General features: G+C 45.4%; 2 protein-coding genes across 3 annotated transcripts; one reads left to right on the top strand and one right to left on the bottom strand.

The window, feature by feature from the left end:
• Positions 1–11,418: 11,418 nt before the first annotated feature.
• LOC135375530 (uncharacterized) lies at positions 11,419–37,110 on the top strand. 2 transcript variants are annotated; one of them, XM_064608215.1, is made up of 5 exons: positions 11,419–11,509; positions 15,253–15,315; positions 18,887–18,961; positions 35,178–35,231; positions 36,924–37,110. In XM_064608215.1, the coding sequence occupies exons 1-5, from the start codon at positions 11,420–11,422 to the stop codon at positions 37,005–37,007; spliced, it is 366 nt and encodes a 121-aa protein (XP_064464285.1). In that variant the 5' UTR covers position 11,419; the 3' UTR covers positions 37,008–37,110. The 2 variants fall into 2 exon arrangements, with proteins under 2 accessions (XP_064464285.1, XP_064464286.1); XM_064608216.1 differs by lacking the exon at positions 35,178–35,231.
• A 30,733-nt stretch (positions 37,111–67,843) lies between these two features.
• Positions 67,844–68,707, bottom strand: LOC135375519 (uncharacterized). The gene has a single exon (XM_064608205.1). The coding sequence runs from the start codon at positions 68,705–68,707 to the stop codon at positions 67,844–67,846; it is 864 nt and encodes a 287-aa protein (XP_064464275.1).
• Between the last annotated feature and the right edge of the window lie 3,382 nt (positions 68,708–72,089).

Here is a 72,089-nt window from a genome sequence, read left to right as displayed (position 1 = left end):
ACCCCACAATGCATGCATTCTGGTGGCTCTTCGCCACGCAACAAAAAACCGTCTGTCAGATGTGTATGACCAAGCCTTAAACGGCTTAAACTGATCCCCTGTAGGCGGTTTTCGACATTACAATATGAGTATCCGATTGACTGCTTAATGAGCCTAAGCTTATTGTGATGCTGAGTGTCCCAGTGTTGTTGCCATGTGCTGTTTATTTTCGTCCTCAAGACCCTGCGAAGGTCCTGAAGAGGGACATCAAATGAGCTAATGTAAGAAGAAAGTGCGGCTGTCGCAACATGGCTGGGTACCCAACAGAAGGACAAACGAAGACCTTTGCGCAAGGCTTTGTTCACTAAGTATTGTGCAGTCAAGACCAGGTGGTTCTTTTGTTTATGTAAGCTACAGATAGCTTGGAGGGAGCTGAGGGAGTCACTGTAGATAACTGAAGATTGAATCTGCTGTTCTAGAATATAGTTAACCGCCAAGATAATTGCATAGACCTCAGCACTAAAAATTGACACAAGGTTCATGAAACGACAGGATTTTGTACAAGACCCTGTTACCATTGCACAGGAAACAGCAGTAGCTGTTTTCGAGCCATCTGTATAAAAAGCTGTATGCTCTCCAAAAGTACCAACAAGATACATGAAGTCCTGTTGGAGAACACACGCAGGAGTATCCTGCTTCCTATATTTCATCAGAGAGTAGTCAGACTGTGGAGGTGGTTGCCATGGCGGAACTCTTTCATCCACTTCGAGAACTGGCGTGTGATACTCAGGAACCCACAAGCCTCAATGACCTGTAACAGACGCACGCTAAAAGGAGGGACAACACTGGGCTTGCTAAGAAAAAGCTGTTTGAACCGTGTTTCCTCCACACAAGGCAGACCTGGATGGTTCGGGTAACCCCTTACTCTGAGTGCATACGATATTGAAAGGTACATCCTCCGTCTCTCCAAGGACCACTCATTCCCTTCAACATAAAGGCTTTCAACTGGTGTCGTTCGGAAAGCGCCAATTATCAAACGCAGCGCTTGATGATGCAACGGATCGATAATTTTTAGTACAGATTGGCGGGCAGATCCATAGACAATTGAAGCGTAATCCAGTCTAGAGCGTACTGTGGAAACATAAATCTTGTGTAATGTGTCTCGATCTGCTCCCCAGGATCTGTGAGATAGTATCTTTAGGAGGTTCAGAGACTTCATGCATTTGGTCTTGAGATTTTTAATATGTGGTAGGAAGGTAAGCTTACTGTCAAAGGTAACCCCAAGAAATTTGTGTTCGGATTTTACCTGGATATCGCGACAACCCAGATTTAAAGACGGTGGTGGGAACATTCCTCTCACCCTTGAAAACAGGACTGACACAGTTTTTTCAGACAAGAATTTAAACCCGTTTTGAGATGACCACTTGTTGAGCCTATTTATTGCTAGCTGCACTTGTCTTTCGCATATTGTCAAGTTTGCAGAACAACAAGATATTTGTATGTCATCTACATAGAGAGAATACGATATCGAAGGTGGGATGGCGTATGCCACTGAGTTGATTTTGACTAAAAATAAAGTAACACTGAGAACAGATCCCTGCGGGACTCCGTTCTCCTGACAGAAAGGAGGAGACAACACAGTGCCCAGCCGGACCATGAATTTTCTGTTTTGAAGAAAATCGGCAATGTATCTAAGTAGGCGTCCCCTTAAGCCGAAAGAATAGATGTCCTGAAGAATACCATACCTCCATGCAGTGTCATATGCCTTTTCTAAATAAAAAAAGACGGATAAACAGTGCTGCCTTCTAACAAATGCTTCACGAATGGTCGTTTCTAAACGAATGAGATGATCCATTGTGGAACGCCCCACCCTGAAACCACATTGCAGTGTTGATAGACATTTGTTTTCCTCAAGAAAATGGACAAGGCGACCATTGACCATTCGTTCAAAGGTCTTGCCTATACAGCTCGTTAGAGCGATAGGTCTGTAACTGCTCGGACAAGATGGTTCCTTGCCAGGTTTTAGAAGTGGTATAACCGTAGCGATTTTCCAAGACGATGGTAATGTCCCTTCTACCCACACCCGATTAAAAAAGTGTAACAAGATTGCCTTTGACTCGTCCGACAGATGGTAAAGCATAGGGTACATGACATTAACTGGGCCAGGTGCAGTCGCCTTTGCAGAGGATAAAGCTCGCAGAAACTCCACCATGCTGAACGGCTGATTATATGAATGGTCATCACTACCATTCATTCTAATTTTCTGTTTTTCGGCAATGTTTTTGTGTTTAAGGAAGTCTGCACTATAATGCGAAGAACCCGAAACGCTCTCAAAGTGTTGACCAAGCACATTTGCTTGTTCTTCAAAGCTTTCACATGAACGGCCATTGATTTGCAGCAATGGAATGGAAAAATTTGCGTATTCACCTTTAATTTTTCTGAGCCTGTCCCAAACCACCTTGGATGGGGTATCGCGGGATAAAGACGATACAAAGTTTTGCCAAGAGGACCGCTTGGCTTGTTTCCTTGTCCATCTGGCTTTTGCTCTTGCTCTTTTGAAGAGTAGAAGATTTTGAGTCATGGGGTACCTCCGAAATCTATTCCATGCGCGGTTTTGAAGTTTTCGAGTCTCCTCACACTCACTCGTCCACCACGGCTTTGGTCGTCGTGGTAGATGGTGAGACGTTTGTGGTATAGATTGAGTAGCTGCTTGTTGGATGATGTTCGTGATTAAGTTACTGGCTTCCTCAATCCTTATCTCATCAAAAGAAATTAAGGATAGGTCACAATTTTCTGAAAACTTTCCCCAATCAGCATGTGGAAGTTTCCATCTGGGAGGTCGACTGGTTAAAGAATTTACAGTACGCAAAAATTTCATAACCACAGGGAAATGGTCACTCCCGTGAGGGTTATCCTCTACAGTCCATGTCAGATCTTGGAGGAGGGATGGACTGCAGAAGCTAAGATCCAAAGAGGAAAAGGATTGTGTCGCGGTGTCTACATAGGTATGTACACCTGTGTTCAGTAGACAAAGCACTGATGACAATAGAATCCTTTCTAACATCTTTCCTCGGGGATCAACTCTGGCAACACCCCAAAGGGGGTTATGAGCATTAAAATCACCAGCAAGAATAAAAGGAGATGGAAGCTGGCCACACAAGTTTTCAATGTGTGTTTGCGTAATTGCTGTTGCAGGTGGGAGATAAATCGAACATATTGTTAAAATTCTATCAAGGCAAATTTGTACTGCAACAGCTTCCAGATCTGTCACCAAAGGGACCTCTTTTGCTGGAACAGCCCCACGGGTAATGATGGCTACTCCACCGGATGCACGGGTTGTGTCAGTTCGATCTTTCCGGAAAATGTTATACCTTCGGAATGGATTTTGTGTATGTGCATTTAGGTATGTTTCTTGGACACAAAAGCATATTGCATTGTACTTTTCAAAAAGATCATGAATATCGTCCAAGTTGGAAAGCAACCCACGACAATTCCATTGGAGGATTGTGTGGCCCATCAGAAGTACAGAACTGAGAAACGTGCGTACAATAATTTGTTATGTCGACCAGAAAGAAGGATTTCCATTTCCCATCTCCTAGGTCTTACTCCTCTGGGGAGGAGTAATCCTTGGTTTCCGGGGTTTTCTTCTGGCCTCCGCCAAATCCTTCTCCGATATCTCGGGGAGAGAACCACTCCTCGAGAGGTTTCCTCGTGCGGGTGTCAGAAATGGTGAGCTCGTGCTCCCCAAGGAGAGCTCCGAGCTCGAATCATCATCACACTCCATAGAGCCCGCCTCCATGGAGGGTGATGACGAGGGTAGGACTGCTGTCGCAGTCACTACCGTAGTTTCATCTTGGGGCTTCTTTTTTACCCCATCTTCACTTGCTGATAGTTGGTTACTATGTGGAACATCTGTTTGCGTGTGTACAGTTACCATCTTTGGTTTCTGTTGAAGCACTGCCGAGAAGGATCTCTGTGTGATGAAAGGGGATACTCTTTTCCTTGCTTCGGGTTAACTGATGTTTTCAATAACCTTGATACGTAAAATCTCCTTTTCTAATTTCCATTTAGGGCAGAATCTCGAGTAAGAGGGGTGATCATTAGTGCAGTTCACACAACAATCAGGCCCTCTACACTCTTTCGTATCATGGCCCTGCTGGCCACAACGAGCACAGCACGACGACCCACGGCAGGCATCAGCAGCGTGCCCGAAACGGTTGCACTTAACGCAACGAAGAGGGTTTGGGATATACGGACGGACCTCCGCAGACAAATATTCAACTTTCAATTTATCAGGCAGTGAAGGACGGTCGAAAGTAAGGACAACATTTCTGGTGGTAATATATTCATTGTTTTTCCTTATCTTAAGCTTTCGAACATCGATTACTGCCTGCTCCTTTAGGTTTTCAAGGATCTCCTCTACTGGGACATCGATCAGCTCAGCAACAGCTATCCCACCACGACACGTATTCAAGGTCTTATGCAAGGAAGCACATATGGGGATACCAAGCATTTCTCGGGCGTCCAGTATCTTTTTGCAGTCTGTCTCTGATGTGCATTTGATGAGAAGGTCACCAGATCGCAGTTTCTTGATTTCGGTGATGTGGTTGGAGAGGGAAGACACCGCCTTCTCAATAAAGAAGGGCGACATTTTCCCAAGTGGTGTACTTTTTTCTTCTTCCGGAGAAGTAGCCGACAAGACTATGTATTTCGACAGAAAAAATTGAGCATTAGATTTCGAGACATCGGTATGGGGGCGTTTGCCGCCCCCGATCGGAAGGGAAGGGAAGTGTTTAACCATACAGGTTTGTTGAAACGAGTATTCCAAAGAGTCGCCCGTACTTCATACTCATACATACGGGAAGGTCCCGGAGTTTTGACAACCCATCGGCCGGGGCTTGACCAAGACCCCGACCGCCACCGTTCAAGGCTTCTACCCTTCACCTTAAATCCCCTCGGCACGGTACGGTTAACACCTTGGGACTGGGGGCTGGGGTCCGTGGTGGCGCCAGTCACCAAACACCAGCCGAAGCCGGTGCCCCCTGCGGGGGGGCGCAGTTTGACTGCGAGCGCTTAACAAGACTAACAGTAGCTGCCGCTATCGAGAGTGACAAAGAGGTCACGGCATTGAACGCGCGGTCACTGGCAGGTAGGCCAAGACCTTCCTGAAGAACTCGCTCCAGGTTCTTCCCTTGCAGGTGGAAATTGCACAGGGAGCGCGCAGACACAGACTGTCTGGCAGGAATGGCCACAACAAAGAAGATAGGCAGGTGGTCGCTGTTGGAACCCAAGGTGAGGGTTCGCCACAACATCAGGCGGACCGAAGAGGGGTGTAGAGTGAGGTCCAGCACAGAACGAGCGGTGCCACGGAGGAACATTAGAGATCCGTCATTCCCAACAGAGAGGTTATGACAGCATATTAAGTCCTACAGCTCCCTGCCGTTGGAGTCGGTCTTGAGCCCCCATTGAACGTGATGTGAGTTGAAATCACCAGCGAACACGTATCCGTGGGGCAAGTTGGAGAGTGCACCGCTGAGAGTCGAGGGGGATTGGAAGCCTGCCGGACAGTACACGTTCAAAACAGCCAGGGACCCGTTGCAGGGAAATGTGAGCTGGACCGCAAGGGCCTCGCAGAGAGGGGACGCAATCTGCCATACAACATGGGCGGAGTGCACAAGCTGATGAGAAACAAGGGTCAAGAGGCCGCCTCCTTTCCCCACGGGTCGGTCCAGGCGAAATGCATGGAAGCGAAATTGGGAAGAATTTGGGAAGGAGAAGGGGCGACGCGGTGATATCCACGTTTCTTGCAGAACAATAACGTCAGGTGAACAATGAGAGATGAGCAGATGGAGGTCGGGCAGGGTTGATAGAAACGAGAGGCAGTTCCATTGAAGGACGCGAAGGCTACTCTGCATCGGTTAAAATAGATGTTGCAACCGCGGCGGCGTGGACGTCTCCATCCCCACCCTTCTGTTTGCCCACTTTATTCGATCGCTTGCCCATGGGGCTATCGCAGGGGCTGCACCAACTCAGTGCAGAGGGAGAGGCACCACGTTTGGAGTGCGAAGCCGTGGCGTCCATGTCCTCAGCAGACGAGCATGGAGGGAGAGCTTGCTCTGAGGCCACAAGACGAGAGGGAGGGAGAGGTTCATAGGGCTGAGCAGGCTGAGGCACCGGAGCAGGTACCAGAGTCGCTTGCTTGTGGCCTGGGGCGGCACCACCAGACTCAGAGAGCGCGGAGGAGAGGGACGCAACCATGGAGCAAAGGGAGGCAATTTCTTCCCTCATCTTCTACACGGCGGCCTCGACGGCGGCGTTGACGGCGGCATTGATCATGTTTTGTAGCCGGTCATCTGAGACTCGAGGCTGCTGAGCTTTGCTGGCGAAATCAGAGCCACGGCTCATTAAAGTGGCAGAGGCATCAAAGCGGGAACAGTGGCGAGAGTCCATGATCTCAAGCAAGGAGGACTCCTGCTCACGACAAGGACATGATTGACAGTCAGCTGGGTGGGAGCCGCTACAGAGGCAGCAATTCGTGGGAGAGTTACCAGAGCAGGTGGATCCGTCGTGGGCTTCTCCGCAGCGCCGAGAACGGGGATCAGACCAACAGTTCTAGATATTATGCCCGAACTGGAAGCAACGCTTGCGCTGCAGGGGTCTTCGTTTGTAGGAGTCCACGCAGAAGATGAGGGGCCAAGACTTTATTTCGGACAGGCAGGAATGACCCGCGAAAGTCACGACGGCAGACACAGTGGGGATGCGTTGGTCGTTATCGAGTCTGCTGCAGCGGAATGCATCCAGCGCGCCAACGTCGGCGAACAGCTCCAGGATCTCAGATGCTGGGAGAGAGACGTCTACACTTCTCACCACACCCTTGACGCAGGCAAGGTGATACGGGATGAAGGCATCAACGGCAACGCCCCCGAAGGAGGATGTGGATAGAAGGGAGCGTAACATTCAGGTTGGCGGGTTTGCAGACAATGCCGTCTCTGCCGTATTGGCCGACCTCAGCGATGTCTCGGAAGTCAGGAGTTGCGGCTTCGAGGCCTTGAAGCGGGGCTTTGGGATTTTTAGAGCGGATGATTGCGCCATTGGTTGGTTTTAGAACAACCGGGATGGAAGCACTATTTTAGTAAGGATGAACGCAGCGAATGTTTCTTTGTGCCTAGGTCTCGCTGTTGCGGCCTTGCACTCCGACTCCACTTTCGAGTGGCACGCCATCGCGCGATTCCCATTTCACAGGGCCTTCGGTCTCCCAGATGTACCACTGATTACCGCGGCTGAGACTTATTTGTGGACATGTCCACGTCCACATTCTTATTTACGTATAACCCTTTTATATGCCGTTGTGAGACCAACTGATGCCGTCTGTCTATTATGCTGCAGCGACTGAGAGTCAAGAACTGACTCGCGATATATGTAGCTAAGTATAGCAATAACCTTTACAGCACTTTTTAAATTCTGTACTGGGCAGCGCTACCAAGTGGTGTCATTGCTGGAGATACCGTCTTTATTACAGCCGCAAAAAGAAGTAACAAAAAACTGTTCGGCTACATTGCGTAGACCTGTGGCATATGAATCTCCTGAGCCTCGACATTATTTGGTCAACAAGAAGAAGGTTGCACCACGCCATACCAGGCAAACACTTGTCGTTAGAATGCGTCCCTATTTATTTTTATGAATATGTGTCACGATTAGATGTCACGATAATTTCCATCGCAGAAAGGCATGCTAGCAATGCAATGCAGCCTTTTTCTTCACTTTTTTGTTACTTTTTTGCGGCTGTAATAAAGACGGCACCTTCAGTAGTGAGCCACTTGGTAGCGCTTTCCAGTGCAGAATTTAACAAAAAAAATGCATACTTTGTGCAGTATCCACAAAATTGTTCGAAAGTTATTGCTATATGCTCGTCAGTGATCCACTCTCAGTCGCTGCGGCATAATAGACGGACGCCATCTGTTGGCCTCGCAACGGCATATAAAAGGTTTGTACGTAAATAGGAATGCCGACGTGGACATGCCCACAAATAAGTGCCAGCCGCGAGAATCAGTGCCATATCAGTTAGACCGATGGCCGTGTGCAATGGGAAACGCGCAATGGCGTGCCTGGGCACAGAGAAAATATTTATTTCCTTCGCTCTACTAAAATAGTGCACCGGACCATTTCGGAGCACCGGACCATAACGCGCGATGACTTATTGAGCGCAATCGCTCTCAGCCCGACGAAAGGAGGTTCCAAAGCCAGCCCACAAAGTGATAGTAGAAAAAGTAACAGTTCCTAAAATTGGGAGAGGGAAAGCATTATTCCAGCGAAAGTCAGACGCGATAAGCAATGCCTGTGTTATCTCTTCCTGCGATGCCGGGGTGGGCTGGGTTTTCAACCTCCTTTCTCGGACTGACAAAGATTGCGCTGAAAAATTCATCGCGCGCTATCCTGTGGGAGCTCCGTAGACCATGATGTTCGGCTATTTTTTCCGATGGGATAGCTCCTGAATATCCCTGTCAACTATCACTAATTTGAGTAAATTAGACACGCTCTTCACATTGGTGGGGTAAAAAAGTTACCATTACTTGGCAAATATCCGACTTAAGCTCAAAAAAATTTACATAATTAAACTTACCTTACACGACATTCGCATCAGGAGGTGGCAAAAATCCAGCAAGAGCAAATGCCGTTGACCGCATGACTCTAGGTGGTGGAGTTTTCCAATTATAATTCAATGACACGTTTTCTGGGACACCCTGTATTTTTTCACTGAAACGAAAAAGTCACAGGCGCACCGTTGTCGATTTAAAATTGAATTACCCAACAATCATCGCGATAAGGAATGCGATAGGAAACACAGACACGGACAGATTAGCGTTCAACTAGCAACTGATATGGGGGGACCTTGATATTCACAGTCGCGAGATTCCCGATCTTCAAATTCACGTTCTTGAAAAAAGGCAAATCAATGAGAATGCTCGATCGCTTCGTAAGATGATATGGCGTGTTTAAGAACATAACATCACTATTTAACCACTGAAATGCATGGCATGGGGTCTTCGATGTCTGTCCCAGTCGATTTAGCGAACGAAAGCCACATTTTAGCAGTCGTTAGACTTAGCAGGGCGCACATGACGGCGGGCAGCATGTTTGCTAGTTTATTATTAGGTTGGTCCAAGTTCGGTGCTCGCATTTTTGGGTCCAGGACTGCAGGTTAGTCTCAGTTCACCGTTTTCAGTTTTCCGCGCACGACTGTGCATTTTATAGTCAGGTTCACAGGCGTTTTGTTTTGCAAAGGGGTTTTCTATTCATTTACTTCGAGGTACACCGAAAATTTCACAATCCATCTACTCCGGAACGTCGCTATAGACTGTAAACGGCACGAGCTGGATAGAACAACCCGTGCGAGCAATCGGCGTTTTCCAAGTGCGCAGTGACCAGTGGTGTACGCAGAATCCCATCCGGGGTGATATTGTGAAAAATTGGGGAGCGGGTCGCTATTAGAGTTATGTCATAAGGGCCAAAGGTGTCGTTACCGACATGTGTCTGAAGATGAAGTAGCAAGCGCACGCCTGTGGGAATGCAGAGCTAGAAAAGTCAGAAGGGGTGGGGTGGCGGTTGGGGGAGGGGAGGGGGGTTACGAAATGCAAGCGTGGGTGTTGAGGTATAGTGGTTCTGGATAAATAGCAAACAGTAAATCTCTTGACGTCTGTTTGGAAGATCCCTCAAGGCTCCTACACCTTGGCAAGGCAAGGTGACATCAAGTTTTTCTAGAACTTCGGAAGCCGCAATTATTGATTTCAGAAACAGTAACGTGAATGTAGAGGATAAGAAATTTTAGAAGATTACATCGGAAACGTATAACGGATAGACATAACCTTTCCCTGGTGCTGGTACGTGTGAGCAGATTTTATCTGGGGTTCATCGCCATGTTCAGCAAGAGCTGCACGCTTCCTCGATTTGCCGGTGTCAAGAATTGTGAGGATAGCGTGTAGACGAGAGTATTACCTCGGGAACAGCACAACCCTATCGTTTATCACGTGAGAGTAGTGGGGGCTGATGGACCTGGAAGGGGCATTGTAACCACAGAGGGACGTCTGTGCAGAGCAATGATACGTGAAGAGGTATATAACCCAGACATCAAGACAGATGTGCAATTTAATACAAAATATCTTTTTTTATTTATTCAAAGTATTGGATTTGAATTTGAATTGAAACTTTGAAACTTTATTTTACATTGTAGCAAGTACAATGTGGGAGGCCCAGTGCAAAAAGCTGCAAGAATCAGCTTGACAAGGCTCTGGGTTCCCACTCTGACCGTGACAGTTGTCAACGATAAACACACACAAGGCAATGTTCACTGTGTCACATATCAAATCATTCTATCAATACTAATGACCAACGCAAGTGGAACAGTATAGTAACATAATCAGACACACTTAGACAAGTAACATTTGACGAATCTGTTTGCTGGAAGTTTTTGCATATACTTGGAATTTATTTAAAATTACAGGCGCTTGAAATGATAGTTTTTGATTACCATAGTTCGTTCTTGAGAACGGAATTTTCCAGGTGTCTTTGTGACGTGTGTTGGCACTGAAGGAGGGGGCTGTGAGCTTTAATAAGTTAAGAAAAGTTCTATTATGAGTACGTTAACAGATTCGCAGATAACGTATTTTTGGGAACGTAGGACTTATTTCCTCATTGGAGGCGATGTACGCATTATTGTACGAATATTTCACCACATTACGATTGCCGCCCCTGGCGATGAAACTGCCAAATCATCACCAAAATAAAGTTGTCTTGCGGAAAACGTGTCAGCTACACAAAAACGCGTTGTTGCTTCCGCTTATATTCCTCTTCCCCCATATGGCTCAGCCAAAAGTAACCAGCAAAGCCATAACAAGGGGATCGTAACCGTAATATGAACAACTGCGAAACAACAAATGAAAATATATATTAGAAACTATTTCATAGACCATCTTCTCATAGTCATAGCCATCGTATCATAGTACCAGCTTCGATACGTGCGCGTGCCTTGCTTGTCTTTTGCTTTCAAACAATCCATGACGTCTTCGTAGGAGATTCGATATCTTGCGACGAAGTTGGTCCCGGATTTCATGTACGAATTTCTGTCAGGCAACTTCCGCTATGTGAGAGAAAGAACTCGACTGCGCCGTTCTGTATGGTTGGAAACGCTTCATTCAGAGGACCGACGAAGACTTGCACTGAACCACACAAATCGTACTAGGAAAAAAAAAAAAGAAAAACCCGCGCGTCACGACTTTGTTAGAGCAGTCACCGTCCCCTTCTCTTCATCATATCAAACATAGCAGTTCCTCCGGCTTACGCTATTGAATGAACACATTTTTTTAGATTGCACCTGAACTGCTTTACGGTACCTTTAACATTTCAATTTCTGCTTTACTTCACTCTCTCTCAAGATGTAATAGAAATGGCGCGCGGTGGTCGCATTGCAACGTCAGCTATATTGTCCTGCAAACACGATCTGATAGCACAGAACATCGATTCATCATTTGTCATGGTAAGGAGGTTTGATATTCTTTATTGTGTTTTTCGAGTTCTTGTGCGCTTAGAGTTACGAAATAAGCTAAGCTTCAGAGTATGGACACCGAGGCAAAAGGGGCGAGTTGGAGCAACCATGTTGTTTGCGTTTGTCCTTCAGCCCCACCTCTACTTCGGCAGTAGAAATAGATGAAGATGAAGTTCGGCAGTGGAACAAGACAACACTTCGAAAAGTGCTCCATGGATGGCGCTGGAGGTCAAACGGATACAACATGGCAGCCTTTTGCCGCAGTTTCGATACTCTGAACCGTAGCTTATTGAGTGACTCTAGGTGCACTTGCCTCCTTGTTCTCACTCCATCTCAATGTGACCTTCATGGGGCCCTTTCCGCCGTGTTCACCGCCTCAGACGTGTAGACTCCGATAGTTAGAACAGTGCCCCTTCTTAGTTAGGCACACAAGAAGAAATATCGCTTAGCACAGCTGTACAAGATATTCAAGCGACAAAAGCAACAAATAATAAAACGTCTCAAAACAATTGAATGGGTTACGAGTTTTCGTGCAGGGCGTGCAGTCCATCAGTATGTTCTACCGGTAATTCGTCTTTTCTAATTTCCACTGTACATAACGGGTCGCGGATTAGGTGGGGAAGAAGTGTAGGGCACTGAGAGTCACATCCTCACTGCTTCACCATCTTTTTGCATCGTAGGTCTTTACTAATCAACAGCAAGAAGTGAACTGCCATCTATACAGGGTGTCCACGCTAAGTGTGAACAGATTTTTTTAAAATATATCAATCACTTTTTCCGAGATGAAATAAATTGCAATATAGCATATGCTGAAGGGCACTCCCTAGGGGGGGGGGGCATTAACGGACTCCTAAGGCAATGCTAATTATAAAAGCTACGAAAGCAGCTCCAATGAGAACATCTGATCTCTTCGGTCACCAGATACCAAAACCGTTTTCAGAACAAAAATCCGTTCGATAGATCGTCCGCAAAAAAATCGTGAAGGAACGTCATTTTTTTTCTTTATTTTATTCATTGCGCATCTCTAGAGACGCGTCTTTCCTTCGCCCCCAATACGATAGGATGAAAGAGCACACTATCGCCTCTTGCGTCCTGGAAAAAGATTAAAAGAAAATAGAAAATGCAGCCCAAGATAAGGGCAGCCGCGATAGAGTCACCCGATAGATTTGTGTTTTTGTTTTGTTTCCGCAAGTTAAAGCTAATCTTCGACGCATGAGGCGGCACTGTGCTCTTTCACTCTCTCACACTGGGGGTAAAGGAAAGCCGCTTCTTTGAAGATGCGCAATAAACCAAATAAAGAAAAAATGGCGTTCCTTGACGAATTTTTTTGCTGACGATCTACCGAACGGATTTTTGTTCTGAAAACGGTCTTGGTATCTGGTGACCGAAGAGATCAGATGTTCTCATTGGAGCAACTTCGTAGCTTTTATAATTAAAAAGTTAATTATTGAAAGTTAATTAAGACATTGCCCTAGGAGTCTGTTAATGCCCCCCTAGGGAGTGCCCTTCAGCATATGCTATATTGCAATTGATTTCAAAAAGTGATTATCGGAAAAAGTGATTGATATATTTTTTAAAAATCTGTTCACACTTAGCGTGGACACCCTGTATATCGAAACTCACAACACGTGCCTTAGCTGTCTGTTCTTTCTTATCTGGGTTGATGTAAACACACAGTCGAGAGTGGCGCTTTCATCACCAATTACGATCCAGGGCTCCACGTATGATTTTATTTCACTTGCGGAAATTGACTAGATGAATGTGAGTCTTATTGCATTCAAAATCGAAACAGTTACAACCCCAAGTTGGAAAAGAAATGGGTTCAGGTTAGATATCACACGCGCACTAAGTTTTCCGCGCAGTAGTACAGAGCACGCCGCGAGCTGGAGTGAATATCTTGCGCTACGGTTCCGGAATCTCAGGTACACGATGGGTACACTTCGTCATCTTCGAATGGTTCCGACAAGTGAGCTGCTGTAGTTTGGTTTAAGCCACGCTGCATCGCGTCACCAGCTCGCGTGGCTCAGTGTTAGCGTATTGGCCATGTCACGTCTGACTGGGTTGTACCAGGGTTGGAATCCCGGTGCCGGCAGTGCTGTCCGGGGTTCTTCCTGGGTTTTCCTCAGTCGCTTTCTGATGTTTACAGGCATAGTCCCCTTAGAAGTCAGCCCGGGACGCGCATTCCCCAGGGCCTCGGTCGTGAGCTTTCCCACCCCCGACGGCAGACCGGCAACGGCAAGCCCTTCCACCACCACCACCACCACCACCGACATTGCGTCATATGATAGCAGCCCATTTGATCACGTTCGCATCAGAATTAGTCGCTCAGTATTGCTTAGTACAGCCGGAGATGTTGGAGATGTCATGACGCTGAATTTCTGGACCACAGAACGCAAAGCGTAGTTTCACACAAGCGAGCAGAGCAGACTGCCTCACAGCGGATAATGAAGCCCGTTTATTGGCTAGAAATTCGAAACGTCACGTCCCTTCAGAGCGTGGTTCTGGGCCCACCGATTGGACAGCAAAAAACGACGTACCCACGTGACATATGCGTGTTGGAGATTGGTGCGCGGGTTATTAATGTTTGAAAGCATTTATATGGGTCAGTGAGCTGGCACGAGCTGAACGAAATATATATTCGGGTATTATGGCGTCCGTTCTTTCATGGGGTACCATTATTTGTGAAATGTTTTGCGGCTTGTTTACGGCCCCTTTACCTCAGTAATGCACATTTTCAACAGGGAAAGAAGCCGAAGTACAATGCAGTCACGTAGCGTGCGTGATTGTATAACAAGCATTTACACACTCTACGTGACTTGCATATCCAAACTTCTGCAGATTGGCACAATTCATATGACTCGCTTATACTAACGTATTTCTTATGACTACCACTACCATGTTGAACAGCAACACAAAAAAGTAGTCGGAAAGCGAGTACACGGTTTATAACTACACAGTTTACAGGAACCGTAAAGCGAGACGCATATACCACCAGCAAAACCTGTCTTTCTGAGTACTTACACAATTTATAAGGTATTCACTTCTGCGTAGTTACTTAGGATATCAATTGATTGAAATGTGTAAGGAGCAGGAGAGCTCAGTCCAGCAACAGGACGTACTGAAACACCAGAAGCTGCGAACAATGAGGCCTCTCAGTACAATCTGAATAGACGAGACGATTTGAGAAGGATGCGCGCGTCACTAGGCGCGCGGCGCAAAGCAGCATGGGAACCTGGAGTGGCAATGCCCTGTCGTCTGCTTCGGGTATGGTTTATCCGGCTGACGCTACTGCTATAGTGAGCTAGAATTCTAGCTCATGAACATTCTAGCTCACCATACTACTGCTGCGCACACCGGGAACGTTGTTGTTTTTCTACCTCTGCCGCTGGTCGGCTCGTAATGCTTTCAGGCGCTCTAAGTTTCCATGAGCCTTTGTGTACCACGGTTGGAAGTTGTTACACGGAAGAACTAACTGCCTCTTAAGGTATGTGACTGACTTCTTTGTCCCCTTAATGGGTGACAGCAGTATCGCATTTATCAAGGTAGTTCGACCGAGGTGTCACTTGCTCGCTGCTTCAGGTATTCTACGATAAGATAAGGGTAACCACAATGCATTTGTTTCTCGCTGTTGAAGGACTAAATCATTCCCGCGTTTGCCTCTTTAGCAGGTATGCATTTGTTTATTATCAAAATGTTTGTTTGTTTACACACATTTTCCTTGTGACTGTGTAAAGAAAACACAGGTGATTTGCACTGGAGTCCGGATATGTTATGCAGTTTCTGAACCTTTCGTACAGGTGAGTGTGCCTTGGTGCAATTCTCGTAGACGCATGTTGCATTATTATTTGAAAGTGTCGTTTTAGGACCCTTTCGGGGAAGTAACAGCACCATTAAGCCCAGTGCAGTCTCTCTATTGTTCCCAAGGTATTTCATACTTTTAGTCGCCCGAGAGAGGTTAGTGACTACTAGGTGGTCGCGCAAAATAAGGTAAATCGGGGGATAGCATCCACATTTTCAAAGTACATTAATAAAAGAAAACACGAGGAGTAGCGGTAAACATAGCGCGGTAAAAGTTTCAGGTGAGTTTCTGAAGCCCGTCTAGCAGTCCCCAGGGTATTTGGCTACTGAAATGCGAGCGTTTATCCCTAGCCTCGCACGAAACCGCCACTGTGATGAAAAAATGTGCATCGATCAACCGGAAAAAATTTCGCCGCACATAGTAAAATATCACCTTCGCGTCCTGCCGTTATTCACACACATTTCGGATTTCATTGTTCAGGATTCCTGGTCAGAGTGAGCTGTTCGGGAACAGTTATAGCCAGTCATATCCACTCGTCTGGTTCGTGTACGAAAATCGGTGACATACACGCGATATTCAAAGCCAGTATTTTCGAGCGCATGAGTACGTCGAACCAGCCGCAGTTCATTCTCCAGTCGATATTCGTGTGCCCTACAAGGTTGGCGTTCCAGTGCTTCGGGCAGACCAAGTAACAGTTGGCATCCGCTCACCCCGGCCACTAATTTACTCTTCCGACACAGGTCAGGGCAGCGTGCGCCTTCGTTTTAAGTGAATTGTGCAGGCGGAGCTCAACTTTTGTTCCTAATGCGTGGAGCGTCACTCTGGCCCGTTTTCAATCTCTTACCAACAATCTAACGGAATATTGAACTGTGAATCAGAAGCGCCGATTGGGACCACCACTCAGACTATAATTTGGCTGCTGCTGCAAGGTCTAGCTACAAATCTATCCTGAGCCTGTTCACGTGTGGGGCATACCTCTCTTTAAAATCAGGACACAACTTTGAGAGACTCCCTTTCGAAGGTGAACGAGACGACGGGCGAATTTCCCGAGGGTTTTCCGTGAAGCCTCTCCCGAGTCAGGTCTCTCCGTGTTTCTTCCAGCAGCAGCATACGAACAATGAGGCTCGATATCGAATGATGTCATATTGGTGTACAGGGACTGTTACCTAATATACAACTACAGCAAACAGAACATCATCGGTAACTGGGCGGAGAGCAACGCTTGAACCACCTAGCTTGCCAAAATTCAGGCCATTGAGGCCACCGGCAGTCACCTAACATGCGTCCCAATGTCACCTTATGCATCGGTTCTCGTATCGCCAACATCAAGATCAACATTTTTTTTTCTATTGACGTTTCACCACTTGCGACAGAGTGGCAACACCCCAACCAAATCAAGGATAGTGACCAGTTTCCAGGGCATGGGCGATACCCCCCGACGTACCCTACGGTGAGCTTCTAAAATGCGACTTTTCGTATTAACAAAATGTGCAATGGGTTGAGGCCCGTTATTCGCGAGGAGGTTTACTGTATGTGCACTAAGCGAAGCCAGACTCGACGGTTTGGCTGCACACCGGTAGCTTTAGGCTGAGAGCCAATGGGATTTCAGTGATATGTTTAAAGTGATCGATCAAATCTCATACGTTCTCAATGCTACCGAATTTATGTCGTTCTAATCGACGAGTCCCACCACTGTATTCTCCCAAAATATTTTTTTCTCTATGTAATGCGGAAGCATCGTAAACTTAATTTCTTTTTTTGAGTAGTACGACGCCTTGTGGTGCCCAACCTGCAGGGCGTTTGCAACATTGCTTCGCAGAAGTCGATTTCCACTTCTTACCACCGCTACTGGCCGTCTTCCAGCAGAAAAGCGCTCTTGCTAGGAGACATCAGAGCACCCGGTGATGTCACCTACTCTTGGAGACTCCGATACTATGAAGTTTTTGCGGGTCCTTTCGAAGGTGGAAGCGTGTAATGTTCACTCACGACATTTATATGTATAATACGCATACGGGGTCGCTGGGCGAGGTTCATTTTTATTGGAAAATATTTTATTGTCAAGGGCGTAGTGACGCTCTGCGTTTTTTCTTTGTCTTTTATGTCACTGTCTTGTGTTAGCAGGTCGTCAGGATAATCCGCCGTGTACGCAATGGGAAACGGGGTCGATGCTGACGACCTCGAGGCGTCAGGGGTAACTTGGGATTCCAGGACCTGTCGTGCTTGGAATGCGCCAGGTAGGGGCCGCTGTAAGGGGGTTGGAGGGTATGTCGAGTGATGTTTCGTCTTCGGAAGACGTGACTGCCTGTGGTACGGTTTGCGTGAATAAAGAGTAAGATAATAGGAGTGGCTAGGGGTCGGTGACCTTAAACCTCAACAGGGGCGCTCAGTGGTGTACTGAAAACAAGATCGACAAAATGTAGCGGAAAACCTGCTTTAGTGGCGGCCCGGAGACCCAGAAGAACCAACGGCAATCGCTTGGCTCTAAGCGTCGGGCCCTCAGTGGCGCGAATGACACGTTACGGCGTGCGGTAGAGGCGTTCCGTGTCTCGTTGGCGTTAGGATAGTACGCTGTGTACAGGGGGTAGTGAGCATCAAGGAATCGGCAAACACCGACAAAGGGGGGGGGGATATGTTGATTACGAAACCAATGTGGATTGGCACCCACTGAAACCGACACCGACAAAGGGTGTGAACATGTAGTGAAGCCTATTGCTGTCACTTGGCGCTCTGCGGTGGAAGCGGCGCGTTTTTTGTTACGCTAGCCTACCAGATCAGTAGTTGAAGGCACGGAATTTTGGGGGCCCTTCCTTGCGTCGGCAGTATGATAAAGGGGTACGCGAATGAAGACAGTGACGTGCATTCGGCTCTTTCATTACGGCCTGGAGGTGCTACTGGAGCCAAGTATCCTTGCATCGTGGCAGTGCATGCATATTGTATGGAACTAATAATTTGTCCCGTTAAATAACGATGCTATAAATCCAGATGAAGCAGGTCGTCGCTTAAGAACTGAACGCAACTCGAGCAACTGCTACGGAATGTGTGCAATGTGTTGCAAAAAATAATAGGCTATTAACAATTCAGGGACCGTTATTAACTTAATGGAATAAGTTACGCAGCTTTACCTCTGTTCTAGTTCTATAAAACATAGTCATTCCCTAGTCTCGAAGTAACGCCCTAAGTGTAGCTTCCCACATTGCCCTGCTCAGTGGGATGCGGCAGCCGAGCGAGGGTACTGTCGACTGCCAGCCAGTGGTACAGCTGTTTCAAAGCGCTGTAGTGTTTCAGAAGTGCAGCCACTTACAAACGCAGCTGAACTGCGCCTGCTGTCGTCTATTATACGACACTGCTACTTTTCTATTGTATCATGGTTTTTGGTTTTCCCATCGTAATGAAAATGTTTTCCCGAACCATGTGCGCCGCAACACCCTTCCAACGATGGGAGGTGTTGTACATGCAGATGCGGTCAACCGTCGGTAAAAGCGAAAGCACTATACGTTAGTAATTATTCTGCAAGTTTCAAGAAATGTAAGAACTGACTGTAGAGACCTGTTTTCGAGGATGTTTTTCAGAACACCACAGCGTTCAAAGAGACACTGCTGACTTGCATAGAACGAGGCCTGACATTTCTGGAGATGATGTATCCAGTAAGTACAATGTAGTTTCGACTGATTGCAGAGTATTTCTGAACTGCGTTCTGTTTGTGTACTCCTTTTAGTTTGTACGACTCGTAGATGAAGATATATTTTTACAAAAGGTTATGGATTCCTAATACCAACGAACGACTAGGCGAAGAGCGTTTCCCACCAACTTCGGCTATAGGCTAGAAATAATTTCGTAATTCTAGTGACAGATGCTGAGGGATACGTTGAACGTAAAACTGTTCTCGCGAGTGAATGAACTCGAGCAATACACACGCTCAAACAACTTAGAGAATCTTCGTGTACCACTTGTTCAAGCAGTAGACTGGAAATGGAGATATGATTGGACAACCCTTAGATGATAATGCTATTGACATTGTTCATACAATCCAAAATACCAGCAGAGAGCATGGACCCAATATTATTGTCGGCTTCGTAACAAGGTCAACAAGAAATGCTTTTCAGGTACAGGCTTGTAAAGCACAGTTGATACTACATGACATTGAGCTCAATGATTGAAAAAATGCGCCAATATATTTTAACGACCTCTTGTCCCCTGAAAACCAAAAGTTCTTATCCGAAGCGCTGAAACTCAAGAAGGAGACAAAATGGCAGTTGTTGTGGACCGACCAAAGAAATGTCAAAGCCCGTAGGACCTTTGATAGTCAAATCACTATGATGAAAAATGTTACAAATCTTACAGCTATGCAGTAAACTTGAATATATAATACCTTCACAACAGTCCAAAGTACTTCCAGAAGATTTCAAGAAACTAACCCCCAATGACCATATATTTATTTTTTCACATAAATATCCGTAGTTTGAATACTCATTTTGAACAACTAGGTAATTTGATGTCCACAGTTGATCACTGTTTCTCGATTATTGCTCTTTCTGAAACATAGTTGTCAGAAGATTTAGCTAAATTCCATCATATCCCAAACTACTGTGTTGAATTTTACCACAGACCGCTTTCAAGTTACAGTGGAGAAGCATTGTACAGGGTGGGTACTATAACAGGTCAGTCACATTTTCGCGTGTGACGCTATATCTGCTTGAGCGACAGACTTGCACCAACACACTGTAAATAATTTGAGCCAGAGAAATGTACGAAAAAATCGTGGCCATGCACTGCGTAGAAAAAATAAATACGACGACGCAAAGTTTGATCTTCGTGCATTTTCTATGCGCTGTACCGATGGGTTGAGACGAAAGTTTGCGTGATCGTAGCGATTTTGTTACACAGTGCTTTGTAACCGCAATGTTTTGGTAGGCTTCTCTGGCATAAATTCTTTACTCTGAGGCAGCGGAAGTCTGTGCGTCAACGAGGTATCGGTCAAGGAAGCATCACGTCACGCACGAAAATGTGACTGGCCTTTTAGAGCACCCACCCTGTATATGCAAAACAACATTCCGTATGTATTGAGACGTGACCTGTCCATTCAAACTCATCTATGTGAATCACTGTTACTAGAAATTGGTCCTGATTTGTCATTAAGATCACTTGTGTCTTCTGCATGAGTGATCGTAGGGGTCATTCATCGCTCACCACCAGGTGACACCGACAACTGTCTTTACAGCGTACATGCGATATTATCCTTGCTTAGCAAAAACAAAACTAATATAATATTTTAGGTGATATTAATATTAACATTGCGGGAGAAGATTTCTCAGTTCATGCACACAATTTCATAATATCCTTGCATCACACGGTATGTCACAATGGAGAATGACAATCACACTTTCATGTATGACAAGGAATACCTCTATTGACCACATTATAACAAATTTTCACGAAGATTAGTTCACATCTGCAACCGTCTACTGTGATATTAGCGATCATTTTCCGGTATTCGTGTTGTCTAACGCAGAAATTATGACCATTAAATCACCTATTCACTATACCGTGTGTGATTAGGATAAATTAGAAAATACCTTGTTATCTGCAGCATGGACAGATGTGACCGAAAAAGAATCCGTAGATGCGTTTATTGATATCTTTCAGCAAGCTAAACAAACTTGTTCATATCTGAAACACTCATCAAAGCGCTCTTTTAGGAAAAAGCCACGGATCACGGCCGGACTGGTAAAATAAATAAAAATCGAAATTAACCTTTGCAAAAAACTGTGTTTAGACAAAACACAACAAAACCCTTTGTTGAGAAAAGAGGAAGGAGGGGCTGATGGCGCGCGCCGGTGGCGCGACTTGAGATTCTGTTTGCATGTGGTTGTTGTTGTTAGTAAAACGTTTGTAGGCAGTTCGCCTCGTTCGCTCCTTCCCTTTCGTAACATTGGTGCCGAAACCCGGGAATAACCCGTTCCCGATATTTCGGAACGACGACCGATTCCCTTTCAGACGTCGACCTGGTGTCGCCCCTCGTTGTTCCGGGACTGCTTCCTTTGTCAAACATGGAAACAGGACCGTGCATCATCGATTTACTGCTGCAACGGCGAGCCCCTATCCGGGAGAAGAAAAGGACACTAACATCCGAAATCATAGTTCTTCTCGCCGAGGCAACTGCTGTCAGGCTCCTGGAGTGTAAGGCAGCGCTGCTTAATCGCAACGCCAAAGTTCTACGACACATATACAGACAAATCTACGAGGTAATCGACTTGGAACAGTTGGAAAGCGAGGTGGAATCATGCGATTCGCGCGATGAGCTGGTTGTCGTCACTCTGGGACGTGTCAGCCGATCCTTGGGCCATTCGAAGGTTACATCAACGTTTGCTACTCCGTTTCCTATCGATACGGCGAACCGTTCGATGGAACCAGCGCAGCCACCCGCCAACGTCACAGACGTCACTCTGAAATCGTCAACGTCTGCCTCTGTTCATTCCAGCGCACATCGACGACATCGGTCAACGTCGCGTTTTACCTGGACACCGCCCCATGCAGACTCGGGAGAAGATAGCAGGGACGACTCTGACGAGCCAAAGGGCCGCTTCAAGTGTCAGGAAGCATACATGCAAGATATTGTACTCCTGAGCTCGTGCCACGGTCGGGACCTGATAACAAGCCTGTCGAGACCTCATATATTCGGCCTGCCCTGTCAACGGGTGAGGACTCTTTCATCTCAACGAGCACCTCGCCTAGCGTGAGCACTGCCAAGCACGACGCTGTTCCCGTCGAAGCCTGGAAGCAAGAGCTCCGTGTGCCGTTCGCTTCTTTCGGCCAGATCGGACTGTGCGACCTCCTCAAGAGTGGCAGTCTGCGACATGCACGGCACGCAGTATCGACGGTTTCTCAGAAATCTGACATGAGGATCGTGCTTGCTAGCAGAGGCTTCAGAACGTGCGCCCAGACAGGGTATGTGAAAAGGTCTGCCTTTCCACAGTCGAACCCCCACAGCTCGCTGGAGGACCCCAACTCTGGGAGCCCATCGGACCTCGTGGTTCGAGCTCCCGTGAATGAGCGCCGTGAGCGAGCAATTCAGTTTCCGAATGTGGCCAACAAGAAGGGCTACGGCTCTATCCACAAGACAACACCGTCTTTCTCCCGAGGATTTCATATCGTAGTGGCAGCTGCTGGAGCAGCCCGTGGACTAGTCATCAAGGATTTTCCTTAGGTCGTCAGTTACGACAGGCTTCAGAGCATTGACGGGCGCGTCCAACCATGTCAGCTCTACAAGCATTTGGAGAACTTCGGCCGCTCGACGTCTTTCTACGATTCCTATGCTAGTTGCTCCAGTGCGAGAGCGCTCATCAGGACGCTGACGCTGTGGAACTTCCAGCGGGCGGTCCCCAGTCGACACGTGGAAGCACGAAGCGAAGTATGGTGGGACTGGTGGCGTTTTCGGACACCTCTCACCTGAACAATATGGCGTTATGAAAGGAAACTCAACGGAAACAGCTTTGTTAGACACTGCAGAAAACATTGAACAGAACATTGAATACAAATTATTGACCATGTGAATTTTTATAGATGCAATTACCAAAGCATTTGATTTAATGGACCGTAATCCACTCCTTGACATATTATCAAAATACGGGGTACGTGGCACGACACTCGCTCTAATCAGAAGTTATCTATCAAATAGACACCAATACGTTTCCATTGAACAGGCTAACTCGAACGTAAGAAGCGTACAATTAGGGGTCCCACAAGGCTCTATATTAGGACCCTTCCTTTTTTAGCTTTCATGAATGACCTCCCGCGTCACCCTACGTGCAAAACAGTATCATATGAAGATGACACTACATTATTCATCTCCGGAAATTATGTTAATGAGTTATGCACAAATGTAAATGATGTTACAGCTATCATCATGGTTAGTAAGAAATAAACTAATTGCTAAATTTAGTAAGATAAACTACATTTAGAACAAAAGGCTCATAACTGAAAACATTAAAGAAACAAGGGAAAGGGTGCGGGCTAGCTGGTATAGATCCATGAAGAAGACCGAGACACGGATACAGAGAATGGGAATCCCTCTCTGAGAATCTACGTGTGTCGTCTTCTGTGTCCGTGTCTCTCGGTCTTCTTCATGGAACTGAAAACATGCACATAAAGTTCTTCGGCACCACTGTACAGCAAATAAGGATCCGACGATCGACGATTCGACGGTCATAGGATCGGCGTCCTAGCTTCACACGTTCGCGAGATAGTCTGCCTGCACACAAGAATAATTCCGTCTCTCTCGCACGCCCCTCCACACCAAGAGTTTAGATCGGCCATCCGCAATGTCCTTGTTAGCAAGAAGTTTACACGGGTAAGCTATCAAAGTTTAGCGGGTTGATTTCTATCGGATTATTACTCACAGAGTTATCCCCTGATGAAATTCGGCATAATTTGGTTGCATGGTAAATTGTGACCTGGCTGCTAAACTGCACTTACACACGTATTCAAGTCAAAAAATACTTCCAGACATAGACCCCTCAACACAATGGAGCTTCGTTTCATTAGTGACTACTTCATTGAATGCAGTGATCGGACACAATGACACGAACGCATCGGTTCGAAACATATGCCATGAGGGATACAACGTACGTCCAGTGCAGGTCCCATTCTGGTGCCGTGTTCTCTAATGTAGGTCTTACTACGGTGGTGTAGGCGGTAAGTTAGACGTTAGCAGGTGCTTGACGATTATTAATAAGAAACACAAAAGAGATATTAGGCTTATTGAAGATGACACATGGTATTTACATGATTAGCTAGGGGTGAGGTTAAGCTAGAGGTACTTCTATGATAGCGAAAGGGAGAGGATATCACTAGCGAGAGTGTATGCTACTGTTACGGGATATAACGTGTAGAAAAAGGTCATAGTCGACTCCGTCATCTGCTCCCGGGGAAATGAGTTGTCGTGAAAGATGGTGGTGGGATGTCGCGAGTCCGGTTCGTGGAGTGAGCCAGGTGTGAGCATCAACAGTGAGCATCAACTGTTTACTATATACACATTAAAAAACAAGACTTTCGTGCAGTAGGCTGCACTTCTTCAGGTTTGAGGACCTGTTACAAGTGGTGGAGGATATATCAAAAAACAAGTCACATGGTACAAGAGAAAAGGGTGAGGGCGAAGAGAAATACAAACAAATGCAACACAAATATAAAATATATTATATAAATATAAAATATATATCATATTTGTATTGCATTTGTTTGTATTTGGACATACATTCCACCGTAACCGTAACCCTCGTAAAGTATCCATGACATGACTTCAGAACACACGACGTCAGTTTCATTCGCCTATTCGTAGTCCAAACCGGCGAAGTTTTTTATTGGACCGAAAACCGTTAAGTAAAATTTTCGGTTTCCCCCCTGAGCGAAAAAAACAAAAAAACGGATACGGTTTCGATTCCGTTCCTGTTCGCACCAAAATCGCGTTTTCTTTTTCGATTTCCGTTTCGTTCCAACACCCTGTAAATGACTGAAATGTGCTATGGCTTATGTAGGTTTCTTGAATGACGTCACAGTTGAGTATGGGCTCGCCACCTGGTGATTGTCGTCTAGAGTCATGCAAATTTCCAGGAAGGTCACGTGTGGGGTCCTTGTCCTGTGGTTGACATAATCTGGGGTATTGTGTTGAGATGGTTCACGTTCTAAGGTATAAGAAAAACCGGCTTTGTGGTAATCTGAAAAAAAGAAGGTAACACCAAGTGAACTATACAATTGAGGAGAGGGGTCATTGCTTTTTCTATATGGTGTTGATGCTACGAATAGTAAAGAGGATGCCTGGATCTTCATTTATCAGATATTTAAACTTGTATATCAGAAATGACTCGCGTTGTTCCCTTGATCGGTCGGACTGAAATCCAAACTCAAGAATAAAAATTGATACATCAGCTTTTGCGTGTTCAGGTTGATTGAAGTGGCGCGAAACTGGGAGGTTGGGCTTTTTAGTTACATCAGACCTGTGGTTGTTGAACCGAATTATGGATGAAGTTTTTGTGTGGCCGATATATTGCGAATTGCAAGTGTTACAGTGAAGGAGGTAGATGATATTGGAAGAATTGCAATCCAAGTTTCCAAGTACATTTGTCTTAAAGTGTGAATTGGTACTTTGAACTGTTTGGCGTGTTTGCATTAATCTGCAGATCTGACACCTCCTTCCGTTGCAGGGGTGGCGTCCTGAACTTTCATCGGTTTGTCGATCTTAGCGCTTATTAGTCTGTCTTGTAAATTGCAACTAATGCGGTAGGTGACGCGTGGTGGATTAGGGAATATTGACTGCATGCGTTCGGATTGTGAGAGAATGGAGTGATCACTGCAACACAGTGGTCCCTGCAACGGAAGGAGGTGTCAGATCTTAAATTAATGCATGCCATCCGTCGTTTTCGTTTCTGTTATCGGCTTAATTGTTACTTCACTATGACTACTTACCTTGACAATGCCTACAGCTTTGTGCGTATTTTGACCAAGAGCTATGGCATTCGTGTGGTATGATTTCGGCATGCGTGGAGGCATCTGTTACGATAGTAATTTTATGCTTGCGAAGGTCAGGATAAGTACTCTTCATACTACGTACACATGCCTATACAGGTACTACATACACATGCCAGTATGTGTACCACGTACATATACGCACGAACAGCGAGTTCCAGAGACAACATCTTTAGGATACCAACTGTTGCCGCGGTTGTCCTGCTAATTCGAGCAAGCTGGACGATTGGCCTAATTGCTAATTTGCTGTACGACACCCTTTCAATTGTTGAGATGTGCAAAATAAAATAAAAATAAAATTAAAGTTTAAACTCCACCGGAATGATTTCGCAACTGATGCACCCTACGGTTGCCATATCGTCAGCAAGGTACATCTTTCCAAATTTCCGACTCAGATGAAACGCAACTCGTTGTATATTGCACACATACTTGAGCTGCTGGAGAGTGCGTTGTCACTTTCTGCATGCAGAGGGGGATTCCACAAGGGATGGCAAGACGTTCCGTTTGTTTTATTATGTTTTCCTGCTTTCCTCGTCGCATAGGAAGAGACGCACTTTCTCTGCACCCAGTACTTCGCCGCTTTCTGCACAATTACCTCTGAAGTGCACATGCTCATGCATTACTTCAACACGAGACTCCACTGCTGAGGTTGATATGCTGTCCCCTAAGGCCAACTGCCATGCTGTCCTTCGCAAGACGTGGCCTGCCTCCAGATACCTTGCACAGGCGTATCAGCAAAATCGCGACGCAGACAAGCACAGCAAATAAAACAGCCATACAGACGGTTTTTGTCCTACCTCGTGGTGTATCCACGCTCTCAGTTGGTGCGTTAACGATTTTGCCAAGTCACCACGGCGAACCGATCCTGTCCCTCACCCCAATGTGCGTCTACATAGCATTTCCTTTCAAAATTTGAGGATTTCCTCACTTCTCCCGCACTCGGTGTGACAACATGTTGTTCGAAACCATCACAGGTGCGATTGGTAGCCGCTTCCTACTGTATCCTATCCAGTGGGCGAAGACGGTTCAGCTATAGGAATTGATATGCAGATTCCCCCGCAGCATCCAGATCTCAACCCGGGACACCAACCACGAGTTCCGGTGGTAGGGCCAGTGAACATCGCGTGGACGCAGAGCAAGACGAGTGCCAGCCTTGTTTCTAGCAACTGCCACGCATCCAGATGTGCCTCGTGCACGGGCAACGTCCGACGGCAAAGAATCCCGGCCTCCGGAAAATATACTATAAAATGTTTTGGGATTTTCTTTCGAGCATGGGACTTTGGCGCTTTCCCCGCTACCTGAAGGGGAAGCAACATCACCGTGAGAAATCTGGAAATGTTATCACGAGGCGCAATGTGATGCAACCATGTGCTGTAGAGCAGCGTCGTGCACTTTATACACATCCCCATGCGATACCATATATTGGCCAAAAGAATATCTAGACAGTTGGTGTCAAATGAATAGATGCACTGTACATTGAGGGGCAACGTGGCATTTCAGGTTCTTCATAAAATCCTTGCACGGAAATCCTTGCTCGTATCGATGCACGGTGTTCCAAAGTGTGCAATCAAACACACAGCAATTTCCAAAGCAATTTCCTTATCACAGGGTGTTTCTCTGTCTCAGCGGTCACTCAAAGTTGTCATTTCCGACACTGCTTACTCCTGATGCTTTCTACCTGCGATTGCGCAAGACGTAGTAGAAAGAGCACAGCCCGATGTAACACGTGGGTAACAACTTGCAGAGCAACGTTCGTCTGACGAGAATAGCATCGAATGACTACAGGATCACATGAGAAGGATATACAGGGTGTCCCAGAAAACGTGCCATTGAATTGTAATTAAAAAAACTACGCCACCTAGAATCATGCGGTCAACGGCATTTGTCCTTACTAGGTTTTTGTCACATCCTGCTGTGCATGTCATGTAACCTAAGTTTAATTATGTAAATTTTTGCGAAGTAAACTCGGAAATTTGCCAAGTAAAGGTCACTTTTTACCCCACCAACATGAAGAGCGTGCCGAATTTACTCAAATTCATGGTAATTGACAGTATTATTCAGGATCTATCGTATCAGGAAAAATAGCCGACCATCATGCTTCTCGGGGCACTTGAGTATAACGCGCGATGACCTTTTGAGCGCAATCGCTGTCAGTCCGACGAAAGGTGGTTGAAAACCCAGCCCACAGAGTGATAGTAGAAAAAGTGACAGTTCCTGAAATTTGGATATGGAAGGTATGGTCCCAGGCGAAGCCGGACGCGATAAGCTATGTCTGTGTTATCTCTTTCTACCATGCCGGTGTGGGATGGTGTCCAACCTACTTTCGTCGGACTGACAATGATTTCGCTGAAAAATTCGTCGCCCGCTAATATTACTGTCAATTATCATTAATTTGAGTAAATTCGGCACGCTCTTCACATTGATGGGGTAAAGAAGTGACATTTACCTGGCAAACTTCCGAGTTCAGTTCGCAAAAATTTACATAATTAAACTTAGGTTACATGAGATGCACATCAGGAGGCGGCAAAAACGTAGTTAGAACAAATGCCGTTGACCGAACGATTCTATGTGGCGGAGCTTTTTTATTAAAATTCAACGACACGTTTTCTGGGACACCCTGTATGTGCATGACGCCGGCGAGGAACCCCATGGTGTGTCATTCCATGGGCCCTATTCCGATATGGTCGTTAGCGCGAACGTGTAGTTCGAGAGCGAGTGCACGTGTTATGTGACACAACCTAACGCTAGCGATGATAATTTGGCATTTCTTGCCCTCCAAACGCGTCGTCAATACGCTACGGTATCGCTGACTGCAACGACAGTCTCAGCCCCGTTGTTAAGCGGAGCGAAAGCTGTCGAGATGGCTGCAAGTTACTTCGCGTGTCGGCTATAAATACCATACTTAACAGATTAATGGCACTGAGCGCCTAACTTTTATATTTTGGCGAAATAGGAAAATGCTTCACCGCAATGTCTACACATAAAGGGGCACTAAGATGCAAAAACAAGGTCACTTCAAATTACGTTACACGCTATGTTAATTTCGTACTTGTTATCATAATTAAAAACTTTGATTCCGTTTCGAAGCCACAATAGTAATTATACCGCTCTCTTTCTTTCTTCGACGCTAAGCAGTGAACGACGCTTCAGCTGGTGCATCGGTGTTTTTAGTCCAATATATGCGCGTGCAAGCGTTGGAAACCGGACTGGCGTTGTTGTCCGAAGGACGTGAAGATAAATGTTGTCAGTGGAACATTTGCGAGAACTGTTGTGGGCTACAATTCAGTGAATCGATATTGAAAAATGTCGCAGTGTGCATCATGCCGCGCATACACGGAACACTACGATCGGATCCGTTCGAAATCCACATGCGCTCGATGGGTATGCGCGCGCTTCCCCTGCTGTCTCATTGGATACCGCCAATTTTTGCCGCCTCGGGATCCCATTCGTTGCCTCCAAAGATTGCTCTGTTTTCGTTGCGTTTTTCTTCTAAACGGTAGCGTTGTGTGAACTAATTTTATTTGATTTGTACTAATTTATACACGGACTTTCAGTTGAGAGCAAGTTGTTTTTACATTTTAGTGCCCCTTTAGCTATCAGCCTTGCACAGATCACCAGCATTCAGGAGAGATTCGCCTGAAACTCGTTTTTCTCCACTTGTCAACCATCTTGACATGCCCTCCGCTGGAGCTCGATAACGCGGCTATTCCCGTTCACTCCTTTTGCCTGTCTAATTGTGTGTAGGATGGCGTCAAAACGCTGGGCTGCAGCATTATTTCGTGTTGGTCGTGCGTTGGACAAGAACTGCGAGACTTCTGCTCCATGGTCAGCGTGTTGATGTGTCGTCTGCTTCCAAAACGAGCGGCGTTCTGCGTGGTTCTCCTCCTGCTGCGAAATTCGCTGAGGACGTGACATCTCGTTCTCAGACGACTCAACTCTCCAGCCAAGAACGACAGTCAATACCCCAAGCGCGCTATCGTTAAAGCCGACATGGGAGTACCAAAACTGGAAGATATCCCTCCCGATGGCCGTAATCGCTCCATATCGATACTACTCTATCGGCACCGTCGAAGCACTCGGGAGTGGCTCGGAATGGGTGGCTTGCAAGTTGACAAATGGCGCTGCGCATGCTGAGTCTTCGAACTTCCGGTCCGAAATTGTGCTCAATTGGAGCAAAGCAAAACTTTATAAACTCTGGCTTAAACGACAACCAAGGTGAGTTCGCCTGGGAGCGCAGGCACCCAAAAGAAGTCAGGCACTTCAACAAATACTTCGCACGTACTTTTCTTATGATAAAGTTTAGATTTCGTCACACATCGTGCATGTTTCGTTGCTTTTGAGTTGCGCTTTGAAATCGCCATACTTTGCTGCGCGAAATGTTCCGTTACAACGTGGTCAATTTCACACTTCAGTAACAAAGATAACGAGCAACATTTGAGATATGGCACAAGAAATTGTACACGCAGTATCTTACGAAGTAATCTTTTGCATTCTGAGGATCGTTCGCATGCATTCGTTTCGTTTTAGTTTCGGACGAAGGTGGTGACTTCAATGATATTCTTTTCACATTAGGAGTTGACAATGTTAATACAGTCACTCACAATTCAACATGATAAGTGCAGAGCGCGACATTTGATAACAAGTGCCTACACTCCTTAGTTCAGTTTCATTTACGCTGATGACATTTTTCGAAAGGCACAGTATCCCAGGGTGCACTGTACATTTTACGTCCTTTTTCCACAGATTTAGTGCAGTTAACTGCTGGACATCGGCTTATTTTTACTTTGAAAACACGCTGACGCTCTAATACTCCAGCAGAACTTCGGATCGGAAGCGTACACCCACGTGACACAGCAACTTCCCTTACGTCATTTTGACAAGAAGTTGGAAATCCATAGGGCTCCAAAATAGATAACCTCATGGCCATAACTTTGATGCCTTCTGAGGTGGCGGGCCCGTAGCGCGCTTTCATTTTCTTGTTATTTTGATTTGGTCACGTTTGACCCTCTCTAATACCGCACCCAAACAAATTCTCCCATACGTACGAAAAAAAAAAGCAAATTGAACTTCCCGGCTCTACAGTGAACCTATTAAGTCAACAAGAAATTCACGTATCAGGTCAAGTATATAGCAAAATCTTGCATGCTTGGAATACTTCCCCACGTGTTCGTTTATATCTGCTATAGTCGTCTCGTCTCGTTGGTCGTGCTCTTTGCTGATCGCAAGTTCAACCCCGCAAGAGCATGCCGCCCATCTCCGCACTCTCTTTGCTCGCCTCAACGACTGACTCGCCTCAACGGTATCGTCGTGAATGCCGCCAAGAGCGAGTTCGGGGTCGAGCAACTGGAGTTCCTCGGCCACCTCATCACCAGCTCCGGCATTACCCCACTTCCCGCAAAGGTCCAAGCGATCCAGGACTTCCCACAACCCTTGTCCGCACGCAAGCTCCAGGAGTTCTTCGGTTTTGCTAACTTTTACAGGCGGTTCTTGACTGTGCAACAACTCTCCTCCCTTTGGAATCGCTGCTTGCTACTACCAAAGGCCGTATCGCCTTACTCACCTGGGCGCAAACCGCCATCGAATACGTTTGAGAAGATTGAGCGTGACTTGGCTACTGCTAGTCTTCTGGCACACCCAGTCCACGACGCCCCGATCATCCTGCTGGTAGACGCTTCGGCATCTGCCGTCGGCGCAGTCCTCCAGCAGCAAGTCTCCAGCCAATGACAACCGTTCGCATTCTTCTCATGCAAGCTGAAGGACAGGGAAGTGCGTTACAGCACATTTTCCCGCGAGCTCTTTGCAGTCTATCTCTCGGTGAAGCATTTCCGAAATTTTCTCGAAGACCGCACGTTCACCATCTACACGAACCACAAGCCGCTCACCTATGCTTTCGTATCCTCCGGCAATAACTACGCCCCTCGGGAAGTTCGTCAGCTCTCGTACATCTCAGAGTTTTCGACGGACGTCAGGCACCTTTGCGGCAAAGACAACACAGTAGCCGGCACTCTTAGCCGCGTCAACACTCTCTCTCAGGTCGTACACCCGCCGCTCAGTACCAGGTTCACACTGGACGCTGTGGCTGAGCAGCAACGCACGGACAAGGAATTGGCCAAGCTCAGTGCCGATGCACGCTCTGCACTCCACTTCCAAGACTTGCTACTCCCCGGCGCGGCAACGGCTGTAGCGTGCGACGTGTCACTTGGAACACCGCGACCGTTTGTTCCAGTCACCCTGCGTCGACAAGTTTTTGACATGCTCCACGCATTGTCTCATTCTGGAGTCCAGGACACACAGAAGCTCATCGCAGTCCGCTACGTGGGGCCACGCATGCACGCCCACATCAAGCAATGGACATGCTGCTCCTCCAATGCAACGGCAACTGGAGCGGCCCGTCGCCATCGTCGCCACGATCTTCTTCACCTGGCGCGAGCTGCAGAGGCTTGGACCCGATTGGATATCATTAAACCAGTTCTCCTTAATTCTCGCATCATGAAGGTTGCTGTCTCTCCTTCATATCCATGAACCCTCGACATCTCATCCCTAGCCACTTAAATAATATGCAAATGATGACGATGCTGCCCAAGAAAAAAGAAGAAAAAACCTTATCCCTTCGAAATATCGGCTGAGGCACTTGCATTAATATTTCCTTACCTGTTCGCTGAATTTTCTACCTTTCTACATAGTTACACTCCACGAAGAAAAAAAGTGTACATTCGTACCTTTGAGGGTAGAAGTGCGTTCCCCCGAATTTCATACCTTTTTTTGGGTAGAAACGTGATGGTAGAGACGCTCCTACTCGCGCGGTACAACCGCTAGTCGAACAATTTACTGCAACACTTGAACATTCATACTGTGTTGGTATAGATGTCCTGAAGTAAATGTAGAATTTTTTTCGCCGGTTGATTGTTCTGCTCTCGTGATCCAGCAGTTATACTGCTAAGGTTACCCTCTATACAACGCGCAGTATAAAATAAATATACAAAATGTAATCCGCACCTCTACACCAGGTGTGCACTGTACTCTGGTACCCCTCTGTACCAAGCCCCCAAACGGAAGAAAGTCGCAAGTCGTATAACGTACTCTTGTCACAGTTTATTGATTAGACCTACATTTCACTTCGAGCTTGATATTGCTACTTTCACGTGGATTTTCGCAGAACTAACATTAATGAAATAAAGTAGCCTAACAGCTGAGAAGTGGTGAAACATGCCTGAGTACGGGCTACACCAAATATACGAACATGAACAACATAAAACTTGGTTGAGTTTGTTCATGTAATCGTGTAACAAGTGCTCAGGTTTGTTTCATCATGGATTTCGTCCACAAGCGAGCCGGCGGTTACGCTGTTTTACCACATTCATATTCACCGCCCAGAACAGTTCCAGGGTTGCGGTGCTTTTTGGATGTGGTGGTTGTTGCTACGGCATCCAGCAGACACTCAAATTGTTTCACCTGCGTTTCACTCACGTACATGTTTCAGGCATATAGTAAATTAGGCCTTGTCAATCATGCTCCTTGGGTACGTGTAACGCTTCGGATTCTGCAATGAGGCAAGCACATAGGCTTCAAAAGCGCGAAAAGTATGTCCTAATGGAACAACACCCAGTGTTCCGCGAGCCTCCGCGTGCGTGACCCCATTGTTTTCTGGCGACTGTCATTTGGAACATTAGTGCTGCTGCTGCCACAGTGTCATAACACCAGAAATCTTAGTGTCATTTGGGTCATTAGTGATATTATGGCTACCTTTCATAGTATGAATTTATAGGGGTTCAAAAAACAGCTTGCTCTCAAATGAAAGTCCGTGTTTCAGTCAGTACAACTAAAACGAAATTAGTTCACACAACGCTACTGCTTACAAGAAAAACGCTATACAAACAGAGCCGTTTTTGGCGGCAATGAATGGGATCCCCAAGATGCAAACATTGGCGCCTTCCGATGAGACAGCAGGAGAAGCACGCGCATACGTATCGTACGTATCGTGGACATGCGGATTTGGAACGGGTTCGATCGTAGTGTTCCATATGCGCGGCATGAAGCGCAGTTGTGCGCTTTTTAGTACCGACTCACTGAATTGTAGCTCACAACAGTTCTCGCGAATGTTTCACTAACGACATTTATCTTCAAGTCCTTGGGAAAGCGAAGCCAGACCACTTCGCAACGCGCATAATGTTTTTCACCGGGATTGCTCCATGGCGTGGCACGCACGTGCACGCGCAACACGGGCTAACAACACCGACGCACGACCTAAAGCAACGTTCACTGCTTAGCGCCCAATCAAGAAAGAGTCCAGTGTAATTTTGATTGTAGCTTCGTAATGAAATGAAAGCTTCGAATTATGATAACAACTACGAAATTATCATAGCGGGCAACGTAGTTTTAAGTGAACTTGTTTTTGCATTTTAGTGCCCCCTTAAGAGAGGCATGCACACGACAATAGAAAATTATAAAGATTGTGTAAAATTACTTATTCTACACCTGTGAATATAATTGATGTTATGAATACTGTTATGAATGATGAATATCGTTATAATTTAAACAAACATACTCTATTTACGCTTCGGTTAGCTTTGGCGTCTTCCCTTCTTGTAGTCCCTATCCAATGCATAATCACGGTCCATGTTAAGTCGAACAAGGCGAAATGATCGAAGTAATAGTCGTTTTCAACAGTGTAGGCAGGCGCGCAGGGGCACTTTTTCACGCTATTGGGTCAAGTGAAGAGTTTAGGGTCTTTCGCGTCGATGATATCCCTACGCATCCCCACCGTGCGCGTGTAAGTGGTGTTTACATCTACGATGGTGGTTTGATAGATTTATCAGTAGCATCATGCCTCATCATGTGCACGGTCGTTGGTATCGGTGGCGACAGCGCAAAACAAAATGCACCAGCGAGAAGTTTGGACAAAAGGAAGACTTTTGTAACATAAGGAGTGTTGGGAACAGCAATTTTATCTAAATTGGTGTTTGACCTGTTGTCCTTTCTGTGGTATATTAGTTTATCATCCTCTTTCCATCCTTTCGTTCGTATATTTCTGTCTCCGGTGGATCAAGTGGTAGCGTGTCCACCTTCTGATCCCAAGCGAGTTCGAACCCGACGAAGCGTGCCAGCAAGTTGGTGGCAATGTATAAGATGCTTTGGCGCGCCATCCTCCCCGAGGAACGTTAAATACGGTGTGCCGTGTTCTGAAGCTACAGTGCACATTAAAAAACCTCAGATGGGCGCACAAAATTAATCCGCAGACCGATCACTGTGGCATAGCTCATTTAGTTGTCTCACGATGTAAAGCCACGATTATTACTCTTATCTTTACATTATAACACAAATTACATTTTCTTCCTTGTCAAGGACGAGTTTGCTGCTTTCAACGTGAACGTCACCCGTGTAATTCAGAGTTTCAGGGTAGGTGGAACGATTGTTTTTTACTGTCGCCATGTGCACAAAATGGCTGTCGCAGCTGGGGTGAATAGTTTATTTTTGAAAAAGTAAAATAATGGAAACTACTGGGCCTGTCACACTGGTACAACACGATATTTAACTCTTCGCGACACGACACAAGTAGTCAAAAGCTGTTATCCTCTCGCATCAGTGTCTGAAGATGTCGCCGACTTAGCATTATCCTTAGGCGACACCAGCGCAACACAACAGCGGGACCAGTGTCGTAAGACTAGTTTTATCGCTATGACTGCAGACTTCATTCAGCAGTCAGACGAAGCATGCCATACGACCGCGCCGTGCAGCGGCGTTGAATATCTTCTCAAACATCTGTAATCGTCGCACGCGGTAAACAGGCGCGTTCGCCACCATTACATTGCATTCTGTGGGAGAATCACACTTTTTCCTCGCTCTTTGAGCGTGTGCCACAACCTTTTCCTTAGGCACTGATAACAGATAATTGTCACATATTAAAAGCGCTAAAACAGACGAGAATACAAACACACAAACACACACAAATGGTGCACAGAGTGAGCTACCTGCGTACCACCTTCACCGTTCCGCGATTCTTCGAAAAGTTTCATCGACGTGTGCTCAGAGGTTCACTTGAAATTTACAACTGCAACAGGGCAGACACATCGAAAGCTGCTGAAAAGAATCCCATAGAAGTTATCATAGATGATGATTAGCGATGATTAGATGATGAGTGATTAACATGATTTTTAAGTTTCGACTACGAAGTTGCACAACGTTTTTGGAGCTAGTGTGTCTCACCTCAGGTTCAGAAGTTCTACACGACATGGCATTGAACACCGGCTGTCGCTCGGATAAAAATCGCTCATGTCCCAGTGTGACAGGTCATTAACTGACTTTTTCGACGACAACATATTTCAATGTAGAGGTGTAGCTCAGATCTCCTAACCGTTTTCGAGATCAGAGCTGTGTTACACTGCAGGTTACCTGTAGATGTCATTTTGAACATTTCACGATTCCTTAGCTTTTACGAGAAACACACATAGCAGACTCGCATCAGGTTTTGATATTAAGGTGACATCAACATGAGCTCGCGCACACTAGCGTATGTTACGCGGGTGTGTAAGAGGGATAACGTTGACATGGCATGGTTGATCGCTTTACACACACACACACACACACAGCTGCTGACAGTGATGGAACAGAGCGAACGCGCTGGCTATAAAATTCAATTGTTGAATAATACAATTGGCTCTCAACTTGTCTAAAATATTTCCACGGTGATGCCTTTTCACCATCACTACCACCACCGCCACGGTGATGCTGAACGTCATAAGAAAGCGAGGAACACCGTTTCCTTAACATGAGCTTATAATATATGTGCTGTCCCTCTAAATTATCGGTATTTGTACTGTCATCCAGTCACAGGTGAACTGCCTTATATGGTTATGTCCACAGATGCAGCTTTCGGTCAAATATACATACAGTTGCTACTACACAAGCGCTAGTCTTCCTTCCGTAGTAACATTGTCCCGCTTGATATGATTCGCTAGACTCAGTTTTTTGGATATTCTCTACTGTTCCAACTTCACAACGAGTTTAGAACAACAGGGACTCGGCGGAGATCATGAAACTTAATGTCGCTGTACTGACAACCACTTACACGTTTTTTTTGTTGTTTTTCAGGGGTGCGCCTACAAGCACATCCCAAGAGAAGAAAAATATTTCTTGCACTCGTTGCAATATTTCCACAACTTTGTGTCGGGATAAAGTGTGACTAAATGGACACCGGACGCTGATGACATGCTTCCTTCACGTCCCGTGTTTCTCAATGTTGTACGCACTACCGATAGTGAATAAAGAAATGCCACTAGCCACTGCTCCAGGAAGTGGAAAGTAGCGCAAATCAAGTAACGCGATGCCGCTACCCAATAAAAACTGTGCAAATTACTTCATGACATTTTCTCTACACTAACCCTCGCCTTTTTTGGCATATCGTTGCTAATCTAAAGGTCGCGTACTATTTACTTTTTGCTCTTCAATCAGACAATATATAGTACATAGTGCATGATAACTTGGAGGCATGTTATGTGATGTCATTTTTCACCTTCATATCTTTGCGCTCATGCTATATTTTGGAGCGGAATACTTTTTCCGCTTGTTCTGCTTCCAGTTTCTTCGGTTTTTCCTGCAGCTCCCCAACATTGAGTTCTTGCAGTTATCCGACTAATTTAGGATTTTGGTACCAGATGGGGCAACTGAAGTTTTCATCCAGCAGAACCAAACGCTTCTTGCCAAACCATTGACTTGCCTGGACTCACTCGGACATATAATCTTGTGTTCCAGTTACACCTTACGGTTTAAATTTCGAGTACACATTACCAGATGTGTTTCCTTTTCTTTTAGATGATTTTTCCTTTACGGATCAGCTCTAAATTATTATACAGTATTTGCTTCATTTCTTCCACTCGCATTATTCAACGGAACTGGCATGCAGTGTTCGTTTTGCTAGGGTTATAATGGCCTGCAAGTGGGTTGAGGCGTCCCCAGCCAACCACCAGTGTCTGAACGACGTCCAGAAAAAGTGTGTCCTCATACGATGTCCTGCGGACCTCCGATGGACACAAGTCTGGGACATAATTTACGTTCGATTGGGGGAATATGGAAAGTACGCAACCAAAGTTGCGCGTTTTTGCTTTACCACCCCTCGCTAAACGCACGTTAGGAACTATGTCCAAGATTTTCCAACAATCTCTTTTATATGAACGGAAAGAGCGTTTAAAGACGAACAGAACGATGTCACACATGTTAATCTTCTTGTATTTCTAGAAAAGCAGTTACGCGCCGAAAACGTAGCATTTTTTCGAAAGGAGGCGACTTTGCGATTTTTTCATCTGGACACATGCTGAACCTTGAACTTCAAAGATAGAAAAACAGTACTGCAGTACATAGGCAATTCGTGTAGACAAAAATAATTTCATGACCTTGATGCTTGCGAAGATACGAGGCCTGAAAATTGCTAGGAAACGCTGTGGTCGAAATGGTCAATCTTGAACATAACAAAAGAAAATATATTTTCAGATATTTCCTGCGCGCATGTACTTCCTAAGCACTAGGCTTCAATACAGATTGGAACGATAAAATCTGAGAGGTCGACCGGACCACCCTGCATGACTCTGCTTGAAATCACCGTTCAATTAACATGAACAAGACTTTCGTGCAGAGTCTACACTTCATGATGAAGTACAAGGCTTTGGACGGAAGTCTTGTTCATGTTAATTGTAATAAAGTATTCCTGCACGTTTTACTTTCCGTCAGTGTAATCACAGTTAATGGGGCTTTGCCGAGCCGTCTGAGTCAATCACCAGCAGTGAAGTGGCCGGCAAACGCGATGTGCACCGAAGCACAAATCGCTTACACCATGGATGTCGGTGTGTTATTCCAAAAAAAGAGTGAAATGGGGAAGACAAAAAAAGCAAAGAAAAAGAAAGCAAAAGAAAACAAAAAGAAGGAAAGAAAAGGAAAATAAAAATGAAGAACACAAAACTAAAGCTGAAGAATCACACACTCTGGCGGGATCTTATGATGTTTGCAGAACTGGTATAAAAATAAGAGGAAGGAAGAACAGAAAAAAATGAAAAAAAAACAGAGAGAACGTAAACAGTGAACATGTGCACAACTGAAGGCATTACGCCTTTGAAAACTGACTGCAAAAGGAAAAAAATGCATTGAATCCTCGGTGTTTGACCCGAAATGCGCGCAATATTATGAATATGGTCAATGAAATGGGACAGCGGGAGTTGAACCCGCTCCCAACGGATATGCGTTCCGAAGATTCTACCGTTACACCTCACTGGCAATTGCTGGTACCTTTCCGACTGCTTCGTTTCATTGATCTGATTGCTTTGGGCGAAATTCAGGCTATGTGTTGTGTCATCCTCTGTGTTTCTTCGCCTCACTTTCTACTGTGATAATGAGTATGGTGGGCGGAAGTAGTAGTAAAAGAATAATACGACTTAGCGAGCAATTTGATACCTTCCTCCTCTCTCTCCCCCCTGTTACCCCAATTTTGCAATTTCCACCCCCACTCAATTTTTTTTAATTTTTTTCGATTTTTCACTTAAAATCGCTCATACACGCATAAGAATGCGATAATAGAGCGTAGAATATAATTTTCAATTAATAAATTCAATTACTATTCATTCCAACGAGAGAGAGAGAGGAGGAAAATATCAAATTATCGTTAAGTCGTGTTATTCTATAATGAGACACACGAAAAGAAGCGCACATACGCATAAATGCACTTTCTAAACTCATTTAATAATTCAAGTCATTACTATACACATTCAATTCATTAATGTGTCAGTCCAGGTTCGGTAACAGCATCAGCCCATGGGCGCCGCCATTTGCAAAGCGTCACACCAGGCAGGTCGGAAAGCATCACGTCAGGTGGCAGCACCGCTGTCATCATTGGGACTTCCGTGGAATGCAGAAAGAAACAAAACAAAAAAAGTGCTAACGAGGGGAAAACACGCGCGAAAACAGGCACACACACAAAAGTCTCACCATCGCGAATATGTGCGGGCATGCACCGACGAGAATAGCAACAAGGGTCATTGACAGAATGGCGTACAAGGGAATTGCGAACATGTTTGGGCATGCACGGACAAGAATAATAACAACAAGGGGAAGACTTTCTGCTAATCGCAACAAGGTAAATCGCCAAACATACACTACTCCAATACACGCTGTCAAGTAATCGCAGTTAGGGGGTAGGTAAACGCGACAACAGAAGAAGTATTGAAACGACAACTCACCGGCACCGAAGTATTTCCACACACATCACTCAGTCAAAAACAGTCGCTCGTCACGAAATTCGTGGCGAGGAGAGCACCAACAACATGACCGCCACTCAGAGATCCACCCGAAGCAATGAAGCGTTCGTTGATTTCTCCGCCAGGGCATCAGGAGCTCTGCACTGTCATTGGTCGTGACGTCATCCGTTCCAAAGGTCGTCCAGAGAGGAGAGCTTCGCAAATCCCCCTCTGTTATTCATTAAATATAGTAACCAATTATGACGTCACTGTTTATAGAAATCTTGCATTAAAGCGAAATCCAGACGGGTGCGCACCTACACCACAACCGTTGCCCTAGCTTCCCCTGCGAGAATGAAGCACTGGTCTACCAGACACCGCGCTGTTTGACGTCATCATTTCCTCCCATTGTCTTAGGCTGCTCCTGTGAGCACCCAACCACCGCCCAAACGGTCAACGTTTCAAAGTTCGCTCTTGCTATCAGGAGTGAAGAATGCGCGCCAGACAAGAGTGCTTCATGCTCCCTGGTATTAATTGAATTTACATCGCCATATTATTTTCTTTACTGCACTATTACTGATTTTTCATTCTTACATTAAAGATTACAAAAACTACTACTACTACTACAAAAAATGCTCTTGCTCCTGTTATTGAAGGTCATATGAAATTACTCTAATTTTTAACAGTCATAAATTATATTCACTCATTAAAGGAAACACCATCCATACGCAAAGGCTGAGAAAAAAAACAACTGAGCCTAGCAATTAAGCGCTATTTCCTCGAAGACTTACTAAATGACTAAATAAACATATCAAAAAGCGCTTTTTCTACTTTCAATCATTGTGAACCATATCAACATTTTTTGTACAACAATTCAAGAAACTAATCATCGCTCTCTTCATGGACGCTGTTGCTTCTGTCTAAAATAACTGCCCCTATTGAAGATGAGAAAATAATAAGTGAGCCTGGACCACTGAAAGTGATCAATAGGCTTACTCAATGCGCGAAAATCATATTTTCTTTCTGATTTTGATCTTTAAACGTAGCGCACTATCCACAAAGCGCGATCTCAGTTGTCTCGCGACATAAACCCCCAATTATTATTATTATTATTATTATTATTATTATTATTATTATTATTATTATTAACCATAGAGCGCGCTAAGTTTTCCTCAACCCCCATTTCTGCTTGCTACATGATGTGTCATGCAGTGACGCAGGGCAAGAATGAATAAATTTAGCATATGAAACGCATTTTCGCCATTCCGTTTTACAGCTTGCTTCCATGCATGAGCAGACACACAACCCTACCTTTTTTGTTCACGTTCGCTATGAAATTTAATTATTATTACTTGAAATGGAACAAACTGCAGCAGATTCGTCTTACAGAGACGGAAATTTGCATTGAACGCTCAGATACCCGATTTTCTGCGCTACGACTGCAAAATTAAGCACCATCATCAACACATAAGTCATAATACGTGTCATGCCTTATCGAGCAATGTGCATACCGACAGGCATGACAAAACACAGAACAAACACACACTCCCGTTTCTACTGTCCGAAAATTATGGAACCGCGTAATTGTACGCACCCTGAATTTTACCAGGAAATCTAAACTTGAACAGAGCTAAAAGCCCGACAAAAGCTAACACGGACAAACAACAACTGAAAAACAACAATTAACAAACACACCCATTCGTTTCTGCTGTCTGAATTCGCGCTAAATGCGTGAGCGATTCCAAGAGCAAGCACACCGTTTGAAGAAAGCCTAACGAATGTAGCTCAACACAGCCCTCGCCACAATAGCCGGGTGGGAGGCGGCACGATTCACAAAAAACGACTTCTCTTGCTGATTTTTATTTTAAAACACGGTTAACTAGCAATTAAGCTCTCCAAGTTTTTCTTACTTCTCATTCCTTCCTGCGTCTTCCGCGTCCTGTCATGCAATGAAGCATGGCAAGAATTAGTAACTTTAGCATATGAAAGTCATTTTCACCATTCCATTTCGAAATTTGCTTCCATGAGCAGGCACACAGCCGCCCGTTTTTTGTTCACATTGGCTATGAAAATCCAATAATCATACTTACTTCCAACAAATTGCAGTGAAATCCAGATTCGATTCACGGAGACGATAATTTCTACCCTCTGCGTTAAGCGCCCAGATACCCGTATTGATGCTGGAATTGTAATAGCTATGACTGCAAAACTTAAGCACCTTCATCAACATAACAGTTATAATGCATGTCATGCTTTATCGAGCAAAGGGCATGCACAAGAATCGTGAAGCATCACAAGATACACGCTAACAAACAACAACTCACAAACACACACACACACATTTCTCCTCTCAGAAAATTATTAAGCAGCATAATACGACATACTCTGAATTTTACCGATAAAACTAAGTTTGGACACAGCTACAAGCACGACAAACGCGCAATCTATCAACCTACAACAATAACTGACGGTTAACTAGCAAACACACCATTTAATTCTACGCTAAAGGCATGAGCGATTCGATAAGAACAAAGCACACCGCTTTATGAAAGCCTAACAGCTATGTAGTTTTAATACGGCCCTCGCTGCGATAACTGCGTGCAAGGCTCATAAAATCGGTGCGAATCCTTGTAAATTAGCGTGCCCAAAACAAGCACTTCACCTTGCCCGCAAGTCATTCCACAAAGGACTCTATTAAAAAACGCGCGCGATAAACCTCATTTTTTAAACTAATATTTCGCGCAATCGTACATAACTTCTTCACTCGACCGACAGGAATAGGCATACACAAAGAACTCACTTGCCAAGTGGGGTCCCCGCATAAAATACGCCCGCACACAACAACAACAATAAATGATGACGATTAGATTGGGTGTGGTGGGGTGCTGTGGTGGGTTGAGGCACGCACACAGACACACATACAGACTCACATTTTTCATTACACACAACGAGCGTCGCGAGTCTTCACAGTCACAGAAATCCATATTATTTCTCTAAGTCAATAATTATTCATCGCAAAACACTGCCCATATATACTATGTATGCAGCCATGAAACAATAGAGCTTCGGTTCGGATGTAATAGGATTCACCGTCTGCCGACCGACGCGTACGAGAGAGAGAGAGAGAAAAAAAGAAAGAAAAACACGAGCGAAAGCAGGCCAGGAATGCGCGTTGGCTATGGCTATGCGTACAGAAAAAAAGAAAGAAACGGTGCCATCATGCTCATATGCAGCATCTCTAATACATCTCCCTATTATTATTACTATTTTCAACAACATCAACACCATAATACAGATGGGCTACACGAAATTCTGATTCTTTCCTTTTACTTGTATTCGCTTCCACTAAAATAATTTGAAGCAATAATATACAGTGGAACAGGAAAATGAGAACAGAATTTCAGCATACGCTACACGCTGGTTCACCTAACAAGCTCGAAACCTTTCTGAATATATCCTGCAGGTACTGGAATAAAGATTTATCGCAAAGATAATCATCTGCTGCACGTCGTATTTTTTAAAATAAGAAATGGTAAAAACACTCGCTCTCAGCGTGTTAAACGCTATATGTAGCAAATAATAACAACAATATCAGGGCATTTTTGTTCTTTATTTCGTTATTTCCAAGAGCTCATTACTTTGTGCGAGCCATAGAAAAATTAAAAATTTCTGCTTTGCTGCCGTTAAAGTAGCACGAAAACGCACTCGAATAGCAAAGTGCATATTGTCAAGCATAACAAATGCACACGCTAACGACAACAATAACTACTAACAAACACAACCCTTCATTTCTACTGTCTGAATTCGCGGTAGAAGCGTATAAGTGCTTTCACAAGAACAAGCACAGTGCTTGAAGAAAGTCTATAACAAATGTAGCTCAACGCAGCCCTTCCCACAATCACCGTGTTGAAGGCTGTCTTTTCTTTCTGATTTTGCTTTAAAAACGTAGCTTAAACAGTTTTTCGCACATAACGTTTCTGCTTGCTACGTGACGCGTCCTATCATGTAATAAAGCAGGGAAAGAATTACTAAATTTAGCACACAAAAAGATGTTTTGCGATACCGATTCGCAATTCGCTTTCATGAGCAGGCACATCCCTTCCGTTGTTTGTTCACAACTTTACAGCGCGCATGAAATTTAAACACGATTTCTTAAAATGCAACAAATTACTGCAGAATCGTCTCACGGGGGCTGGAATTTCTACCATCTGCGTTAAGCGCTCAGATACCCGCATTTTTGCACAAATAGCAAAATAGCTATGTCTGCAAAAAGTAAGCACCTTCAACAAGTTCATAGTTCCTGTCATGCCTTATCGAGCAATGTGCATGCCGACAGGCATGACAAAACACAGAACAAACACACCAATTTCTGCTGACAGAACTGAGCCGTACAATGAGGCACGGAGCAACCCGGGCAAAACAAGGGCTCACACATTCAGTGAGCAGTGACTACTCCTTGATCAGCATAATACCACATACTGTGAATTTTACCCCAAAAACTCAGCTTGAACACAGCTACGGGCAAGACAAATGCACGTGCTAAACAAAAAACTGACAAACACACGCTTGCACTGATACTGTCTGAACTCGCGTCAAGTGAGTGCCAGCATAAGAACAAGCACTCCGGTTCTTGCTGTTGTTGTTGCTCTTAACTAACAAATGTAGCTTGATGCAGCCCTCGCTGTGATGACCGCGTGGAAGGCTCATAAAATCGATTCGAATCCTGGTAAAATAGCGCGTCCACAACAAGCACTTCACCTTGTTTGCAGGGCACCCTGTACCCATCTCTTTTCAGAAAACGCGATAAACTTTATTTTTAATCAATATTTCGCGCTACAGTACTTTTCTTTCACACGAAAAGGCGTACACAATGCGGATATTACTTACTTACTTTTCAAGTGACTTCCTAGCTTCACAAATACACACGCCCACACATATTTTTCATACACACAACGAGCGTCGCCTATTCAAACTCCCAAAAGTGTCTTCCCAGCCACATTATTCCTCGGGTTATATCCAATAATTATCCAACGACATAATACGCAACACACATATGCGCCAGTGGTACAAAGGACAGCGCGTCTTCGCACCGGATGTAATAGGAACTTCCACGCAGACGACACCAGCTAAAAACAAATAAAGCAGCTCAGAAATGAACATTGCCATTGCGTACAGAAAGACATCGAACTCCATGCAGTAATAAAAAAAGATGATTAACACAGAATTGGAATTCGTTGCCTCTTGCTTTATTCACTTACACCAAAATATTTTGAAACAATACTACAGAAGTGAGTCAAGCAATTGAGCAAAGAATACATCTGGATTCGCTATACACACAGCACCTCTAAGCCATTTTTAAACCAAACGAGAATGCATGTATTCATTAGTATGCTATAATAATCGTAACAAAAAAGAAAAAAAAAAGAAAGGAATGCATGTTCGCTATACATCCATGAGAAAACGGTGCCGAGCTTTTGCGCAGCAGTTATGATACAGAAGGGTTATGTTTGCTTTTATTTCGTTGCACCCATATATTTTGCAAGAATACTATAGAGTGGAACGGGTAAATGCGATCATCATTCGCTACACACTGTAGCTGTCACCATTTTTCAACCAAACCAGTTGACATGTGTTCATCAGCATACGACTTTTCACTAGATAGATAAGTTGCTAATGACACTCACAAAATTGCCATACCAACATCATTGACTGCAAGCTTCAGTGCCCAACAGAGCAATGCGCGCCCATCAGCATGCCTTGGACTCACTTCGCACACATACGATACCTTTCTTAATATATCCTACTGCCACCGGAATCAAATGTTTATATGTTTATCGCAAGGATAATCATCTGCCTCGTGTTGTATTTTTTATCTTTTAAGAGACGCCAAAAGAGCCTCACTCTCGTCGTGTTAAACAGTACGGAGGGACTGATACAATAGAGGGCAGGGTAATTTTTCTTTATTTATTTTATTTTTTCTTTAGAGTTTATTACTTTGTACGAGTCATCTAAATTTAACATGTCTGCTTTGCCGCTGTTAAAGTGATGAAACAGTGCGCCTGAACCGCGTCCCCACGCGAGCCGCATGCGGGCCCGTTCTCGCGGTTTGAACACGCTGACTAAATCGCGCGCGCGGTCCGTTACCGATTCCCCGTGCGAGCCCACTGTTTCATCACTTTAACAGCGGCAAAGCAGACATGTTAAATTTAGATGACTCGTACAAAGTAATAAACTCTAAAGAAAAAATAAAATAAATAAAGAAAAATTACCCTGCCCTCTATTGTATCAGTCCCTACGTACTGTTTAACACGACGAGAGTGAGGCTCTTTTGGCGTCACTTAAAAGATAAAAAATACAACACGAGGCAGATGATTATCCTTGCGATAAACATATAAACATTTGATTCCGGTGGCAGTAGGATATATTAAGAAAGGTATCGTATGTGTGCGAAGTGAGTCCAAGGCATGCTGATGGGCGCGCATTGCTCTGTTGGGCACTGAAGCTTGCAGTCAATGATGTTGGTATGGCAATTTTGTGAGTGTCATTAGCAACTTATCTATCTAGTGAAAGGTCGTATGCTGATGAACACATGTCAACTGGTTTGGTTGAAAAATGATGACAGCTACAGTGTGTAGCGAATGATGATCGCATTTACCCGTTCCACTCTATAGTATTCTTGCAAAATATATGGGTGCAACGAAATAAAAGCAAACATAACCCTTCTGTATCATAACTGCTGCGCAAAAGCTCGGCACCGTTTTCTCATGGATGTATAGCGAACATGCATTCCTTTCTTTTTTTTTTTCTTTTTTGTTACGATTATTATAGCATACTAATGAATACATGCATTCTCGTTTGGTTTAAAAATGGCTTAGAGGTGCTGTGTGTATAGCGAATCCAGATGTATTCTTTGCGCAATTGCTTGACTCACTTCTGTAGTATTGTTTCAAAATATTTTGGTGTAAGTGAATAAAGCAAGAGGCAACGAATTCCAATTCTGTGTTAATCATCTTTTTTTATTACTGCATGGAGCTCGATGTCTTTCTGTACGCAATGGCAATGTTCATTTCTGAGCTGCTTTATTTGTTTTTAGCTGGTGTCGTCTGCGTGGAAGTTCCTATTACATCCGGTGCGAAGACGCGCTGTCCTTTGTACCACTGGCGCATATGTGTGTTGCGTATTTTGTCGTTGGATAATTATTGGATATAACCCGAGGAATAATGTGGCTGGGAAGACACTTTTGGGAGTTTGAATAGGCGACGCTCGTTGTGTGTATGAAAAACATGTGTGGGCGTGTGTATTTGTGAAGCTAGGAAGTCACTTGAAAAGTAAGTAAGTAATATCCGCATTGTGTACGCCTTTTCGTGTGAAAGAAAAGTACTGTAGCGCGAAATATTGATTAAAAATAAAGTTTATCGCGTTTTCTGAAAAGAGATGGGTACAGGGTGCCCTGCAAACAAGGTGAAGTGCTTGTTGTGGACGCGCTATTTTACCAGGATTCGAATCGATTTTATGAGCCTTCCACGCGGTCATCACAGCGAGGGCTGCATCAAGCTACATTTGTTAGTTAAGAGCAACAACAACAGCAAGAACCGGAGTGCTTGTTCTTATGCTGGCACTCACTTGACGCGAGTTCAGACAGTATCAGTGCAAGCGTGTGTTTGTCAGTTTTTTGTTTAGCACGTGCATTTGTCTTGCCCGTAGTTGTGTTCAAGCTGAGTTTTGGGGGTAAAATTCACAGTATGTGGTATTATGTTGATCAAGGAGTAGTCACTGCTCACTGAATGTGTGAGCCCTTGTTTTGCCCGGGTTGCTCCGTGCCTCATTGTACGGCTCAGTTCTGTCAGCAGAAATGGGTGTGTTTGTTCTGTGTTTTGTCATGCCTGTCGGCATGCACATTGCTCGATAAGGCATGACAGGAACTATGAACTTGTTGAAGGTGCTTACTTTTTGCAGACATAGCTATTTTGCTATTTGTGCAAAAATGCGGGTATCTGAGCGCTTAACGCAGATGGTAGAAATTCCAGCCCCCGTGAGACGATTCTGCAGTAATTTGTTGCATTTTAAAAAATCGTGTTTAAATTTCATGCGCGCTGTAAAGTTGTGAACAAACAACGGAAGGGATGTGCCTGCTCATGAAAGCGAATTGCGAATCGGTATCGCAAAACATTTTTTTGTGTGCTAAATTTAGTAATTCTTTCCCTGCTTTATTACATGATAGGACGCGTCACGTAGCAAGCAGAAATGTTATGTGCGAAAAACTGTTTAAGCTACGTTTTTAAAGCAAAATCAGAAAGAAAAGACAGCCTTCAACACGGTGATTGTGGGAAGGGCTGCGTTGAGCTACATTTGTTATAGACTTTCTTCAAGCACTCTGCTTGTTCTTGTGAAAGCACTTATACGCTTCTACCGCGAATTCAGACAGTAGAAATGAAGGGTTGTGTTTGTTAGTAGTTATTGTTGTCGTTAGCGTGTGCATTTGTTATGCTTGACAGTATGCACTTTGCTATTCGAGTGCGTTTTCGTGCTACTTTAACGGCAGCAAAGCAGAAATTTTTAATTTTTCTATGGCTCGCACAAAGTAATGAGCTCTTGGAAATAACGAAATAAAGAACAAAAATGCCCTGATATTGTTGTTATTATTTGCTACATATAGCGTTTAACACGCTGAGAGCGAGTGTTTTTACCATTTCTTATTTTAAAAAATACGACGTGCAGCAGATGATTATCTTTGCGATAAATCTTTATTCCAGTACCTGCAGGATATATTCAGAAAGGTTTCGAGCTTGTTAGGTGAACCAGCGTGTAGCGTATGCTGAAATTCTGTTCTCATTTTCCTGTTCCACTGTATATTATTCCTTCAAATTATTTTAGTGGAAGCGAATACAAGTAAAAGGAAAGAATCAGAATTTCGTGTAGCCCATCTGTATTATGGTGTTGATGTTGTTGAAAATAGTAATAATAATAGGGAGATGTATTAGAGATGCTGCATATGAGCATGATGGCACCGTTTCTTTCTTTTTTTCTGTACGCATAGCCATAGCCAACGCGCATTCCTGGCCTGCTTTCACTCGTGTTTTTCTTTCTTTTTTTCTCTCTCTCTCTCGTACGCGTCGGTCGGCAGACGGTGAATCCTATTACATCCGAACCGAAGCTCTATTGTTTCATGGCTGCATACATAGTATATATGGGCAGTGTTTTGCGATGAATAATTATTGACTTAGAGAAATAATATGGATTTCTGTGACTGTGAAGACTCGCGACGCTCGTTGTGTGTAATGAAAAATGTGAGTCTGTATGAGTGTCTGTGTGCGTGCCTCAACCCACCACAGCACCCCACCACACCCAATCTAATCGTCATCATTTATTGTTGTTGTTGTGTGCGGGCGTATTTTATGCGGGGACCCCACTTGGCAAGTGAGTTCTTTGTGTATGCCTATTCCTGTCGGTCGAGTGAAGAAGTTATGTACGATTGCGCGAAATATTAGTTTAAAAAATGAGGTTTATCGCGCGCGTTTTTTAATAGAGTCCTTTGTGGAATGACTTGCGGGCAAGGTGAAGTGCTTGTTGTGGGCACGCTAATTTACAAGGATTCGCACCGATTTTATGAGCCTTGCACACTGTTATCGCAGCGAGGGCCGTATTAAAACTACATAGCTGTTAGGCTTTCATAAAGCGGTGTGCTTTGTTCTTATCGAATCGCTCATGACTTTAGCGTAGAATTAAATGGTGTGTTTGCTAGTTAACCGTCAGTTATTGTTGTAGGTTGATAGATTGCGCGTTTGTCGTGCTTGTAGCTGTGTCCAAATTTAGTTTTATCGGTAAAATTCAGAGTATGTCGTATTATGCTGCTTAATAATTTTCTGAGAGGAGAAATGTGTGTGTGTGTGTGTTTGTGAGTTGTTGTTTGTTAGCGTGTATCTTGTGATGCTTCACGATTCTTGTGCATGCCCTTTGCTCGATAAAGCATGACATGCATTATAACTGTTATGTTGATGAAGGTGCTTAAGTTTTGCAGTCATAGCTATTACAATTCCAGCATCAATACGGGTATCTGGGCGCTTAACGCAGAGGGTAGAAATTATCGTCTCCGTGAATCGAATCTGGATTTCACTGCAATTTGTTGGAAGTAAGTATGATTATTGGATTTTCATAGCCAATGTGAACAAAAAACGGGCGGCTGTGTGCCTGCTCATGGAAGCAAATTTCGAAATGGAATGGTGAAAATGACTTTCATATGCTAAAGTTACTAATTCTTGCCATGCTTCATTGCATGACAGGACGCGGAAGACGCAGGAAGGAATGAGAAGTAAGAAAAACTTGGAGAGCTTAATTGCTAGTTAACCGTGTTTTAAAATAAAAATCAGCAAGAGAAGTCGTTTTTTGTGAATCGTGCCGCCTCCCACCCGGCTATTGTGGCGAGGGCTGTGTTGAGCTACATTCGTTAGGCTTTCTTCAAACGGTGTGCTTGCTCTTGGAATCGCTCACGCATTTAGCGCGAATTCAGACAGCAGAAACGAATGGGTGTGTTTGTTAATTGTTGTTTTTCAGTTGTTGTTTGTCCGTGTTAGCTTTTGTCGGGCTTTTAGCTCTGTTCAAGTTTAGATTTCCTGGTAAAATTCAGGGTGCGTACAATTACGCGGTTCCATAATTTTCGGACAGTAGAAACGGGAGTGTGTGTTTGTTCTGTGTTTTGTCATGCCTGTCGGTATGCACATTGCTCGATAAGGCATGACACGTATTATGACTTATGTGTTGATGATGGTGCTTAATTTTGCAGTCGTAGCGCAGAAAATCGGGTATCTGAGCGTTCAATGCAAATTTCCGTCTCTGTAAGACGAATCTACTGCAGTTTGTTCCATTTCAAGTAATAATAATTAAATTTCATAGCGAACGTGAACAAAAAAGGTAGGGTTGTGTGTCTGCTCATGCATGGAAGCAAGCTGTAAAACGGAATGGTGAAAATGCGTTTCATATGCTAAATTTATTCATTCTTGCCCTGCGTCACTGCATGACACATCATGTAGCAAGCAGAAATGGGGGTTGAGGAAAACTTAGCGCGCTCTATGGTTAATAATAATAATAATAATAATAATAATAATAATAATTGGGGGTTTATGTCGCGAGACAACTGAGATCGCGCTTTGTGGATAGTGCGCTACGTTTAAAGATCAAAATCAGAAAGAAAATATGATTTTCGCGCATTGAGTAAGCCTATTGGTCACTTTCAGTGGTCCAGGCTCGCTTATTATTTTCTCATCTTCAATAGGGGCAGTTATTTTAGACAGAAGCAACAGCGTCCATGAAGAGAGCGATGATTAGTTTCTTGAATTGTTGTACAAAAAATGTTGATATGGTTCACAATGATTGAAAGTAGAAAAAGCGCTTTTTGATATGTTTATTTAGTCATTTAGTAAGTCTTCGAGGAAGTAGCGCTTAATTGCAAGGCTCAGTTGTTTTTTTTCTCAGCCTTTGCGTATGGATGGTGTTTCCTTTAATGAGTGAATATAATTTATGACTGTTAAAAATTAGAGTAATTTCATATGACCTTCAATAACAGGAGCAAGAGCATTTTTTTTGTAGTAGTAGTAGTTTTTGTAATCTTTAATGTAAGAATGAAAAATCAGTAATAGTGCAGTAAAGAAAATAATATGGCGATGTAAATTCAATTAATACCAGGGAGCATGAAGCACTCTTGTCTGGCGCGCATTCTTCACTCCTGATAGCAAGAGCGAACTTTGAAACGTTGACCGTTTGGGCGGTGGTTGGGTGCTCACAGGAGCAGCCTAAGACAATGGGAGGAAATGATGACGTCAAACAGCGCGGTGTCTGGTAGACCAGTGCTTCATTCTCGCAGGGGAAGCTAGGGCAACGGTTGTGGTGTAGGTGCGCACCCGTCTGGATTTCGCTTTAATGCAAGATTTCTATAAACAGTGACGTCATAATTGGTTACTATATTTAATGAATAACAGAGGGGGATTTGCGAAGCTCTCCTCTCTGGACGACCTTTGGAACGGATGACGTCACGACCAATGACAGTGCAGAGCTCCTGATGCCCTGGCGGAGAAATCAACGAACGCTTCATTGCTTCGGGTGGATCTCTGAGTGGCGGTCATGTTGTTGGTGCTCTCCTCGCCACGAATTTCGTGACGAGCGACTGTTTTTGACTGAGTGATGTGTGTGGAAATACTTCGGTGCCGGTGAGTTGTCGTTTCAATACTTCTTCTGTTGTCGCGTTTACCTACCCCCTAACTGCGATTACTTGACAGCGTGTATTGGAGTAGTGTATGTTTGGCGATTTACCTTGTTGCGATTAGCAGAAAGTCTTCCCCTTGTTGTTATTATTCTTGTCCGTGCATGCCCAAACATGTTCGCAATTCCCTTGTACGCCATTCTGTCAATGGCCCTTGTTGCTATTCTCGTCGGTGCATGCCCGCACATATTCGCGATGGTGAGACTTTTGTGTGTGTGCCTGTTTTCGCGCGTGTTTTCCCCTCGTTAGCACTTTTTTTGTTTTGTTTCTTTCTGCATTCCACGGAAGTCCCCATGATGACAGCGGTGCTGCCACCTGACGTGATGCTTTCCGACCTGCCTGGTGTGACGCTTTGCAAATGGCGGCGCCCATGGGCTGATGCTGTTACCGAACCTGGACTGACACATTAATGAATTGAATGTGTATAGTAATGACTTGAATTATTAAATGAGTTTAGAAAGTGCATTTATGCGTATGTGCGCTTCTTTTCGTGTGTCTCATTATAGAATAACACGACTTAACGATAATTTGATATTTTCCTCCTCTCTCTCTCTCGTTGGAATGAATAGTAATTGAATTTATTAATTGAAAATTATATTCTACGCTCTATTATCGCATTCTTATGCGTGTATGAGCGATTTTAAGTGAAAAATCGAAAAAAATTAAAAAAAATTGAGTGGGGGTGGAAATTGCAAAATTGGGGTAACAGGGGGGAGAGAGAGGAGGAAGGTATCAAATTGCTCGCTAAGTCGTATTATTCTTTTACTACTGGCGGATACATATTTCACAAATTGCAAGATGCATTTTTGGGGTTGGTGTCTCTTCGCTCTTTTGACCCGGGCGCGCCGAGCCCCAAAGGTCAGTCTCTTAGCGGGACTTCCCGGGGGAGGCGGCGCCCCCCACCCCCCTAGTTCATGTTCCGGGGGGGGCAAGGGTCCCCGCGCACCCCCGCAGTCGGCGCGTATGCATGCAAGCATAAGAAGTGAACGTTGTTTGTCTAGTTCTGCATTTTACTGTTGGAAGTAGTGACAGATGTGATGCTCATGGAGCAGTATCATCTTCCTAAGATACTTTTTTTGTATGACACAGTCGTTAAATATAACAGTAAGGAGCTAGTTACTTGTCATTTTTCCTGTGTTACATCTGAGTTGTTTTATGTTGTGATCGCGGTTCTTGCACATGAAGGAACGCAATTTGCAAAAGTAGTTTATTCCTATAGCTCAGCTCTGTTCACCGACGTGTCGCATAATATATGTAAATAATGCGTGTTTTACCCCAAGGGGATTATTAGATTACATGTCGAAGAATATGAGAAAACGAAAACGAACTGGCTAGATGGTGGTGACTCATCTAGTCCGTCAACAATACAAGAGTGAGGTGAGAATTATCCCAACAGTGTCTATTGTAATTTGCAGCGCTGATGTACGGAAGAGGCCGGGAAACATACATGCTTGTGGACAAAGTAGAGCGTTCAAAGAGTTCAGAACTGTACTAAATCTCAAGAGGCGGTGATATGAGATCAGATAGACTTGCTTCAGAGAAATCAGAAACATTGGTGATTGGTGAGCATGCGAATGCAGCTAGCGAATTCTAGCTTCGTGCAAAATCGATGTGATATGTGGTTGGTGGAAGCATAAGATTCCATCTGAAGTACCCTACAGTCTACAGCAGAATTGTTAGCTATTTGACGGTTACCCGTTGATTCTGTGATTGATGTGCGTGCGCCGCTGAAGAGTAGAGGAGGTAGGGAGTCCAAGTTTTTTGTTGCAGAAAAAAGTATTCTTGAGCAGGTCGTTTGCTGTTTCAACAGCTCTCATATCTTCCCCATTACTGCGAAGACGGTAAGAGTTAGAGGTAATTGTCCGAATGCCTTTAGTTTTGGCGGGGTTCCTAATTTCTGCTCGTGTAAATTGGGGCCCATTCACAGTTCGAATAGTGTCCGAGATGTCTAGCATTAGAAACACTTGGTCGAGGTGTGTGCTGATGTCTCGAGACGTTGTTCCACGGAGTTGAACAGCTTCAAACCACTTTGAGCAGCAATCCACAACAATCATATAATTTTAACTTATGATTGCCGCCAAATCCCTCAACGAGCTAGACTCCCGCCCCCCCCCTCTCTCACAAAATTGTTTGGGTCCTGGCCACATCCAGCACACCAAGGCTCTGCCCTCAAAGCTCCCTTCACCTTTCTGCACACCACACGACTTTCATCTTTACAAGGGGCTCATTATTTCATTCCCCGCATCACCAACAGCACTGGTGTAGAGTATCCCTCCGAGGATGAAACTCCCCAGTTATCATCCCGTAATAAAGATGTGGTTGTTGTTTGTTGCCTTGATGTAGAACAAATACATGTCAATTATCTGCAAAGGGGGAGATGACAAGGGTGCTCGAGGACTGGCTTACTGCTGAACTGATGATATTCTTGCCATGTTGGGCAACGACAAATCCAGGCACCTGATATCCGGGACCACCATACGGAACGAGCTGTGATTCTGCACCGAACCCCGATAGCCCTCATGTAGTTTTTCCAGGATGTTACCCCATATGATGTCACTGGGATAACAATGCGAATGTCTGTCAGTTGTAAGCCGCTGAAAACTGAAAGGTCACAGTACACTTGAGCATTGCTCTTGATATCTGGCTAACCGTGAACCATTATTGGCGGTCATCCCTCCACTCAGTATTACTTAAGATAGGTAACCGTAGGGTCATTGTCCTGTTACTGCGTTATTATGGACACCACCGATGATGACGCAGGTAAACGTTCCAAAAATAAGAGTTCATGTCTCCGAACCTTAATCGCGATAGTATCAGGAACCGGCCTCACTGTGCAGGCTTACGCCACAAGGTATCAGTAGCGAACATTTTCTTCCCCGATACATGTGTTATAAGATTGTGGTACCCTAAGGTTGTCATGCCAACACTTTAGAATATACGGTAAGGTGGGGCAGTATGAGACAGAAATATATAATTGAATATGGAATTTTTATTTTTCGTGTTTTTAAAGAAAACAATCCATTCTCACACACATTCTCACACGGCACATTCTCAGGGGTCTAGAGCTTGTGGCCTGTAAATGCAGAACGGACGAAGGAGGTCTGAAATAAACACAGAAATTCGACATTCGAAAATACATATAATTATCGTTCATGATGTCGCGCGGAGCGGACGTGTGTGGCTGCTGCGCTCGCTCGTTGTCGGGCCGCATGCAGTTTATTATCTGCTCGGGAGCCTGTTCCCGCAGTTTTCACTGCGAATGCGTCAACATCACCGATGCGGAATACGATTTCCTTGTCAGCGAAGGCGTGAGCAAGTTCAAGTGCGCTGACTGCACCAAACGACGGAATCCTGACGACTCTTTCGTTGCCTCCACACTTGCTACAGAAGCCGTTGACTTCGGGGTGCAGGTTTCGACGGATGACCTGCCTACGAACGCACGCAAGTTGCTAGGGACACTGTTGGAAAAGGTTAGCGCTCTCGAGAGGGAGGTCAAGTCCCTGCGAGCGGAAAATGGTGCCCTGTTTGTGCATCTTTCACGCAACACGGATCATCTTCGAAGGTACATGTCGCAGTCAACCACCGTCGAAGACGCTGTTAAGACGCCGTGTGACAGATACGCGGAAATACTAATTCATGGTGCTGCTGCTTCGTCGACATCCACCACAGCTTCTCCGACAAGCTTGACTCGTTTCGCACCGATGGTACCGCCGGCGGAAGAAATGGTTGGCCAGCGTGGTAATCAACGTCGCATCGCACGGCAGCTTCCCAACACGGTGGCTACCAATGATCGGAACAAGTTTCCAGAGCAGTCAGGGAGCATCGATACTTCGAAGGGGCCAGTGGACGATGAAGGGTTTCGTATGATCCTACCGAGACGGCGCGTCCAGCCATCGATCGGCTCATCCAAAGACAGTAAGTTGCGAGCTGTGGCAAAACCTCCGCGGGAGAAAGCCATCTTTGTATCCAGGCTGCATCCCTCGACCTCTAGTGAGGACCTGTCTGAGGTCGTATCAAACGCATTGAACAACGATCAGTTTACATGTACCAAGCTGCCCGCGAGGCATGCGTCATACGCTTCATTCCACATATCGGTACAGGAGGCTGATTTTGATAGGCTTCTTTGCCCCAATGTATGGCCTGAAGGCTGCCTTTTTAGGCCTTTCCTTGGGCGGCTTCGCTTTGGTGCCAAAATTCATGTCGACAATCTTACGTCTGATGCGACACGTGTTGACGGCGCCCCTTTAGGTTACTAAATATCAATGCTAGGAGTGTTGTCAACAAGGTGGCGGAGCTAGAGTCAATATTACTTGCGTTCGATCCTGACATTACAGTAGTGACTGAAACTTGGTTGAACGAAAGCATTCAAGATAGCGAGATCTTTCCTGATGGATTCAGCGTTTTCCGCCGTGACCGTGGTTCACGTGGAGGCGGTGTAGCCATACTTGTTAAAGAGTGCTTCTCTGCATCAGTTGTTGAACATGACCACGGGTGCGAGATGGTTTGGGTTGCTGTAAAGAGTCACACCTGTTCGATTTTGGTGGGAGGATTCTACAGGTGCCCTCGAGCAAGTACAGATGTACTTCATGAATTGTCCCACTTTCTCGACACGAAATCTAAGGAATTTCCATCTGTGATTTTGGCTGGTGACTTCAACCTCCCGCTAATAGACTGGAAAAACATGTTGCCTGCAGCCGGATGTGAACACTCTCGGCTCTTAACTGATATTGCTTTTGATAACAACTTATCGCAGGTGGTAGATGCTCCCACGCGTAGGACCAATGATGGCGAGTCGTTGATTGACCTCGTTTTCTTATCTTACGCTGCAGCAAATACGCTAATTGATGTGTCGATCGCAGACGGAATATCTGACCACGATGCAGTTGTTTGCACATTGAACATGTCAATTAACTGGGGGACAAATATTGAGACCAACAAATATCGTGATTTCAGCAGGGCAAGTGATACTGATGTTGTGGACATGCTGGAAGAATCTTTTGACCGATTTGTTGTGCTTTGTGAGGATACCGCAGTCTCTGTTGACAAAAGGTGGCGTTTCTTTAAGAATTTGGCGCTGGAGTGCATCGAAAAGTTTGTGCCTTTGAAGCGTAATCCTTGGGTAACGCGTGAGATTTTACAGTTGAAACGTAAAATAAATAGGATAGAAAGGTTCCATCCAGGGCACAAAGGCTCACTCCCGGTATTGCGTCAAAAATTGCGTTTACTAGTACGCCGTTCTCGTTTCCACTTCTTTAATGTTACTATGCACAACTTTCTTAAACATAATCCAAGACGGTTCTGGAGTCATCTGGTTAAAAAGGACAATAAGATTAAAGAGATTAAACTCAATGGGGTGGCAGTTGTCGACGGCGCGAGAATCGCGGATGAATTCAGCGGGTGGTTTGCCTCTGTGTACACCAACGACGACTGTACAGAACCACCTTTCTCTTCTACCTGCTTTGGTCTGAGCGATGTCGAAGTGTTCACAGAGGGTGTCTTAGATAGGCTCCTCCGGCTGGACACGAAGAAGGCGTGTGGTCCAGACGGGATACCCAATGCTTTTTTACAGCGGTATGCAGAGTGGTGTTCAAAGTTTCTTTGTATCATTTACCAATCCAGTTTAAGATCGGGTGAAATCCCGTCTGACTGGAAGGTAGCCAAAGTGGTACCAATATTTAAAAGCGGTGATAAATCAAACATTACTAACTACAGGCCGGTATCACTACTAAGTACTAGTAGCAAAGTTCTGGAACATATTGTCTTTAAACACATAATTAGCGTTTTGGAAGAAAGTGATTTCTTGGTGAAACAGCAGCACGGCTTTAGGCGAGGTTACTCAACAGTTACGCAACTTGTACAAATAGTTCATGACTTTGCCTCTGCTGTAGACAAAGGTGGTCAAACGGACGTTGTGTTTTTAGACCTATCAAAGGCATTCGACAGAGTTTCGCACACTAAGCTGTTGTATAAATTGAAAACATAATAAGTAATGATCGTATACTGCAGTGGTTTCACTCCTATCTGAGTAATCGTAAACAGTTCGTGAGTGTTGGTGGAGCCCATTCGCATTCCTTGGCAGTTCTCTCCGGAGTACCACAGGGGTCCGTGCTTGGACCGTTGTTGTTTCTAATTTTTATAAATGACCTCTGCATCGCCATTCCGGGAATCCAGTGTCGTTTCTTTGCTGATGATTACATTTTGTATTCTAGTATAAACACTACTAACGACCAAGTCAAATTAAACAACTGTCTGCAATCTATTGTTACGTGGTGTGAAATGTGGCAGATGGAGCTCAATGTGAAAAAGTGCGTGTTCATGTGTGTTACAACGAAGAAAACGTCATTGTCCTTTCCGTATAGCATTAACACTACTGTGTTGAGTAAAGTGGAGAACCAAAAATACCTTGGTGTATCAATAGCATCAAACCTAAGCTGGGCCGAGCATGTTGAACAAGTTGCTACCAAAGCATCCCGTAAACTTTGGTCACTGAGGAGGACGATGCGCCACTGTACGTCTGCAACGAAGCTGACGGCTTACACTACGTTAGTGCGGCCAATTTTAGAGTACGCGGATATTCTTTGGGATCCCTACGTACAGACGCATACTAACATGCTAGAATCTGTGCAGAAAAAAGCCCTTCGATTTATATATAATGCATATGGTCAGCACACATCTTCGACTTCACTCTATGCTAAATCTGGTTTGCCAACCTTGGCTCAACGAAGGAAAATTCGGCGTCTCAAGTTTTTGCACGATATAGTCAGCGGTACTAATGGGCTCAAGTTCTGCGATTACTTAACTTACAATTCGAGCCGATCCACAAGACTGAAACATAGTAAATTAATCCGTGAGTTTCGTTGCAATAAAGATGTGTTTAAATTTTCTTTTTTTCCTCGCACTGTACGAGAATGGAACAAATTGCCCTCTTGTGTTACACAAATTTCATCACCAACCCAGTTTTTACAAGGTCTTGTAGACTAACTTCCTTTCTTGCCTTCAGATGTTTAACGCTTGACATTTTGCACTGTGTATAGCTGTATGTTGTATGTGTTGTATGTAGTGTACTCGCCTCCTCTGCCATGGCCATCAAGAGATGGCCGGCAGTATCTTTCAAATAAATAAATAAATAATCTCATCTTACCCCAACCCTCTACGCAACACCAGACATCGCGTGGAGCAAGATAAGACACGCCGTGGAGGCGAACTATACAAATTAGTTTTTGCAGTCCGAGCGGACAAAGTATAGGCCGTGGGCTCCTTACCCCCCCCACCCCCCCACCGCCCCACCCCTTAACCCCACCGCCCACATGATGTGCAACAAAACCACACAGAACCCGCTGCTATTTTGCTCCACCGTCCTTTGGAAACAAGGCACCGCAAGACTGATATGCCGCTGACCGCTCGCTTTTAGGTACGCTTCTGCTTTGCTGGAGATATCCTAGAGAACATGAAAATTTGCTGGAGAATCCTGGGCAATATGGAAAAAAGAAATATCTGAAGAACAAGCATAAAGCCACCTAATAGTTGACATATCCGTCTTTTAATTACATTAAATTTAAATTTGATTAAATTGTTGCGTCTTGCACTGTGCATACCACAAGATGCATTATTTTTTTCTGTTGAGCAACGAATAACCAAGAGTGCCCATATTTTGCATATATCTAGAAAAATGAATAGGGACATAGGATGGGGACTTACATTGGCAGAATAAGCCTGCGAAACACGGCTGCGCAGTTGAAAATAAAAAGGACTACAGAAAATCGCGCTTTTTGGTGGGTCTTTACATTCCACTCAGGCGTAACTCATCTTTTTTATTTTCAACGCATACACCAATCCGGGCAATTCTCACGTGCAATAAAGCGGACAGCCACCTATGCGTAAAGTTACAAGCGCATGTAGTAACGCGTCCCTGAGACAAGCGGCGTCGAGCAAAAACTGTCGCGTCTTGCCCCGTGTCTCATCTTGCCCCACCTTACCCTTAGTGTGAGCTAACTGAGGGGGAATTGATGTTTATTGAAAAGAAAAGAAAAATGAAAACGTCACGAAGTGGTTTGGTTGAGAGTAGTTGAATAAGCGGTTTATGATATGTCTCATGGTTAAATCCCAGTCCAAGGAGGTACGTCCTGAAATGTCCCATTGCCCAGCAAGTGCTTCCTCTCCCAACTGTGCGTATCTCTGTTCAGTTGCAGTAAATGCTCGAGATCCGTACGTCACCGGAAATCGTTCATTGCCTTCCTCCTATAGTGGAGAACCGCTCCTACCACAAATGATGAAGCATTGACAGATAGGGAGAGAAGCTCCTTCGCATCATAGTAAATGAGGAATGGGCTTCAAGTCAAGCTGGTGTTCACTTTTGCTTTGAACGTTGTTTTCCTAGTCCTTACCCCAATGCCACTCTGCGTCATGCGGGAGCAGATCTCGCTGTGACTTCGTGTCGTTGGCCAATCCCGGTGGATGCCTTGCGAGATGATTAACCACGCCTAATAGTGACCTTAGTGATGCGACATCTTATGGTGATTTCATGAGACGTATTGCTTTTATCTTCTCCTCCTTTACATCGAAAAGGGGAAAAATGAAACACTGTCAAGGAGCCCGCGAAGAGGGAATCACACACGTAACATGAAAAACGGTTAGGGACAACTAATATTTATTCGAACAAGAACTTTCGTGCAAGAGACTGCACTTCTTCAGGTGAGATCCTCCTTTACTGAGATGAACGTGTTATGAAGCTTGCAGTATGCCCACGTTGTCATTCCCTAGCATGAAGGTAAGAACATTTCGGTAAGATTGAGATTTCAGTGTTACAGAGAGCTTGTCCAGATTTCCGTATATCTTGAAGAATCCCCAAAATGAATCCTGAGACCGGCCACTGTCACGTCGCTCATCATCATAGTTGTCTCGAGACACAGAAATACAAATTCGGAATATGTTCGACAACATTTTAGGAAACAGGCTTGATATAATACCCCAACGACTAGATAATTCTCTCAAAGTATAGCAAATTTGTCGTCCAACAACACACTTTTTGTTTTGCCCTCTTTCCACAAGCTGTTACTGAATGGAATGGTGTTTAGTGGTCTTCCTCATTTCATAATAGTCACCATTAACGAACAGGCCACTTTCTTCCGACACGAGCTATCACAGCTTATTGACCCCTAATCAGTTACACAGGGCTGTGCATGTATTATGATGCATTGTATTATAATAATATTACTCTAACCCATTTTGTATTAGTACTAATATATTACACAATTTCAAAAATAAATTTGTATTATTATTATAATGAACCAAAATATGTATAACACGTATTAATGTATTAGCTGTTGAGACAGTAATAGTTTCCGCCTTCCCAGTGGGCATTCGCCATTGTCACTGTATGACTCAGCCATAGTATGGGCTGACGACGACGGCCCATGTGCTTCAAAAATGGGTCCATGTCATTGCACCTTGGCAGTCTATCATATCCCCCTCTGCCTTATCGCAAAATGGCACACTAGATGACAGGGAGATAAGTATCTCGTCAGGAGTCTTGCATACCCCTTTCTTGTGGTTACACTAATAAACCTTTAAAGGAACTGTAAAGTGAAATTTGACCCCCTGTTTCTGTGTGCGACCTTGTAGTGTTTGCCTGTGTGATGTCTCACATAGAGCCTAAGCACTCAAAGCGCGTTCATTATTACACAGCATAAATTAGAAGAATTAAATCGGAGGGTAGGTTGCGCCCCGCAAGAGCTAAAAAAAAGTCATGATGGGAGTACTCCCGTCACGTGATACCTAAGTAATACACAATGAACTCATGACCGGCTACTATTTTCCAATAAACACTACTTTTAGAATCACAAGAATTACTGGGGCAAATTTCGAAGACACAGTATCCCAAAATACTGTCAGCGCGGTCAGCGCCCTCTGTTTGCTCTCCTCCCAACCATATCGCACGGCTGCGGCGTGTATTGCGGCCTTGCGAGGTTTGTGCACGCAAAAAAGTTCATTTCCTGCCGAAATTGAGCAAAGCCTCAGCTGACAGCGATGCCAGGTATCTACTGTAATGTTCGGGGATACATCAAGTGCGCTCTTTCGGCAAGGGACGTTGTGTACCACAAGATTCCAAAGGAAAATGCACGGAAACGAAAGTTGTTGCAAGCGCTTGGTCAAGACATTCGTGATCCACGGCGTATTTGCTCAACCCATTTCTCTGACGAGTCGTACGAAATGGTAGCAGCGGACGGTCAAAAACTTCTCAAACGGACTGCAGTCCCGACACCAGTGTTTCACCTTGTGACGTCTGACGATGCGAACACCAGTGCACACGAGGTATGTATTTACCCATACACAGGAATAATACATATATGTGGTTCACTTCAAATTCTGGAGAGCACGGAGCTCTCGCAGGAGAATATAAGTGTCAAACAAATTATGTGCTATAGATACTGACCGTACTATTCATTCATATCAACGACAGAGGCTTCCTCGTGACTGACAAGAATGTGAAACTGGGAAGCAAAAGCGTGCAAATGCATGATTTACCGTCAACACCTCTCGGCCTTTATCCAGTGATGAATTCAACACCAATTGTCCATACACACTCATGCTCACACATCGGTCAAGCTCTTGTTTTGTTTAACATTTTAACTTCTGCATTCGTTGCAGGTGCATGATATGCGAATATCTGCACCACTGGTGGAACCAGCTGTTGAGTCATTCTGGAAATCTGAAAGACAACGGTTTTGAATGGCCTGCTGATGCAAGTTTGCAGATACTAAAAACTCTTCTACTTTGCAGTGCTGTGCCCTCTGCTGCACCAGACCAGAAGAAGTACATCAAATGTGCATCATATTCAGAACTTCCGGTGAATCTCACAAAGTGGGCACAGATGTTCGCATCACGCTTCTCACCACAAAAGCCGAGTGCCCAAGTGAACACAGTTTATCTTGGAAACGTCAGCCAGAACTGAACAAGATGGCTGCAGGGAACATCTTGCTCCCTGGCACAATCCTTGTCAATGGGACCAGTGCAGTAAAGGTGTGAATTCATAGCGCCTTATGTTTTCACAGATTCAAATGACACCTTGTAGTATTTGCTGTTGACCACGTTCCCTGGTTACTCGAGCCGATTAATATTAAAGTCACCTCAACAGATCTCACCTACAACACCTACCAGAAAGGTTGCAGGCTCCCTTTCGCGGCACAGGTAGGATTATCAGAACGGCCATGAGAGATTGAAACATTCAAATAATCGTAGTGAAACACAAGCTTTCGAATAGAGTCCGTCCTTCATTAGGCATGATACAGACACACATGATACAGATATTTATACTGATGTACATTAGAGAAAGGGAACAAAGAAGGTAGTGAGGAGGAAATCCAAATTCTTTTTAGAAAGTATTGAGGGCACAAAAAATAATACGAAACAAGGCACACAGGCTTTAGAGCATAGAGAAGACACTTAGTCATGACCACATCTTATCTTCGCAGAGGATGTAGATCACCTCCTGAGTGAAACACCACCAAGTTGCAAAGATGTCAGCTACAGTGAAATAGTAGCGGTCTGTAAAAGGCCTGAGCCTGCACCAATGGCTGCAATTGGACTGGTATGAGGGAAAACATGGTAAATTTATAATAAGAAATTGAGAAAGTGTTGCAGAGATGGATGTGCACAGGAAAGAACTAAAATTTTTGTCAACGATAGGGACGCCTCTGAAGAGAAGCCTCTGTTGTTGCCATTGGCATGACCCCACCTGAGGCCTTCTTATACTGATAAAGTCATGAACTCGAGATGTTTTATTTATTTATTTATTTCTATTTTTTCTGGTGCCCATGAACGGACAGAGGGCCTCCCTAATTGTGCACCACACAAACATTCAATACAAAGCAATGAATTGAAACACCATCATTACATAAAATAAAACAAAACCACAAAGACAAAACCATGTAGATGGCGAGACAACAACTGGCCTAGCTTTGAACCTATCATGAAGGAGGCATCGAAGTTGGCGTACGACGCCAAATAGGTCACCACTGAACAGATTAAAAACCCCGGAATCGGAGTTATATACAGTCTGAAGCCTCAAAGAAGCCGAGTTCTCATAACTGTTACCACATACATAAAATCTTTTGTGGGTTGTAGTGTTGCAATGTGGAACATGGAAATTGAGCCTTGATACGATCGCAGCTGCCTCTTGTCTGCGCCTCTGGTCTTGTGCCTCTGGAAAAAAGGTGGCTGGAGCTCTTTGGCTGCACGTATAGCATATGTTTGTAAGTCAAACGTCACCATGCCAGTACTGGACAGCTGTTTCGGCCTTCTTGGGCCTCATCAGCGGTACACAGGCAGGCAACGTTTGAGCGGATGGAGTCAGAAGGTCACGTAACACACGATTTCTCCATATACGAAGGGTGTTCACGTCAAACCGGGACTTTTGATTTTTCGCAAAAGTAAAATGAACTTACAGGCGAGAAATTAGTTTTATTTTTCAACGTAATCTCCACCTGCACTAATGCACTTGTCCCAGAGTTTCACGAGGGCTTGGATGCCAGTAGTGTAGGAATCCTTACCGGCGCGTAGCAGCCATGATCGGACCGCATTCTTGACCTCGTCGTCGCAGCCTCGGCGTCCCCCAAGGAACGCCTTCAGTGGCCCGAAGATATGGAAATCTCTGGGGGCGAGGTCTGGACTGTAAGGGGGATGTGGCAGCAACTCCCCGCCAAGTTCCTGTAAGGTGCGTGTCGTGAGATGCGCGGTATGCGGGCTTGCATATTGCGCAGGAGGAGGACTCCTTTTGGTGATGAGGCCCGGCTTTCCGAAACTGGAGGTGCTCATGAATGATAGTGTTCAACGTTCCCGCAGAAAGGTCCGTCTTTCGAGCCATTTCGAGACATGTTATCCGTCGGTCCTTGAGGATCAGGTGCTCCACAAGTTGGACGTTCTCAGGAACTCTGACACTGGGCTCTGAGCTGCCCCGGAAGGGATCGTCCTGTACTGATGTACTGCCGTCTCGGAACCGTTTGTACCACTCAAACGCTTCGCTGCGGCTAAGTGTCTCGTGGCCATACTGAGCCTGAAGTCTTCTGTGAATTTCAGATACCTTCATTCACGAGAAACTTCATGACAATTCTCTGTTTGATGTGCGCGCTCACCTCGTTGTCGGCCACCTTGTCTAGCACGTGTCTTCTGTTTTTCACAACCTTAGGACTACTACGTGGTGAACGCGTTGACATGAGAAAGCGAATGCAGTGTGTCGCAACTCTCTAGCTCATACGAGTCTTTTTTTCCCGGGCCAGCAGAAAGGGCCCGGAGTTCCAAAACCACGACGGGATCAGTTTCCGTCGCGCGAAAAGAGCGCTTGATTGCAGCGCTTTCTCACGGCCGCTTGACGAACAAGCATTGATGCCGTCCGTTCCGCCTATGCTGTTATCTGTCACGGGTGTGGGGACACCAGCAAGGTCACTGCGGCGCTTTATCTCTTGATTCTTTGTTTTTTAGGCGTGAAACGACACAATACACGGGAAGCGGAAGCGCTGTCGTGCGGTGCTGTAAGCATAACTGACGTATGGCAACACCATGTCCCAGCTGGCGTGGTCGCAGGAGACGTACATCGAGATCATATCGGCGAGTGTGTGGTTGAAGCGCTCAGTTAAACCATTCGTTTGTGGGTGGTAGGACGTCGTGAGGGCATGGACCGTGCTGCAGGCGTCAAGGAGGGAACGAACGACAGCAGACAAGAAAGGGGTACCGCGGTCACTGAGAAGGGTACGAGGCGCACCGTGTCGAAGGACTATGCGGTGGAGGAAAAAGTGGGAGACCTGGTCCGCACTGTCTATATACAGGGACGGCTTTGGTCTCGACGTATCGTGTCAAATGATTTACAGCAACCAATATCCACCGGTTTCCACGAGTACAAGGCAGGAAGGGTCCCAGAAAGTGGCCCAGAAAGGGGCCCAGCCGGCCAAACGGTTGAGACGGTGTGGCAAGTGGTTGGAGGTGCCCGGGAGGGAGTCCGGCAGGGTGCTTGCGCCGTTGGCAGGGTGCGCAAGAGCGAACGTGTTTCCAACCGGAGCGATGCATTCCGCGCCAGAAAAAGCGATCGGCGAGGCGGGAATATGTCTTGAGAAACCCGAGGTGGCCAGCAGTGGGGTCATCATGGCACGTGCGAATGATGTCAGTTTGCAGAGATGCCGACACAACAAGCAGCCAACGTTGCCGTCGGGGCTATAGTTCTTGCGATAGAGAATGGAGGCGTGCAAGGCGTACAGCTTGGCTTTTCGTTGGAGGCGTCGTGGTGCCGGTCGATCTGGGTCCTCTAACGGTTGTATGAGAGGGAGGAAAAGAGGATCGCGACGCTGTTCAATGTCAAGGACCACAGTGGAGAGAGGGCAAGTCGTGTACAGAGCGGAGGTGACGGGATCGTCGTGGGTATCTCGATGTAGGCGAGAAAGAGCGTCCGCGTCGGAGTGTTGTCGGCCAGACTTGTAGGAAATAGTAATGTCGTATTCTTGCAGCTTGAGCATGCAGCGGCCGAAGCGGCCTCCGGGATCCTTCAGATTGGAGAGCCAACGTAGGGAATGGTGATCTGTCACGACACTAAAAGGTCTGCCGTAGATATAGGGACGAAATTTGGATATTGCCCAAACAACGGCCAAGCATTCTTTCTCGGTGGTAGAATAGTTACTCTCTGGTCGAGAGAGAGTACGGCTGGCGTAGGCGATGACACGTTCCACACCGTTAACTTTTTGGACGAGGAGAGCCCCCAATCCCGTGTCGCTAGCGTCGGTATGGAGTTCAGTCCAGGCACCTTCAACGAAAAACCCCAGTACAGGGTCCGTCGTAAGATGTTGCTTGAGGACGAGGAACGAGTGGTCTGCAGCCTCCGTCCAATGGTATCGGGCGTCTTTCTTCAGCAGGCTGTACAGCGGTTCGGCGATGTCAGCGAAGTGAGGTATGAAATGGCAGAAGTATGAGCATAATCCAAGGAAAGCGCGCAACTGTTTAAGTGGCGTGGGACACGGAAACTTCTGGACGGCTTCGGCTTTCTTGGGGTCTGGATGTATACCGTGGCGGCCGACGACATGTCCCAAAACGGTGACGCGGCGACTACCAAAGAGGCAGTTCTTAGAGTTTAGCTGGAGGCCAGCACAGCGGAATCGGGAGAGGACCTCAAGCAACTGGTCCACATGATCCCGAAACGTGGAAGAGAAGATAACAACATCGTCTAAGTAGCAAAGACACGTGTGCCACTTGGGGCCCTGGAGGATGGTATCCATCATTCTTTGGAAAGTTGGAGGCGCATTTGACAGTCTGAACGGCATTACCGTGAACTCAAATAGACCGTCCGGGGTGATAAGTGCTGTCTTTTCACGGTCAGGTCGCGCAACGGGGATCTGCCAGTAGCCACTCCGCAGGTCTAAAGAAGAGAAGTACTCAGACCCGTTCAAACAGTCCTGAAGGTCATCGATACGTGGTAAGGGGTACACGTCTTTCTTCATAATTTTGTTCAGCTTGCGGAAATCGATACAGAATCGCCAGGCGGGAATCGTCTTTTTTCTTCACTAGGACAACTGGCGAGGACCAAGGCTCGACGATGGTTGTACTACGCCACGTTCAAGCATATCAGAGACATGCGTCTGAATTATGTTGCGTTCCGACGACGAGACTCTGTATGGACGGCTGCGAATCGGGGCGGAGTCTCCCTTGTTTATAGTATGTTCGACGGTGTGTGTGACGGGAAGACGGGAGGTGGGAGCGCCGGCATCAAAAATGTCTTGGAATTCTTGTAGGACAGATAACAGTTGCTGCTTTTCACAATCCGAGAGATTGTCGGCGATGGTCTTGTGAATCCACTCGGGTGAGGCGTGAGAGCCGGAAGTGCTCACAGTGTGTGGAGGGCTGTCCTGAGCCCCTAGAGGAGCGTCATTCACGCCATCAGATGTGATGGGGGTTGCGGTAGCGACACACATGGCTTCTGGGAGGAGTTGCTTGTCCGAAGAGGTATTCAGAGTCCAAACAAGCGTTTCGCCGGATGTTACGTCGAGAAGGGATGTGAGCAGAAGACCGCGGGTCGTCATCGAATGTGCAGCGGAAGCTAAAACAGTCATGCCGGGGCATGGTGTACTGGCACGAAGCCGAATTGGGGACAAAACGTTTGGAGGCAGCAGGGTGTCCTCCCGTGCACATAATCGAACGGCCTCTTTCCTGTCGTCGGGAAAGAGGGGTACGCTGGGTAGCTCGTCCCAGGTGATGGTGCCGGTGCCGCAATCGACTAGAGCTCGAGTGTCGTATAAGAAGTCAGTACCAAGTATCACGTCAGAAACACATTGCGGAAGAACCAAGAATGAGACTACGTGCGTCGACTGGGAGACAGACACTCGTGCAGTGCAAAGTGCAAGAGGTCCGACGAGAGACACGTCACCCATGCGAACGAACTGTCCTAAGGGCGGCGGTGTACGCACTTTTCGGATGCGACGACAGAAGGTGCTGGACATACATGACTTGGTGGCTCCAGTGTCGACGAGTGCAAGAACAGGGTGATTGTCAATGTTAATGGCGACGTAGTTAGGGCGTAAGAGACGAAGGCGCCTGACGTCAGGTGGGTCGGGAGGGTTTATCGGCGGGGACGCGTGTGCAGCCTGCACCTCCACGCTACCGCAGGCTGCGTGGGTCAGTTTGGGCCGGCGAGAACAAGGGACGACGAGGATACGGTGACGGCGATCGAGAACGACGTGGTCCACCTTCGTAGCCGCTAGCAGATTGTTGTGGAAACGGGCGCGAATCCATAAAAGGGGCGGATGTTTCAGGTTCCAGCGGTGAAGACATAGGTCGCCGTCGACAGTACCTCAGAATGTGACCGGGTGAGCGACAATAATAGCATATTGGTCGGCGATCAGGTGTCCGCCAAATATTCGTGCGCGACGAACGTGCATACGCCGGTGGACCATCCAAAGCTTGTGTGCTAAACCTCGGGACATACTGCGTGCGAGGTTGCCACGGCCGTGAGGCGCAAACTTGCGCGTACGTTGGTCTAGAGATTGTCGTTGTATCTGGAGGACCAAACCCGTTTTCTGTGCAGGCGGAGGGAACGGCAATGCGGGCGATCGTGTCGTTGGGTTGACTACAGGCGTGAGGACGAACAGGAGGTGCAGGAGAAGCGTACATGATGGATTGAAGTTCTTCGGCGACCACATGGCGTATTTGTTCAAGTAGCGACTCAGTGTCGCACGGTGAAGACGTGGCGAGCGTTTGTGGTAACCGCTGAAAACTGGATGATACGCGGCGATTTCGCAATTCTTCAAACTTCCCGCACTCCTCGACGACTTCTGCAATGGTTTTGGGAGATTTTGGTGCCAAAAAGTTAAACAGGTCGTCAGCAATACCCTTCATAATATGATTGACTTTGTCCACCTCAGGCATAGAAGCATCAACGCGGCGACAAAGGAAGAGCACGTCCTCTACATAGCCCGTACAAGTCTCGCCAGGTAGTTGCGCTCGTGTGGAGAGGTGCTGGAGAACATAATGCTTACGTTGAGAGGGTCGTCCAAACACTTTTGTTATGCCATCGGAAAATGCTGGCCAGGACGTAAGTGTGGCCTCATGATTTTCGAACCACTGTAAAGCGGTGCCTTTCAAAAAGAAAACCACATTGGCAAGCTTTGCTGTCTCGTCCCAGCCGTTATGCGAGCTCACCCGATAGTACTGAGCGAGTCAGTCGCTGATGTCTTCGTCGGCCGTGCCGCTGAAAGGCGGGGGGTCTCGCTGCCGCATTTGGCAGGTACGAGCCGTAGGAAGGGGAGCCGAGCGGTCGGGAGGGGCACCTTCGTCCCCGGAGGACGGCAGCATCGGGGTGGTCTTTCGTCCGCTCCGAAGCTCCAGGAAGGAACGTAAAGCGTCGGAGATGGGAAAAGGTCCGCACCTCCACCAGTTATGTCGGGGATTAAGAGGGAGCAACTCAGCGGGACAACCGAGAGGTTTATTCTGACCAGCAAGAAGAAGCAGGCACGCGCGGTCATTCAGATGCGAGCACGATCAGGGCATCGACTTCATTATCTTCACGACATTATATATATATATATATATATGCTACAAAATTGAGGTTCGAACGACCAGGATGCTGAATATAGATAGGGGAGAACAGACACCAGAGACTGGAGTAGGGAGTAGGGGAAAGTTATTTATTAAGGTGGCATTTAAACTAAGGGTCTGGGGAAGTCTATGTTTCGGCGGAAGCTCCGCCTTCTTCGGGACTGAGCCGAAAATCTATGTAAAAGGTCTTTTAAAACACCTTGTACATATATTTTCGTCTCAGTCCCGAAGAAGGCGGAGCTTCCGCCGAAACGTAGACTTCCCCAGACCCTTAGTTTAAATGCCAGCTTAATAAATAACTTTCCCCTACTCCATACTCCAGTCTCTGGTGGCTTTTCTCCCCTATTTATGTATGTATATATATATATATATATATATAGGTATTCAATAAGGATCAAAAGTGGAGACAGTGCTTCTACAAGACACGGAATAAATGGGGAACTTCATTAAAAATTAAGAGGAGGTATTCGACGTTTCGAGAGCGGCGCTTTCTTCCTTTGACTATTTCCTGAATACCTTTATTTTTCGTGGTCAACCGCATTCGTTTATTTCAACTCAAGTAAATGACACTAGACGTGTTTGAAATTCAAAATTACAGATTAAGATGGCTTCTATGGCTGCGCGCATAAGGATAGAAGAAAGAAAGAGAAGAAAGAAAGAAAGAGAAACAGATACTGATGGAACGATACGACGGCACCAGAGGACGCGTGTTTCGCTGTGTTTGCGGCTCGTCAGCTCTGGGTAGCTGCGCATCGTTCGGAATTGGCAAACCAGGGGTCGCTCAGCTAGCCTGTCTGCGGTGCACGGCGCGAAGAAGGCGTGATCATGAACATGGCAAAGTCGAGAACAACGCGACGCCTATATAGAGGCGTTTTAGTGATAAGACGGAAGAATGTCCAAGGCAGTTGGTTGCTTTGCTCAAACGAATGTTGAAAATTAGATATTGTAAAGGAATAGTTCACAAATCTTTGGCGTGATTCAGGCCCCAGAACTCTCCGACAGGGCCCGAGCCCGGCACGCGAGTCAAAACGACTTATGCCGACGAAAATGTCAGTTAATCTAGACAAACACGTTAAGCGTCTGTGACATATGCCTGACAGGGAATTGCAATTATTTACTGGAAAGTAAATCTGCTTATATATATCCCATGAGTCAAATATGGGTCTCCAGGTCAGGTCGTCAGAAAGCAGATGACATCGTGGTCTAACTGGATCGATCAGTGACCAGGAGATGCATGGTACAAATCCCTCCACTGTCTGGCTTTTACGATGACTCCCTTACTTCAACAATTCTTTGGTTTTATCAGATCTCGTTGTAATAAGGTTGGACTGCGCTACAAACATGCAGATGTTATTTTAGCATTATGAGACATTCAGGTACTATTGGAAATTTTGAATATTCATTTATTCTTAGGGATTCAGAGGCAAATGCAAAGTTTCAAGGCTTAAGAACTACAAGATAGCGCTCGATTTTGGCAAGCGGGCCGGACCGTGCTCGTGTGTTTGGACCAGCCAGGGTCTTTGTAGTGCTGCACACACGTGTCTTCCCAAGAGGAAGAGCCTGCACTGATTTCAGCAACGTTAAGGCAGAATTAATGCGTCGAAGGTCTGTCGTGTTCTGCGACACGACTGTGTTATCAGCACAAACCATTGTCAAAGAAATTCTGCAAACCCTACATAAGCTGTTCGAAAGGAAGGCGTTCCCAGATGCTGTAAATGG

The sequence above is a fragment of the Ornithodoros turicata genome, unplaced genomic scaffold (assembly GCF_037126465.1).
Source record: "Ornithodoros turicata isolate Travis unplaced genomic scaffold, ASM3712646v1 ctg00000885.1, whole genome shotgun sequence".
Lineage (NCBI taxonomy): Eukaryota > Metazoa > Arthropoda > Arachnida > Ixodida > Argasidae > Ornithodoros > Ornithodoros turicata.
The sequence above is the reverse complement of the archived record's forward strand: the minus strand, read 5'-3'. Positions and strand labels throughout refer to the sequence as shown.

Excerpts from the sequence above, each read along its gene's own strand:
- LOC135375519 (XM_064608205.1), bottom strand. The coding sequence starts at position 68,707 with ATGGGTGACGTGTCTCTCGTCGGACCTCTTGCACTTTGCACTGCACGA.
- LOC135375530 (XM_064608215.1), top strand. The coding sequence starts at position 11,420 with ATGGCGCGCGGTGGTCGCATTGCAACGTCAGCTATATTGTCCTGCAAA. Across the intron at positions 15,316-18,886 it reads TTTCTGAACCTTTCGTACAG|AACACCACAGCGTTCAAAGA; the intron begins GTGAGTGTGCCT and ends GATGTTTTTCAG. Across the intron at positions 18,962-35,177 it reads TTCTGGAGATGATGTATCCA|GACGAGTTTGCTGCTTTCAA; the intron begins GTAAGTACAATG and ends TTCCTTGTCAAG.